This window comes from Vicugna pacos, chromosome 20, assembly GCF_048564905.1.
Source record: "Vicugna pacos chromosome 20, VicPac4, whole genome shotgun sequence".
NCBI lineage: Eukaryota > Metazoa > Chordata > Mammalia > Artiodactyla > Camelidae > Vicugna > Vicugna pacos.
This window is the reverse complement of record NC_133006.1, coordinates 19,091,225-19,162,030: the sequence shown is the minus strand read 5'-3', so window position 1 is coordinate 19,162,030 and position 70,806 is coordinate 19,091,225. Positions and strand designations below refer to the sequence as shown.

The 70,806-nt window shown below is 51.0% G+C and overlaps 1 protein-coding gene across 2 annotated transcripts; it reads right to left on the bottom strand.

The window, feature by feature from the left end:
• Window positions 1-11,783: 11,783 nt before the first annotated feature.
• On the bottom strand, window positions 11,784-65,773 carry MDGA1 (MAM domain containing glycosylphosphatidylinositol anchor 1). 2 transcript variants are annotated; one of them, XM_015237335.3, is made up of 17 exons: window positions 64,525-65,773; window positions 35,526-35,665; window positions 32,411-32,585; window positions 30,412-30,608; window positions 29,444-29,576; window positions 28,929-29,198; window positions 26,902-27,231; window positions 23,739-24,035; window positions 22,628-22,912; window positions 20,821-20,972; window positions 19,813-19,990; window positions 19,559-19,582; window positions 18,421-18,573; window positions 17,901-18,035; window positions 13,188-13,318; window positions 12,902-13,010; window positions 11,784-12,115 (listed from the first exon to the last, which is right to left on the bottom strand). In XM_015237335.3, the coding sequence occupies exons 1-17, from the start codon at window positions 64,589-64,591 to the stop codon at window positions 12,024-12,026; spliced, it is 2,868 nt and encodes a 955-aa protein (XP_015092821.2). In that variant the 5' UTR covers window positions 64,592-65,773; the 3' UTR covers window positions 11,784-12,023. The 2 variants fall into 2 exon arrangements, with proteins under 2 accessions (XP_015092821.2, XP_072801185.1); XM_072945084.1 differs by lacking the exon at window positions 19,559-19,582 and having other exon boundaries at window positions 64,525-65,673.
• Between the last annotated feature and the right edge of the window lie 5,033 nt (window positions 65,774-70,806).

The window sequence follows — 70,806 nt, the reverse complement described above, 5'->3', positions numbered from 1 at the left end:
CAGAGGCCCCTGTTTACTGGAGACACAGCCCTGCTTTCAGGAAGTCCCAGTTTGGTGGGAGAAACAGTCCTGCCCTCAGGGAAACCAGATTTCTGGGGAGACACAGCCACACCCTCAGGGACCCCAGTATGAGGGGGAGACACAGCCCTGCCCTCAGGAAGCCCATGTTGTAACCAAGCAGGACCCTATGGGGTCTTCCTGAAACAGAACCCTCCCCAACCTCTGCTGTAGCTCCTCTCTCAAGTGCCCAGATAACAGTGTCTCATGCATACTTCCTGAGTCTTCCAGGTGCTAAAAATCACCACCAAATTGAAGAAATTAACTACCTGATGATTGTGAGCACGTGGCCCCCAGACCTTCTTGTGCCTTGGGCTTGATAGCGTTGACCTCCCTGTTACCTCTGCAACAATCAGAGAATTGTACACAGCTGATCACACACCCTCAGACCCCCTTCTCTCTCAACTGGCCCTTAAAAGTGCTTTGCTGAAACCCTTTGGGGAGGTCAGGTTTTTGGGGGCACAAGCCACACATTCTCCTTGCTCAGTCCTGCAATAAACTTTACTTTGCTCCAAATTCTGGCATTTCAGGTTGTTTGGCTTCATTGTGCAATAAGCACAAAAACTTGTGTAACGGAGGGGAGATACAGCCATGTCCACAGGGAGCCCCAGTCTGAGGGGTAACACAGCCCTGCCAAAAGGGAGCCCCAGTCTGAGGGGAGACACAGCCCTTCACAGGAGCCCTTGTTTAGTAGAGACACAGCCTTGCTTTAAGGACGCCCCAGTTTGGTGGGAAAAACAGTCCTGCCCTTGGGAAACCAGATTTGAGGGGAGACACAGCCACTCTTAGGAACCCCAATCTGAGGGTAATACTCAGTCCTTCGAAAAGGAACCCCAGAAAAAGGTGGAGACACAGCCCTACCCACAGGGACCACAGTCTGAGGGGAGACACAGCCCAGTCCTCAGGGAGCAACATTCCGAGAAGAGACACAGCCCTGCCCTCAGGGAGCGTTTGTCTCAGGCAGACATACAGCCCTTCACAGGAGCCATTCTTTAGTAGACACAGCCCTGATTTAAGGAAGCCCCAGTTGGGTGGGAGAAACAGTCCTGTCCTCAGGGAAACCAGATTTGAGGAGAGACACAGTCCTGCCCTCAGGAAGCCCTAGTCTGAGGGGAGACACAGCCCTGCCTTCAGGGAACCTGAGTCTGAGGAGAGACACAGCCCGTTCTTGGGGAGCCCCAGTCTGATGGGGACAGACAGGCCTTCACAGGAGACCTTCTTAAGTAGAGACACAGCCCTGCTTTCAGGAAGCCCCCACTTTGGTGGGAGAAACAGTCCTGCCCTTGGGAAACCAGTTTTGAGGGGAGACACAGCCACACTCTCAGGGACCCCAGTCTGAGGGGAGACACTGCCCTGCCCTCCGGGACCCCCAAGCTGAGGGGAGACAGAGCCCTGACTTCAGGGATCCTGAATCTGAGGGGAGACACAGCCCATACATAGGCACCACAGTCTTAGGAAAAAAACACCCCCGCCCTCAGGGAGCCCCTGTCTGAAGGGGAGACACAGCTCATTCTCAGGGACCCCGTCTGAGTCGGACATACAGCCCTTCCCAGGAGCCCTTGTTTAGTAGAGATATAGCCCTGCTTTTAGGAAGCCCCAGTTTGGTGGGAGAAGCAGTCCTGCCCTCAGGGTAACCAGATTTGAAGGGAGACACAGCTCTGAGCTCAGGGAGCCCTAGTCTGAGAGAGACACAGCCCCATACTCGGGAAGCTCCAGTCTGAGGGGGACAGACAGCCCTTCACAGGAGCCCTTGTTTAGTAGAGACTCAGCCCTGCTTTCAGGAAGCCCCACTTTGGTGGGAGAAACAGTCCTGCTCTCTGGGAAACCAGATTTCAGGGGAGACACAGCCACACCCTCAGGGACCCCAAACTGAGGGATACACTCAGTCTTTCCACATGGAACCCCAGAAAAAGGTGGAGACACAGCCCCGCCCACAGGGACCCTGACTGATTGGAGACACAGCCCTGCCTTCAGGGAAACTCAGTCTGAGAGGAGACACAGCCCGTCCTCAGGGAGCCCCTGTGTGAGGCAGACATTCAGCACTTCACAGGTGCTCTTGCTTAGTAGAGATACAACCCTGCTTTTAGAAGCCCCAGTTTGGTGGGAGAAACAGTCCTGTCCTCAGGGAAATCAGATTTGATGGAAGACACAGCCACATTCTCAGGGACCCCATACTGAGGGGAACACTCAGTCCTTCCACAACGAACCCCAGATAAAGGTGGAGACACAGCCTTGACCTCAGGGAGCCCTAGTCTGAGGGGAGACACAGCCCTGCCGCTGGCGCACTGCCAGGACTCATGTTTCAGGGTTTTTGCCACTTGCCTGCCTCTTGGAGTCTGGGACGAGCAGTTCATGGATTGGGGGTGAGCCTGGGTATCAGGGTTCCCTAGTGTTTTGGAGAGAGATAGCCACAGACATATGCTCAGTCCCACAAATAGGGCTCTGTCACTGAGGTTTCCATTAACCCCTTGTAGGAGCACCCTTACTCTTCATTGCTCAGGAACACCCCACCCCCTCATTTCATTCAATCCCGGAGCTGGAAGACCCTTCAAACACACTCACCCTGACCCCTCAATTTACAGGGAAACAGACTCAGTTGGGGCTGACTTATTTAAGGTCACAAACCAGGATTTGGATCCAAGCATCCCTGTCCCTCCTCACTTCCTGGGCTCAGTCTCTGTCTCTCTCCACCTTTCCTCAGCCCCTTTCTCTCCCTCTCTCCCATGGAATCAGGACCCCTTCTCTGATCCTAGTCTTGAGGCAGAGATCAGCAGAGGCCTGGATGTTTCTAGTCAAGGGTCTGAGAGTTTCTGAGGGTCTTTCTGCCACCTGGGTTGGAAAGGAGACTGGGAAGATCCCAAAGGCAGTTCTTACCTGTCCCTTCTAGGCCCTGCCCAGGCCGCACAGGCCAGCCCTCCTGCTCCCCTCCTGGTGGGATGTATTTGCCCACACACTCACCCTAGTTGGAGTGAGGCCCCCTTAAATGACCCTGCATACATGAGAGGAAGGGAGGTGCCAGCACTGCACAGGGGCTGCCAGTGCCATGGTGTCCCAGAGAGAACGTGCACATGCACTCTTGTGTGCCAGCACCCACGCGCACATGCACACACTCATAGGGAGGTTGGACATACCTCAAATGTTCGTGCTTGTTGCTGGAAGTCATGTTATTCTTTCTCCTCGGGATTTCTCTTAGTCAAAACATGACTTGACATCCCCACCTCCTCAACCCTGATCATTACAATCCAATTCTTCCTTTCCTCTCAATTGTCTGAGTGTTTTTATTTAAATAAATCAGCAGGAAAAGATTTCAAGGCCCAAGTTCAAAGCCCTGTCTCAATCTCTGTGATGTATAGTTATACAAATAATGCTAAGAACAGAAAGTGACCTTTACTTCTAATCTATAGTCCTTGATGACTTCTGGCTTTTGAGAAAATAGATTTTTTTTCCTGGTTATTAAAAATAATACATGTTCATGTAAAAATGTTCAGACAGTACAGAAAAGTCTAAAGATGTGAGTCAGAATGATCTGAAATTTCTCCAGTGAGATAATGACAGATAACTCAGTGAATATTCTTCTGGACTTAGAGGAAATGCACATACACAAATACACAGAGATATTTTTACACAAAAAAAATGTGAGAGTACGAGGCATGCTCTTTTCTAATCTGCTTTTCTCTCTCAACAGTCTATTATGGGCATCTCTAAAAGGCAGCAGCGACTCCCACTGTGTGGACATTTGGCACTCTCAGCCTCTCTGACTCATGTTTTACTCTACTTCTCACTGCCTTGTGGTTGAGAGTGAATTGGTGGGTGCTCTGGGGGGTGGGGGCACTGAGAGTGGGGCTCTACTTAGGGCAGCCTGTGTAAATGGAATGAGGACTTGCAAAGTGCTGAGTCCATTTGGCTGAGCTTTGGCTGGTCTCTGGAGGCCAGAGAGAAATGGGAAACTCAAAACATTTTTAAAGATCAAAACTACTAGAGAGAGACAGGGTGATGGATCCAGTGGTAGGATTTGCATTTGAGGGGCCTGCCAAGTTGACCTCAGAGCCGGGAGACGGGCTGGGCACTGATGGGGCTGCACGAAAGAAAGGAATCTGGGAGCAGGCAGTTCAAGAAGCAGCATAGAGGGAATCCTCCACCCGGGGTTGGGGTGACTTCAAGGAGAAGAGTTTCGACTTTTTTCTTGGATTTATTTATACCCAACCTCTTTCTAAAAAGGTGTTATGGTAGCTTTCCACAAAGGACATTTACAAAAAGGTCAGGCAGCTAGAAATAGAAAATCAGGACCAGGGACAATTTTCATCTGAAGCAGAGGGCCATACAGGAAAGGGCCCTGCTTCTCCCAGCTCCTGGGAATAAACTGGTGAGAAAAACAGAATAATCCCAAAGGGGAGGAAGAGAAGGAGAGGACCTGGCTGACATGAACAAACATTGCACCACAGTCAAAAAACCTAGATATGCCTCCAGGTTCTTCCCCTCCTAACCTGCATGAGCTTGGGTAACTACGGCACTTTTCTGAGCACCAGTTTCCTCATCTGTAAACATGAAAACAAAAATATCTGAGTCACTCTAAGTGCATAACTCAAGACTCTGTTCCTGGAAGTTACCTGACCTACCTATATAATTTGCACTGAGACCTGTCCTTGGACAGGGTCACTTTCATAGGGCACATACTGCACAACTGTTCCTCTGGGGACAGACGGTCACTTGAGGAATAGCGAAAGAGGGAAGAACAAAGGAAGTATGTTTATGGTGCCTGCCAGCCACCTGCCCCTATGAAGTGGGTCCACCCACAGCCTATCTAGAAGCAGCAGCTCCCAGGCACCCATGTTTTATATTCATGACTCCTTCCTCCAACCCAGCTGACTGAGTCAGGATGACTCTTAACCTAACAGCAACCAATCAGAAGGTTTCCCAGTGATGTATGTATGACTGGGCACAAAATGGTGGGCCAGTCCAGTGGGCTCTTTCTCTAGAGAGGCTGAGTCAGTGAATGCTGGGAGCTGTCCCTGGAAGGTCATGAGGGAGAGTTGGAGCTGGAGAGGTCATGATGTCCAGAAAGCAGAAGTAATGAAGGAAGAGACACTAAGAGTCAGAAGAGAACTGCGTGGGCAAAAAGAAGCAGATGCTGGAAAGTGGCTGAATCACGGCAGGGTGGTTATCTATTGCTGTTGTAACCAACCACCCCTAACCTTGGGGACTTAAAACAACAATTATATTTATTATACCCCATGACTTCGTGGGTCAGGAATTTGGGTGGAGCTGGACTGGTCAATTCTTCTGTTCCCTGAGGCATCGACAGAGGTGTTCACCTGGTGGATGGGCTGGTCTGGAGGGTCCAAGACAGCTTCACTGCCATGTCTGCTGCTGTGTGGGGGTCCGGGCTGAAGTCTGGGTTCAGCTGGGCTGATCAACTGGAGCCCCTCACGGGACCTCTCCCACAAATTGGTCTCAGGGGAGTTGGACATCCTACGTGGTGGTTCATGGCTCCCAGAGAGAACATTCCAAGAGGACTGAGCTGAAGCTGCAAGACACCTTCAACTCAAAATGTCACATTCTGTTGGTCAGACAAGTCACTAAGACCAACCCATATTCAAGGAGAAAGGAATTAGACGTCCCCTCTCTATAGGTAAGATAACAGAGGATCTGCAGCCATCTTTACTCTGCCAGGTGAGGACCCATAAACTCCAAAAACTACCTTGAATCTAGAATACCCATCTGGTTCAAGAAATCCATCCCTATTACAGCTCTTGTGTTTGGCTTTCTCAGAGTATCTGTCCCCCTTCCATAGACGTAGAGCCCCATAATAATGCTCCTGGACTTGAGTGAGCTTGAGTGAATCTCTCTTCCTTGTACCCAATGAGCCAACCCAAACAGTGGTGGGCTCCAAGCTCAGGAAGAGAAATCCCTGGTGTGGCAGCAAGAAGTTACCCAAGGTGTGAGCTGCTAAAGGTGGGACGTGGAGCCCCTAGTCTTGTCAACTGTCTGAGCCTCAGTTTCCCCATCTGAAACACAGAAATGAAACTATTTGCTCTACCTGCCTGTTACTACTAAGTAACACAAAAAAAACTCTCTTCCTGTCACTTGCCTGATCTCGTGGTACAGTTCATATCATGACACATGAGCCCTTGATTCAGGGTCACTTCACAAACCTTCATGGGAGAGTGAATTTTCCTCATCACTGCCTGCCTCCGTGATCTTGGCAAGCCTATTTCTCCCAAGGAAAGTATAGGAGATGATTGAAATAAGTGATTTTAAGGACCACGCAGCATGAAGTTTTAGGATTCTGAGAGGTCTGGTAAAAGGGGAAGTTTGGCACAAAATAATTTTGGGATGAATGGGCAGCTAACTGGTGGTGAATAAGGGAGGCAGCCCCAAGTAGAGTGCAAGGGGTTTACGCGGCCAGGACAGGAACACAGTGATTGGGGGAAGGGGGAGAAGGAGCGTGTAGGACAAATATGGGGGTTGGTGCCAAGAAGGGAAAGAGCAGAGTTGGCACAGGTAGTGGATCAACTTTATTCCTCCTTCTTTGTCTTCTGTCCCCTTCCTTGAGACTTCTATGTTTTTTTCACCCTTGGCCTGTGAATATTGTTTCCTCTGCTTGGAAGACTCCTTCTGCCCCAATAGGCTAACTCCAATCATTCTTTAGCTGTCTCCTAAATGTCTCTTCTTTAGAGAAGTCTTCCCCACAGCCCCAACTCAAATAAGACCTTCTTCTTACCTTTTTCCACAGCACCAGTTTCCTTCACAGCCCCAATTGTGTCCATAAGGATACATTTCCCAGTGTAATTACGAGCTTAGTGTCCATCTCCCCCACTGAGCAGGAGCTTCCACAAAGGCAGTATTTAGCTAGTATTTGTTGAAAGAACAAATGAACGAGGCCACCCGAGTTCGTTGGGTTGGACACCAGGCCGCAGGCCCCCACTGTCCAGGCCACAGAGCAGGATCCACGGTATCAGGTACCAAAGGGAAAAACGGCCCCTCCAGGGGCCTAGGGGAGCCCCCTCCAGGCCTGGGCTGCCCATTCCACCCACCTGCCAGCCAACACACACAGCCTGACCCCGAGAGCTAGAACACTGCAGCTTTATTGATTGAAACAACCGCGTCCGCAACTAGAGGTTACATTTGGGGGACGTGGGGGTGAAAGGGGGACAAAATGGGGACAGAGGCTGGGGTGGAGACAGAGAGCAAGGCAAAGGGGTGAGGATGGGGTCGTGTGACTAAAACAACCCCAATACCTTTCACCCATTAATGAGGGTCTCCTGTTGTGCTTTTACCTTGGTGGTGGGATGGGCCTGGGCATGGAGGGGTTGGCTTTCTCCCAAGTCTTTGAGGCCTCAGGGCTGGAGCAGTCCCCTCGTTCCCCTGTCCCTTCTCCTGGGTTGGGGATAAAGGCCTTGGTGAGCTGCCCACCCTGGGGCAGGAAGGATGCTTGGAGACCACCCAGGGAAGAGGGGTCAGCAGAACTGGGCTGAGATGGTGATTATGTAGGTGGCTGGGAGCGGGGGAGGTGCCAGGGGGAGGTGCCAGGAGGTGGGGCATTCCCAGTGGGGCCCCTGGGAAATGAATATAGGTGACATGAGGTGAGGGGACAGTGGTAGGCAAGTGCCATCTCTCTGGACCTCAGCTATCTCACCTGTACAGTGGGGGCACTGGATTAGATGTTCTCTAAGGTCCCTTCCAGCTCTAAGGATCAAGGAGACCCCAAGAAAGAGTGGTCCTTCTGCCCCAACACACACCCTCACACACACCTTCTCTCATATGCACAAACACAACGGCACTGACTCAACAGAGAGGGGGCTGCTATCCTGCCTTTGGAATTGGGGAGGGCTCCCCTGAACCCAGAATCTCAACCAGTGGCCCTGTGGGAACTCTCTTGAGCAGGTTTACCCACCCCATTCCAGGGACAGACCCTGAAAATACCCCCTAACCCCTTTGAGCTGTCTGGGGAGAGGAAAACACAAGGATTATCCCTGCTCTCCCAGGCTCCCCTGGACCGTAGAGGGAAGTCAATGAGATGAGGACACCAGGACACACTGAATTTCATTCCCAGCCCAGGCTCGTGTGAAGACAGAGGGGAGGGGAAACAGAGTCCCTTTCATCTGGGAGCCTGGGGGAGGGGCAGCAGCTTCAACCAGTGCGGGCAGAGGGTGGTAGTCTCCATGAGGCACCCAGGCCTGAACTGGGCAGGAGGGGCTGTGGCCTGGGATGCGAGGCCAGATCTGGGGGCAAGGATAGTACCTCTCCCAGTGCAGGGCCCAGTAACAACTGTAATATCTGCACAGGCACCAGGAGACAGGGCTGTTTGACCAAGCTCCTCCTTGTTGCCTGGCAGGAAACCCCAGGGGCAATGACCAGAGGTGTGACACCCTCAGGGCTGTAATACCTGGCTTCCAAGGCTGGCTTCATGTTAACTGACTGTGTGACCTTGGGCCAGTCCCTTTCCCTCTCTGGTCTTCACTCTCATTCAGACCATGAGGAGTTTGGACTAGTACTGTCCCAGCACTGTCAACCTGAGCCAGGGGCTTTGGAGGGACATAGGGAGAAAGGAAAATGAATGAGAAGGCGGAGTCAGAGCTATCCCAGAGAGGGTGGAGGTGGGCGGAGCACCCCAGGAGGAGGGGGCTTGGTCTACAGGCTCAGCTTGGCATGCCTGGTGACTGGTTATGGTCCCAGAGCAGACAGCCAAGCTGAGACTCCCTCTCTCCTACTTAAACAACAGCTGGCCCCAGGAGTCCCTTTGTCCCCCAGACACCAACCTGAAGGGGACAGGGGTGGAGGACCCCAACACCCTGAAGGTTGACCCTGGACTCCCCATTTTAAGGCCACAAAATGCCTCAGCCACCCTGACCCAGAGGGCGAGACTACCACTGGGGAGATGCACTGGATCCAGCCAGCCTGGTCTCCCCTGGGCTGGGGGTCCTCACGGGCCACCTACCAACACACAGTTGCTGACAATCACTGACACACGAGGACACACACGGCACACCCAACACTGACACAGAGGGGCTGACTCATAGGCACACACAGACACTCAAACACTCACAAGTCACCTGACGACACACATAGACACTTATTCCTTGCAGCCCCCCTCGTACACACACACACATGCTGGCACACTCTAGGTGCTCACGTCACACACACAGTTAAGGTGAGCATGCACTGACACCCACATCCCCTGCAGACGAGCTGGCACACACAGACACACGTGAGGACCAAGGACCTCAGCAGCTCACTCAGGCACATTGCTAGCCCAGGTCAAGCCACCCTCAAGTCAGTGCTGCCCAGGCCCACCTTGACCTCCCTCTGGCACTGTTCCCTGTTGCTCATTTGTCCTGTACTCTCTGTCCATGTGACCATGTTCCCTCTCTCCAAACAGACCAGGAACTCGGGGGCAGCATGTTTGCAGTTCAGCTCAGCCAACATATGCTGAGTCCCTTTTCTGTATCCAGCTCTACAGATGTGTCGGTGAACAAGGGAGACAGGGTCCCCTTCACAGAGCAGTCAGAGAGGGGACAGATGCACTCAAAAGTCATCTGAGGGCAGTAGGCACAGGGCACCACGGAGCCCCAAGGAGGAAGTGCTCCCGGCTACCAATCTCTGAATCTCCAGCACCCACCCCAGTGAGGGCACGGAGGAAGCACCTGACAGGTGATAGGCCAGTGGTTCCCACTCTCAGGTTCTCCAGAGGAGCTTTTAAACATTTCTGATGCCAGGCTGCACTTCAGTCCAATTAAACTGGAACCTCTAGGGAGGGCCCAGCACTGGTGCTTTCTAAAAGACTCTCTGGTGGTCCTATTCTGCAGACAGGCTGGGAACCACTGATTTATATAATCCATCCCACTGGGCAAAGCCCGCTGAGCGATTCCATAACAGGCCTACTTGTGCTGGGCATGAGGTTGGGATGGGGTGAGGGAGAGGATTGGAAGGCTCAGAGGAGGAGCTCACAGTCTAGTTGGGGAAACAGACCCTGTGCAGATGGGACAACTAAGGAACAATACCCAGCAGACATGATGGAAGCATGTTCTGGGAACCTGGAGCCACTCATTTCGGACAGAGACCTTGGCTGGGCTGGGAAGGCAGCCACGCTGGTCAGGTAACAGAAGGCCCCACTCCAGCCCTGGCCTGGCCACCCACCAGCTGTTGGTGATGATGATAACACAGGCCTGGCAGAGCTGAGACGGGCAGCGTTTGCTTTGGTTTCCTGCCTGCCTTCTGGCATCACAGTGCTGCCTCTTTTCTGCAGCTGTCCCCACCAAATGCTCCAGGAGGAGCCCTATGACACGCCCCCAACTAAAGGTGCTTGCATTTCTGTTGGGTCATCTGTAAGCTCTTTGTCAACCATAGGGGATAAAAGGTAGAAATTCAGGTGGTCGGAGGCCACTTGAGATTATAGAATAGGGCTGAAGTGGCATATTTGGCCAGCACTCCGCAAACATATGTGAAACTCACGAAGATAGACACGCACAGGCACTCACAGAGATGGGGGTTAGTCCCAGCCTCACAAACAGATATGTATAATTGCACACACAGCCCCATATTTGCACACTCTCCTGCCAGAGATGTACCCACGGTGGTACACAGACACAGATGGGTCCACACACATGGTCACACGTGCGCGCGCGCACACACACGGCCACATGCACACGTCCATGACAAATCATCCTGAAGGGGGCTGGGCCCTCTCTGTCCCATGGACATCTGGGTAAGGGGCTCAGGGGTGATGGTGAGGAGGAGGTCTAGGTCCCATCATGCCTGTCTCAGCCTCCCAACCCAGCACCCAAGGTTGGGGAATGAGGCTCAACTCCCAGGGAGCATGGTGACCAGCAACTGCCCCACACACCACCCCCGGCTCTACAAACCCCTCCTTCTTCACTGACCCTGGGCGGGGAAGGGAACAGTCCAGTAGACAGTGCTTTGAGGTGGAGGGGGAAAGGAAGCCTCCCTACAAACACCCCCATCCAGGGCACCCCTTCACGGCAAGTATATAAGAAATGGAGGCTCCTCTACTCCTAAAATCAGTGTCCAATATGGGGGTATGAAATCACAAAAGCAGGACTTCTCCTCTGTTCCTCTCAAAGTCAAGCTTCACCCCAGAAAATGGCCTGGCCACCAACCCTTCCCCCTGGCTCCTCGGGGATGCAGCTGGGGGCTGAGGTTAGGCCAACAGACCAGAGTGGGGACTGTGCTCTCAGGAATGCAGCTGCTTGTGTGGTGGGGTGCAGTGGGAAGGAGAGGATGGGGAACGGATCAGTCTTCAGACTGCCCAGGCCCAAGACCCTGCACTGGATCCCTTTGAAGGGGGCGCAGTGATGGGGAATATGACGTTCCAGGGATGGGTCAGGGGATCTAGGTGACCTGGGGTCTCCAGCTTCTGGCCTTTGCTCTGGGAACAGAGTTTATGCAGCAGGTGCCTCATCTCCCTCATTGTCCCCTGCATGGGGATATTCACAGAGCTCACAAAGTCCCACCTGGCCCCCCTGACCCCGGCCTCCCCCATCCAGGGAGTCCCAGAGGCCAGCCAAGGGCAGGGCTCCCATGTCTTCTCCCCTTCTGGCTTCTGGTAAAGCCACTGGGCTGAGCTCAGCCTTGAGTCAGGGACAGGGGAAGGTCAGAAACACACCACAGATGCAGCCAGGACAAGGCCTACATGGCACCAAGGTCCCTGGGGTAATGGATGCCATTCAGGCGAGTCCTGTCTCTGCAGTAAAGAAGGTGCTGGCAGGTCAGATAGAAACTTGTGCTTTAATATGTGTGTGTGTGTGTGTGTGTGTGTCGAACAACTGTCTCAGGCCTCAGTGCCAGGCCTCTGTCCTTGTTCTCTGCTCATCCTCGCAGCCAGTGCAGGCCCCTTCCCTGGCAGGCGGCCCTGCCCCTGGGCACCCCGGCTGGCGGGGGTCAGTCTTTGGTAAGATGCAGACACTTTGGTGTGCCGGGGGCGGGGTGGGGGGGCCATGAAGCACTCATCATCTCTGCAACGCCAAGAGGAAGATGGCCATGGGCCCCCAGAGCTGCGGGCGGGGTTGGCAGGGGGCTCCACTGCCCGGCATCACAACCACTGTGACAAGAGAGAAAAGGGAGACAGGCCAGGACTCCCGTCAGCTCAGCAGGGCCATAGGAGGAGCAGGAATGCAGGCCATGGGGGGGCCATTACTCTGTCCCTCTCTCTGGGGCGCCTGGAGGTGGGCACGGCCCTCTGTGCACAGAGACACACTCGTAAGACATGAGGTGGTGTGGTGTGGGGGTTAACTCTGCCTGCCAAGATCCAAATCCTGGCTCTGCGGCTCACTAAGACAAAGAGCAATTCACTCAATATCAGTGGCCTCAGTTTCCTCATCTGTAAAATGAGTCTAATAGTAAAAGCCACCCCAGAGGACTGTTGTGAGGAATGAATGAGATCATGCATATTACAGGTGTGTGTACCTTGCCTGGTACACCATAATCACTTGGTAAATGCAAGCTGTTATTATTGCTTGCATTTACCTGGCTCCCAGCGGGGGAAGTAGGAGGGGGTGCATGTTCACATCTGGATTCCCCTACCCACAACACACACAGATGTACCCAGACAGAGATGCTGCTACTGTAAACAACTTAGTAAGCTCACAGGAGGATCTGGTCATATCACTGTCCTCCATATGTATGTCCCACAGCCTGAGCCAGGGTGGGGCCCAAGGTGGGTACCTCACATACTGGCACCTGTTCCCACAGTCACTGACACATGCATCCCATCATCCAGCCACTCTAAACTCCCATTCAGACACCAATGCCTCCCCTGACACCAGTGCCCACCCACATGGCCCCCCATAAGATTCAGCAATCCCCCCACCCTCTTTCCATCCTGCACCTTTATTGGGATCCATCTGCTTCCTGGGACACTCTCCCTTCTTCAGTGTGACATCATCTATGGCGATATCCCCCAGGTAGCCCGAGCCTCGAACCCCCTCAAAAATAATCTGGGGTGGGGTCAAAGAGCAGGAAGCAGGGGTGAGGGAGGTTCTGCACCAGAGGCTTCCAGCCCTTAGCCTCAGTCTACCCGAAAGACCCCCCAATCCCTGCATGCTTTCCTCCTCAGCTCCCAGAAGCAGAAGCCCGGGGGCCAGGAGAGCAGCGAGGAGCACCGGCGGACTCACCTGGAACGGCCCGCTGGGGTTGATGGGCACATGTGCCTGCTGCCACACATTGCCCTTATTGCCACTGAGGGACCAGGCATGCATGTCCAGTGCTCCTTTGTTCCGGGACCGCACCAGGAGGTTGAGGGACCCTGTGGTGGGCATGAGAAGAGGGGGCAGTGAGGGAGCACCCTCACCTTTCCCGATTCACCAAGCTTGACTCCCTACCACTCCCCACAGCACTGTCCCCGTTGGATGGGACCCTCTCCCCATTGCAGACTGGTTCTGTGTCCCCTTATCCCAGAGGGGACCGCTGCATGGGAAAGAGAGAGGACAGCAGCAGGGCTTCCATTCACCAGGACAGTTTGCAAGTTTTCTTTCATTTTTTTCCATTCCTTCCTAATCAGCTAATCCCCTATCCCTGGAACACACACACACACACACACACACACACACACACACCCCACCCTTCCTCCTCTAGACAGGGGAGTTGTCCCAGGACAGTGGGGCCCATGTCTGAACCCAGAGCAGGATCCCCAAAGCATGCAATTCAATGCACACACTTGGTGGTACATGATACATATGCTGATTTTTGGAAGTACAGGAATGGACTTTAACTTTTTAGTACTTAGAGGGTGGCGGGTGGGTGAAATGGGTGAAGGAAGTCAAAAGGTACAAACTTCCAATCATAAAATAAATAAGTCCTGGGAATATAATGTACAGCATGATGACTATAGTTAATAACATTGTATTGCCTATTTGGAAGTTGCTAAGAGAATAAATCTTAAAATTTCTCATCACAAGGGAAAAAAAGTTCTGGTGATAGATGTCAACTAGACTTATCATGGTGATCTTTTTGCAATATATACAAATGTCAAAACATTACATTGTACATATGAAACTAATATAATGTTAATTATACCTCAATAAAAAATTTAATACTTATATGTATGTCTTAAGAGGTGAATAAAGTAGCCCTTCAAACTCATGATTTCTCTAATACTGATGCTTAGGACAAAGCTAAGAAAAAAAAATAGTGAGTTGATTTAAAGAAAGATATTAGTATATATGCTATATAGCTGTGGTAAAATGTGAAATTCTGGAAGTATTAGTATGGGGGTGCTGAGCTTTTTTTGCTCACAGACCCAGGGCCTGGGATTCTGGAGGTGCTGAGGGGCAGTGGAAGAGAAGGAGGGGATCAAGCCTTGGCTAAGAGCACCCAGGAAAGGTCATGCCCTTCGCCAGCTCTTCCAGCCCACCTCGAGCCCCCTGTGACAGGAAAGACCTGGCTTGGAGGGAAGGGGAATCAATCTTAAATGGCACCTGGTGGCTGGCATTTCCATGGCGCTGCCCACAGACAAAGCCACACCATCTGTGACACCAGATAGACAGAACCCCAGTGGGGAGAGCCACCAAATGTTACCTGCCTGAGACAAAAAGAGTTGGCTTGGACCAGGGAGAGCCAGTGAGACACAAGGTCTGGGGACAGCTGGTGCCCAGAGCTGCCAGGTGGGGTGAGAAGGGAGGGGGGAGGAGGGGCCAGCACAGCAAGAAACACCCTCCTCTCCCCAGTAGCAGGCCCAGGCCTGTGGAAGGAGCACACCAAAGGTTCAAGGCACGTGGGGGACCCTCACCAGCAGATGGGGGCCTGAGAGGGCTGCAACCAGCCAAGAGATGCCACACTGGCTTAGTCAGGGCCCAAGCCTCAGTGCCTTTTGGGCTCCTCACCAGACTCAAAAGGACCTCCCTCTCTTCTTCCTGGAGATCTTCCCCCTGTTTCTATCCCACCACCCCTGGGGTCCAGCCTCAATTCCCATACCTTTTCTTCCTCCTCCACCACCCTGCCCCAAGGACCCTAGTGGGGGAACCCCACCTTTTCACTGCTTAAACAGAAATTGAATTTCTGCCCTCTTCTCTGATCATCCTACCAGCTCTAAGATCTCCCCTGCTGCCTGACAGCCTCTCACAGGGTAAGCTGGGGCCATAAGGATGCCTGCTCCCTACATTCTTCTCTACCTTCCTTGTCACCTCCAAAGCCAAACTGAGCTACATGCTGCACCCTGGACACAGTCCAGCTCTCCAGACTCTGGGCTTTTGCCCGGGATGTATCCATTGCTTGAGATGCCCTCCCCTACTATGCTCCCCTGGCCAAATACTTCCTGTGCTTCAAGGCCTCTCTGAAACATCACCTCCTCCAAGAAGTCTTCCTGGGCTTGCGTTGGGAGCCCTTTGTGCTTCCTGGGAACGCTGAGCCCTTAAACTGCAGCTCCCTGTGCCCAGACAGCCCTCTGCTCTGTGGTGTGGCAGTTATTGGGATTCACATCTTCTCTCCCTATTTGACTCCTTGAGGGAAAGTTTCCAACAAATTTCTATCTGTTCTCAATATTTGAATGTTCAATGAAGAACTTTCTGTGACTGTCATCAGGACTGAAAAAGGGCTTTCTTAGAGTCTCTCAGGGTTAGAAGTTACCTTACGGTTCATCAAGCCCAGCCCCATCACTCATTCAATTAATTGAGCAAGCACTTTTCTAGACACTAGAGACGCATCCATGAATAGGACAAAGACCCCTGCCTCCTGGAGTTCCCGCTGCTTTGGTGGTAAGCGCTATGAAGACAATAATGCAGGAAAGGGACAGAGAGCTGTTTTAGGTGGGGCTGTCAGGGACCTCTCCAAGGAGGCCTGGATGAGGGGAGAGGAAGAACATTCCAGGCTGGGGGAAATATCACAAGCAAAGGCCTCTAAGGCAGGAACCTGCCTCAGTTATTTAAAGGAGACTGGTATGCTTGAGCTGAATGGAGTCAGGGGAGAGAAGCAGAAAACGAGGTCAGAGAAGCAAGCAGGGGCCGGGTCAGGTACGAAAGGCCTGGAGAAGATGGTGATGGAAGGGGACTGGGCAGGGGAGTAACATGACCTGGGATAGGGGTCCCTGCACAGGACCCCTGCTGGACAGTCCTCCTGTCCAGGGACAAGATAGCCCACTCCTTTGCTGGGCAGATCTGATGCTTATAGGATCTTCCTCAGGTGGAATTCAAACCTGCCTCCCAGAAGCTTTCACTGACTGGTGTTTGTCCCACCCGCTGGGAACACCAAGCAAGCTCTGGAGCACAGATGGCTCCCTCAGGGCTTTCTTTGCACCCAGGTACCTGGGCATCCCAGCTCTTAAGGCTTGATCTCCCAGGGCCCTACAGTAGCCAATATGCTCTTCTTGCCAGCTGGATCCCCTCCTGAGCTGAAGATAAAATGACCACCTGTTCTGATCTGCCTGGGATGTGGGACTTCTAGCGTCAACAGTGGGAAAGGCTGGGGCAAACCAGGATCGGTTTGAATTGGTTACACTAGCTGGGCAGCGCAGGGCAGTCCTGGTCACCACCACTCTCCACATACCCCACAGGAAGCTTCTCCCAAAGTCCAGACCCAGCCACAGGTGAACTGGATTGTGTGGATGGTCTGGGGGCCCCAGTGGCTGCAGAAGGTTCCATCCCACTTCATTCTAGTTTATCAGTTCAGCTTGACCCAGCACTCGAGCCGTGGACATTTCTCCACCATGAGCCTTTAGGTCGATGCTTGCTTAAAGTCACTTCCTCTGCCATGCAGTGAGGAAAGCAATGAAGCTTTCTGTGGCTTGTATATATATATATATGAAAACAAAACAAAAGAATATATATTTACTGGCTTCTATTTGCATAAAGTATTTCTGGAAGTTTACCCACCAAATCTAGTACATTGATTGCCTCTGGGGAAGGACTCTAGGTGGCAGGAGGACTGAGATGGGAGAGGGACTCTCATTATGCACCCTTTTGTACCTTCTGACCTATGCAAAAATACATTACCTTTCCTATAAATATGCAAATAAGTAAATAAATAAATTTAAAATGGTTTCTTCCTTAGCAGAGCCTCTATATCCAGGCCCCCAGAGTCAGTCAGGTCTCCCTGTTAGCAGCTGTCTTGGCCCCTGTCTTTCTGCTGCCGACACGCATCACAGTGGTCGCTAAATCCTATGTGGTGCAATTAGTTATTTAATGTCTGTCTTTCCCACTTGACTTTAGGTGCCAAGAGAATGAGGAATTTGTCCATCCTGTTCACTGCAGCACCTGATGCCTGGCAATAGAGCAGGAGCTCCAGAAGTGATGGCTGAACTGATGAGTTCACTGACTAATGTGACACTCCTACCAGTACCATCTCTTCCTAAAGGGCAATCCTTAGGTTCATGGCCGTGCTTAGGAAGGAGGACTTCCTCTCACTGCTTACAAAGCAGCTCCCTTCCAACCCTGTGTTTAAGGCTTGGTAGAGTCAGACAGACTTGGGTTGCTGTGTGATCTTGGACAAATTCTTAACCTCTCTAATCTACATGGTAACCCTCACTTGGTGGTTGTGAGGGTTAATGAGACCACAGACACAGAGCACCCAGGATGTCACCTGGCATCTGGCAAGCATTCAATACATGCAACCTCTTAGCTGATTTCTCCATCCCCTCCAAGACTTCCACCTCATTCTTTTGGAACCATTTTCTTTGTAGACTCAGAAAGCTTTGATCATCTCAAAACCTCAGACAAGTTGGCTCTGGATTTCCCCCAAACCCAGATTCTGCTCACACCCCCTACAAGGATCTGTGATTCAGCCAAGTTGGGAAGCCTAGGTCTTACATGAGCCAGTCCCCAGCTTCCAATAGGTCTCCCTCCCTTCCCAGCCCCAGCACACGCTCAGGCAGACTACCTGGTGGTCCTTCGACTCACCAATGTGCTTCCCGTACATGTGGTAGAAGAAGGAGACGCAGTAGAACTTGGCACTGGCGTTGTACAGGGGACTTACCAACCTTGCACGGTCCCCCAACTCCCGGGGCCTTGATGTCTCAATGAACATGTAGTAGCCTGCAGGGAAGGGGGAGATGTGCCAACAGCCTCCTCCTCACCCCTCCTAGGTCTCTTATCACCTGACTCCTTTTCTGCCTTAGTATCAGCTGTCTGAATCCCAGGTGCCTCACACCAGCCCACCCTGTCCTCCCTGCTCACAGCACAGCACAGGACTCCCAGCATTTGTGAGCTCTTAGCTCTGCAGCAGTCTCTCTTCCTCCTAACCCTCTAGCAAGACAGAGCTGTCTCTCTCAGACTGGGGCTCCCTAAGGGCAGGGCTGTGCCTCCCCTCAGACTGGAGTCCTTAAGGACAGGACTGTGTCTCCCCTTAGACTGGAGCTCCCCAGGGCTAGACCCCTCCCTGAAGCAGTCCTCCATCCCTAGCAGCAGGCCATGTCCTTACCCTCAGGGGTGCCACTTATGTCAGTTGGGGGACCAGTATTGGGGGAACGCTTGGGGTTCTGGGTGAGGGCATTTTGCCGGGTCCAGTCAAAGTTGTCTGTCAGGTCCTGGGTGTAGCCACAGATCTTCTCATCCTCAAAGTGGCAGGTGTTGTCTGCATTCAGGGCAGGGTGGGGAGGGAGTGAGACAAAGAGGGTCAGCCTCCTCAGGTCCCCTCCTCCAGCCCTGGCCACCCCTGAGGCAGCTCCCAAACATCCAAGCAGTGGGCCCAGGAATCCAGGGCTTCAGAAACCAAGCAATGAGGCCTCTGACAAATTTGTTCTTGGAACAGGACGTCTTAAATTTTTTTTGTGCCGCAAACCTAACCGGCATCTAGTGAAGTGAAGGACCCCATCTATTAATAATTATTAAGGGGCATAAAATGAAAAACACAGGGTTACAAAGGAAATCAATTATAGGAAATATAGTTGTCAAAATATTTAAAAACAAATTTGTGATATAATAAGTGGGCTTCTTTATTATCTAATTAAATCACAAGATTCAGTGTTAGGTCTAACCACTATGGTTTTGAAATACTAATGAATGGAAATGATATTTAGAGATAGTTGCTACAACTTTTAGGTGATGTGAAAACATCGATTTCTACTGATGACAAAGTCACAGGTAGTGATTACACCACTTTCCTACATTTATCATTGAAGGAGATGTTAAATTTCTGCTAGAAGTTAGGGAAAATAAAGAAGCAATTGTATGCCCTTCCAGATTCCAGTTTCATGGACCCCTTTGATCCTCTGAGGGGTGGTCCATGGATCTCAGATTAAGGAACCCTGCCCCAGGGAACAGAGAATGTGGATTAGCCTGGTCTTTCCATTTTTATCTTGAGGACAGTGAATGGTGCTAAGTGGGGACAAAAAGTCCTGAGTTAGAGATGTCCCCCGATTCTACCCCTGTCCCTTTAAGCCTCAGAATAAATCCCTCATGCAAATATCTCAAAGCCCAGCACTGTTCCCTTCTGCTTCTCCTTTCAACTACTGGCCTCCACACCATTTTCTCTCTGGGTATCTCTTGGGGTCCCTTCCTCCCACCAGGGAAGCCTTTGTGTCCTTAAAGAGAAGGAGAAGTGGGTAGGGGTGTCTTACCTGACAGATTGGGAGAGTTGATGGCTGAGAAAGCAAGCAGGAAAACCAAGTCACAACCAAGGTTTGGGCTGTGCAGAGGGTGCCTGGGCTTAGGACCAGACTGGGGGCCAGAGGCACCTGGCCTGCAGTGATAGAATATAATACTGCACAGTGGGGAGACCCAAGCTCAGGAAACATAAGAGGAGTTTAGAGGGGTTCCCTGGACATGAGATGGACCCACCCTTCCCACCACCACCACCACCACCACCACCTACGCTCCGTGTAGTGGATGATGCGGGAGGCCATATCTCCGGCCCCAAAAGTAGTATAGGGTGTGAGGCGGACCTCATAGCTGTGGGGCACACGGAGGTCAGTCAGGATGTACTCCAGGAGCTGCCCTTTCTCCACGCGCCGCACTGGGATGGCCTTCACCATGGCGTTGTGCTGATTCAACTGTAGATACAGGGAGTTTCCAGATGCCCAGCAGGCCACGCCCTCCACCTGAGCACCAGCCCAGGCCCTGGTGTGACTTTAGGGGGCAGCATTGGGAAGCAAAAGAGCAAAGGACTAGGAAGCCAGCCCTCAGTTTCCTCTTCTATAAGATAGAGCAATCACCCCTTCCATGCCTGCCTCCTGGGGCTATCTTAATAATAAGTGACAGTAACATATATTGAACAATTAATGTGTGCTAGGTACTGTCCTCAATGCTTTGCAATCATTAATTCAAAATAATGATCCTACCAGGTGGAATATTATAATTACCCCCATTTTACAGATGAGTAAACTGAGGCAAACAGATGTAGCCTACACAAGTTAATAGAGAACTGAATTTTAGCTTAGGCAATCTGCCCTAGAGTCACACTCTCACCCTTCACCCGACGACCCGCTGGACAGAACCATGTGGAATTAGACTGGACACAAGACCAACATAGTAGCTCTGGCCTTGCATTCTAGGGGCCCTGTGGATGAGACTTAAGCTCATGCCTTAAACTTCTGATGCTAGAGTAGGTTCTGTGTTTTGTGAGCAGAATAGGCTCTGCCTCCTTTCCGCTACATTTACCCAGCAGACACCTGCTCAATTCTCAGGGCTGTGCTCAGAGTATGGGTCCAGAAGGAAAGGTCCCTAGAACCTCTCAGCTCCTGCTACTGTGTCCAGAACACTTTCTCTCTGGCTATAAACAGTTATCGATAAGAGGGTGAATGTGTCTCCACCCCCCTTCCCCTGGCTTCATGAGCATTCCCAGGGCTAGCCTGCACCTGGGCCCCTGTCCCCTTTGGCCCACCTGGCGGACACTGAGTCTGTAGTTGAGCACGGGGTCGACAGCATCAGGCTCCCTCTGGGTCCACTGCAGCACATAGGAGTAATTCTTGGACAGCTTGTGGCTGCGGGTGGGGTTGGGGGTGTCGAAGTAAAACTCCGGGCTGTAGGCTTTGGCTGAGAGGGCAGGGAGGGGGCATGGGGCCGTGAAGGGTAGGGGATGGGGAGAGATAGAGAAAGGAGGTGTGGGAGAGGGAGACAAAAGAGGATAGGTGGAACAGAAAGAGGGTAGGGGGAGACAAAAGGAAGGAATATTGTGAGGAGAGGAGATGGTGGGAAAAGAGGAGATTGAGGAGAATGAGGATGGGGCAGGAGCGATGGAGGAAAGGGAGATTGGGAATTCAAGAGGTGATGTTGGTGAGAATGGAGCAGAAAGGCCAAGGAAAAGACAGAAAGGAGAAATTTGGGATGACACAGAGAAGGAATATTAGAGAAGTTACAGGGAAAGAGCATTGGGGAGAAGACACCAAGAAGGGCCAAGGATATTGAGGTAGAAGGAAGAGAAGAGAGAGGAGATAGAGGCCAAAAGGTGGGGAGACAGGGAAAGTGTGGGACAACAGGGGAGAGGGGAAGGAGGTGGGAAATGTCACAGGGGCCTCCTGCTGGCAGGGCTGGGTGGGCTGGAGAGGGGCTGGGGAGGTGGCCAGTTACCTGTGGTCCTAGCCCCCTACTGTTGAGTGAGGAGATTCAAATAAAAGCTAAAGGGGCACCCAATCAGTCAGAGGCTACTGGGAGACCCATAGTGCAGTAAAGTGAGGGAAAGGCACATATGGGGCTCTCCTCCAGGGTTCTGCCACTAGCTCTGACAGAGAACTGACTCTTCCCAAGGGAGGAAGAGAGAGGGGATCAGCAACCCCATCAGCTCCTCTTTTCCCCTCCACCCTTACCACAACTTCCACCCCTTTCTGACCAACCCACTCCCGCCTGCAGCCCCAAACAGCCCACCAGAATGACTTGAAGAGATGGGACTGAAAGGGATTTCTGGACACCTAGGGGCCTGACCCTCTCTAGAGTGACAGCTCAGGTAATGTGTCCTAGCTGGCCCAGCGCCACCTACGACGTTCCAGAGAAGCTGGTGAGGGGAGTATTCCTTCCTCTAAGCTACAGCTCAGGCCCCTCACATTGGGCCTCCGGTCAGGAAAAGAGAAGATTACTTATCTGCAGTCTCCGGGGTCAAGGACGAAGGAGGAGGGCCTTGCAAAGTGATGGCAGAAATGGGGTGGTGCCCAGGGCTTGAGTGGGCGGGTCTAAACCTGGTACCGGCTGGAGGGAGAGCCGATGCCTGCTTTGCGAACAGGTGGAAGTGGAAATCTGGGATTGGACGAGGCTGAAAGGAGTGGAGCCTATGCCTTCTGTAGGCGAGGTGTAAGCGCTGTGTGGATGGGCCTTTAAAGGGAAGGGTTCATACCTGGTGCACGCGGGGCTTGAGGCATGAAGCCTAGGCCCGGTGCCGGCTTGACAGGGGTGTGGCTGTCAGAGGCCCGGAACCGAAAATGAGCTAAAACAGGTGAGGCTTAGGCCTTGTCTGGAGGACCTTGAAAGGGGAAAGCCTAGACCTATGTGGGCAAGTGGAGGGGGCAAGGGTGTAAGCGGAGGTTCTGGTTGGATCCGGGAGGCATGAATGGGGTCTAGACGTGGCACGGGAAGGTCCTGGAAAGGCTGGGGCCTAAATCAGGAGCAGGTGAGCCGGAAAGGGGCGGGGCCCAAGCTAGGCGTAGCTAGGTTTGAAATTGGGGCGGGGTTCTGTGGCGCAGGACCAAGGGGACGCTCACCGGAGACCTGGAAGACGCAGGTAGCCGAGCCTACGTCGTTGGAGACGCTGCACTCGTAGCTGCCACTGCTGTCTCGAGTGACGGCGTCGAGGCGAAGCTCGGAGTGGTCGGGGGCTTCGGCGGCGACGGGGACGGCAGGCGGCGGAGGCAGCAGCTGCCCTTTGAAGCGCCACACAGCCGAGGCGATGCGCTGGGGGCTGCCTCGAAGCAGCGAGCAGCGCAGGAGCACGGGCCGGCCCAGCGCCTGGCGGACATCCTGGGAGCTGGGCTCCACCTCCGGCGGGACTGGGGGTGGGGAAGGCGGTCAGCGGGGCCTCTCCTCACGGACTGGAGTCCGAGGAGCGGCCCCATGGGGAGGCGACGCACACGCGCCTACTCCCGCGCCCCCCAGCCGGCAAGTTTCAGGGCGGAAACATTCTAGCAACATACTCACACTATAGCCACGCTCATACCTCCTCGATCTGTAGATATCTACCCCTTCCCGCCATAACCTCCAGCCTCGCTCCCAGACTGGGCCTACATTCACGCCTCAAACGGCCCCGTTCCCTCCCCCCAATGAAAAGCAGCATAACGTCGGGATTTAGAGCATGATCCCGGAACTAGATGGCTTAAGTTCAAATCCCAGCCCTGCCTCTAACTAGCTGTGAGATCTTAGGCAAGTTACTTAACCTTTGTGTGACTCGGTTTCCCTCTTTGTAAAAGTAGGGGAATAATAGATTCTATATATAGGGCTGTGGAGGGCTGAGTTAGTGCATTAGAACACTTAGAGCAGTGCTTTTGGCAGGTAATGAGTTAACTCTCATTACACTATCAGACGCAGTGTTCCCTTGAAGGTCCTTCCTCCTTCAAATTCCCATTTCCACCTGTCAAAATTAGTTATTTCTTTGTTCACTGGGTCCCTGGGAATGAAGGTGGGGAGACACGAAGGTAGAAGTGCGGAAAGGGTCATGGACCTCCATGTCAGAGCACGGGGTCAAGGACGGTTTAGGGGTATCAGCAGTAGACGGAGCTTGGTTGGCCCGGAGTGGTGAAGGGGTGAAGCGGAGGCAAGCCTGACTGGAAACCGGGAGGGACAGCTCGGATGGTAGTCCGGTGAGGCGGAGGGACTCACACTGCACGTTCAGCTGCACCTGGGCCTCGCGGGGGCGCACGTTGAAGCCATTATAGCGAGCCGTCTGGCAGCGGTAGGTCCCACTCATGTCGCGGCTCACACGCTCCAGTCGCAGCTTTCCGTCCGAGGTCTCCTCCAGGGGCAGCCCCGAGGGCAGCAGCGCAGCCTCCTTGTCCACGCGGGACCAAAGCACAGGCGGCCGCGGCTTGCCCCGCACCTCGCACTGCAGCTCCGCCGGTGAGCCCTCACGCACCGTCACCACCGCCCTGCCCTTGGGCACGCTGATGGTGGGCGGTACTGCGGGGCAGAGGAGAAGTAGGAGCGGGGTTTGAGCTCCACCACCCAACCCTGCCCCCGGGGCCTCTGATCTGGAGCTTCTGCTTCCCCCCCCCCCCCCGGTGGGTGCAAGCCTCCCTTCCGCATCCCAGATCATCCACAGATCCCGCAGTATCTCCAGAGGGGAACACCCCTCCCCACATTCTCTCCACTTCCTGAGTCTCTGCCTCAAGGTCTCCCAGCTCAGAAAGAGAACTGAAGTCGTCCAAGCCTACTCCTTCTATCCCTGTACCCCGACGTTACTAAGCTTTGGGGATTCCACCTTTCGCTTATTTTATTCCACCTTTTAGACAGTTCTGCTAAATATCTTCTCCCTCCATCCCCTCTCTCCTGTCCACTGGCCCTGCTCTAGTTAAAGCTGCCGTCTTCTCTTTCTCTATCACAAATTAGTAGGCTGTCCCCCAACATTCTTACCCTCTTCTAAAGCAATAGAATATCTGGGTGTTAGCAGGGCACACAGCCAGAATAAAGACTGTATTTCCCAGCTGCCTTATGGCTAGGTGTGGCCATGTGACTAAATTCTGGCCAATGAGATACAGGTCATTAAAGGGAGAGATGGTGCCCATCTTCTACTCCTCCTTCCTGCAAGGTGGAATGCAGATTGATGGCTGCAGCTCGCACTGCCATTGTGGACAAGGTGGCCCATGCTAAGGATAACTGAACAGCAACACAAGATGGGGCCTGGGCCTCTGAAGACTTGGTGGAGCAGAGTCACTATTCCAGCCTGGACTGCTCACTTTTACACGAAGAAAAAATATACAACTAGCTCATTTAAGCCAGTATTGTTTAGAGATTTTCTGTTATTCACAGCCAAACCCAATCCAACCCAATATATCACCCAAATGAAGGGTCTTTTAAAGACTTCCATGAGTCCCATCCCATATCATATCAAGCAAATTAAAATGTCTACATTAAATATAAATTGTAAATAACTCTACAGGCAAGCTGAAGTCCAATTATCTAGTTAGCATAATTTATATTCTGTAAACATTTATACATTTCTTGACTTTAATTCTGCAATTTTCTCTGTATTGAAACCAATTAATTAATTTTTCCAGGTCTCAACTATTTCCAAAGGCCCTTAAAAAGCTTCCATGCCCTAGGCATCAAGCTTATGAGTCAAATGCAGGAAATGGCCTTGTACCCTATTGATTTCCCTGTTTCTAAAACATCCCAGCTCTCAACCCATCTGTGCCTCCACAGGCTAAAGGGCTATACCCCTCCTTTGAGGCCATACTGCCCTCAGGTTAAAGCTCAGACTCCTTGGTTCTGCTGACAAGGTCCTCATGCTCTGGCCTATGCTATCCTTCAGCCTCACCTTCCATTTCCCATCCTGTGTCCCAGCTGTGGGATTCACTTGTAAGGAACATACTTCCTGGACATGACAAGTCGCATACTCCTTGGAGGGTCCCTGCTCCTCCTCTCCTGGGCTTGTTCCCCTACCTAGCAAATGCTCACATGGGACATGACTCCTCTGAGAAGCCTTCCCTGACGACCCCAGGCAGCCTGGTACTCTTCTCGTATCTCCAGGATGCTCTGCAGATCCCACCTGTAGCTCCTGAGTCTTATCTAAGGTTTGCCCTTCCTTTTCCAGTGCCTTACCTGATACTTCCACAATAGGTCTATCTCCCTGACTAGGCAATGAGCTCTGAGGGTAGGGCAGTGGTGTTTGTGTTTGGGTCCCCAGCTCCGCACCCAATTTTCAAAATGGATTGCGGAATCTGTGGAGGCCTGGTCCACTCCCAAAGCCCAGCTCAGGTCAGTCTTCTTCTAGAAGTCTTTCCTGACCCCTCCAGCTTCACCTAGCCTCTCCCTGCTAAGATGTCAGGATGGGAAGGGCCTCCAAGGCCATCTGGTTCAACATCTCACAGAAGAGAGACTGACGCTCAGAGAGTCGAAGAGGTTTAGCCAAAGTCAGCCAACAGCTCAGTGCAAGATATGGGGGCTGGAGATGAGATCCTTGAGACCCTCTCCGAAGTCATTCTTTCCAAACTCTTATCATTCTCAAAGTATAAATGCTTCAGAGGTGGCTGAGAGCAGGCTCTGAAGTCAGACTGCATGGGTTCAAAATCCTAGCTCCACCACGTATTGATGTGTTACCTTAGGTAAGTTTCTTAAACTCTTTGAGCCTAAGTTTCTTCATCTCTAAAAACTCAAGATAAATCATCTAACCCATAAGGCAAATCATGAAGGTGAATGAGATCAATACAAAACCATCAGAACATAAAGTAAGTACTCAGTAAATGTTGGCCATTATTTCATTGTTATCTATTATTATTGGAATAAAGAGCAAAATCCCCTGCAAAATGTGGCCCCTGTCAACCTCTCTACTCTCACCTCACTCCATTCTCCCAGCTACACTCTCCTTCTTTCAGTGCTCCAAACAGTCCATGCACTTTCCTGCCTCAGTGCCTTTGTACATGCTGATTTCTTGGCCTGTCTTGCCTCTCTTCCACCCTCCCTTGCACTACTTTGCCTACTAAAATCCTGCCCCTCCCTCAGATCTCAAATCAAACATTCTGTCTTAGGTAACTCTTTCCTGATTCTCATGAATCACAGTTTGCAGTGATATATTTACTTGTGGGATGATCTGAAAAATATTTGCCTCCTACTAAGTTCAATGAAGGCAGAGCCTGTTTTGCCCACCATTTTACTCCAGCGCCTAGCATGATGCCTGGCATACAACAAATGTTTAATAAGTGCATGTGGCATGAACAAATGGTATCCACCTCACTGTGGCCTCTCTTTCTCAACTGCTGCCCCCACCTCCCCTCTGTGGGTCTCTCCAGCCCCCTCACACTTCCCTGTTGCCCCTCCAGTTGCCCACCTGTCTCAGAGGAGATGTTGACCTCGACACTCAAGTCAGGCACAGGTGCCCCCGGGAAGGAAGCCACGCACAGGTACGTGCCATAGTCGCTGAAGTGTAGGTCGATGAGTTCTAGGCTGCTGGTGACGGCAGGCAACTCAGGGTCATTGCGGGTTACCAGCAGCCTCTTGGACATGCGTGCTGGTTTGCCATTCTTGAACCACTGGTAGGTCACCTTCTCCTGGGGCACTGCATCCACATGGCATGACAGCTTCAGGTCCTGGCCCAGCTGTATGTTCTCACTCTCTTTGATCACATCTGGGGTGATCTGGAATGTGGCATTCTTCATAGCTATGGGTGGATGGGGAGGAAAGGGTGGTTTGAGGCTGGCCCAAAGCCAGAGTTCTATGTCCCACCCCCACCCCCCCAACCAGATGCAGCTTCTCCCCTCTAACTGGCCCTCCTGGAAGTTGGGGGCTACAACCCCCACTCCCAGGAGAATTCATCACTCTTCTCTGCTTGAAAGTTGTTCCGCTTGCTCAGATATGTTTCAGAAAGTTCAAAAAGAGCTCACTGTAGAAAAGTGGATGTAGTAATCATTACAGCCACTGTTGACCGAGCATACACTATGTGAGAGGCCCTGCTCTAAGCACTTTATGTGGGTTTCCTCATTTAGCCCGTCCCACAATCTTTGTGGGAGGCACCTTGTTGTCCCTGTTGTACAAAGGCAGGAACAGAGGCTCAGATTGTTTAATTCACTTGCCCAAAGAAGTAAATAGCCAACCTTGAACTCACACTCAGAGCCTGCATTCTTAATTACTATACTGCTTTATTTTTATTATTGTTTTAGACCCTGAATATAGAAAACACAAATTTTGGAAGAATGCACCAGAATGTCATAGTGGTCCTATCTACAGAGTGGGACAGAGGGAAATTGAGGGGAAATTTTTAACTTGCTCTTTTGTGCTATTTAACTCTTTGCAACAAGTTTGCATCATCAAAAAACATCAATACAATCATTTTATATGCAACTACAGAAAAATACAGAGTTTGGAAAGAAAAAGGTCTGGCCTCTTTTAAAAATCTGAATATTGTCTGATGTATGCCAAGAGTTAGACAGAATTCTTAATATTAGGTGCTCACTGGATAGGACTCTGGTACAACAACCATAAATCAGGACCGGTCTGAACAAAATGGTTACGTGTCACCTCAAGAGGTGACTGCAAGTATTTGATGAAAATCGCAATCTTATTAATTCAGGTTTTAAAGGCCAGATGGAATCAGGTGGAGAAAAACAATCTTCTGATGGGAAAAGTATCATCAAAGGAAAAGGTAGTAATCAGATAGCCACAGTTTGACTATTATCTTTCTCTCTGCTTAATCAGAATTAAGCCAAAAGTCATAGATAGCTAGCTTCTTTTTGGGAGGAGAGTCAGGGAGAGCACTAGTGAGAGATGAACAAAGAAGAGTGTTCATTTTATCAGAAGTCCCTCAGTTGAATTTGACAGAAGCTGTACTTTACTTTCAAGTGCTAAAGAGCTGGAAACAAGCCTGGATCTTTTAAAAAAAAATTCTTCAAAAATAAATTTTAAAACAACCTAAAGCTGCACAAGCAGAAGGATTTAAAGTTTTCTCCTTAAAGCAGAGCAGCAAAAATAAAGATCTTATCAAGCAACTAATGACAATTACTGAGGCTGAAGCTTAGTAAGAAAAGTATTTGTACGTTTTTAGATTGTGCAGCCTCAGTTTCCCAATCTAAAACAAATGTGGGCAATCAATACCAGCTCTTCCTACTTTTTGAATTGCTGAGGTGACATTTGAAAATGTAAATTTGTCAAGATTGTAAACTGTAGATAAAACTCTACACAAATTTTAGTCCTGTCATCTGCTGGCAGATACCTGAATTGCAGGGAAATCAAAGCTCTGGAACCTGCCTCCTCAGCCTCTCTCCCCTACCAAGGGGAAGGAGACAGGTCCCTTTCAGTTCCTGAGGGGCAGGGACCCTGTCTGCTTCCCGAGGTCCCTCCCACCCCTGGAGAGCCACGTACATCGCACCAGGAGGTTGACGGTCTTCTTAGCAGGATTGCCCACATTGTTGGTGGCTGTGCAGTTGTAGTAGCCAGAGTCTCGGGCCTGCACTGAAGGGATGCTGAGGGTGCCACCCTGGGCCAGAGCACCCAGGGGCAGTGGGCCTGGTCCATGGGACCACTGCAGCTGGGGCAGGGGATCACCGCCTGTCAGCAGACACTGTACCGTCACATTCTCCCCAGGGTTCACCACCAGAGTTTCGTTCACAGACAGCTTCAAGGCTGGTGGTGCTAGGAGGACAAGGAGGTGGGGTCTTAGGGGACTGTGAGGTAGGGCTGGATGCTGGGGAGAAGAAGCAGGGAGGGAAACCATGAAGGGCTGGGGAAGGCCTGCAGGGAGAAGGGAGGGAACACACGGAACAGAGGAGGGGACACACTCATGGTGATGTGCCTGGGGTCTGTGTAGGGTGGGCACCATCTCCTGGTTAGGGACTCAGCCCAGGTGGGCAAGGGGATGGGAGAGGAAGTGCCTGTACCCGTGGTGTTGGTGAGCTGGAAGGTGACAGCCTTGTCTGGAATGCCGCACACGTTGCGTACAGACACCTGGCAGGTGTAGCTGGCATAGTCCTGGGGCCGCAGGTTCTTCAGCTTCAAGACCTTGGTCTCCCCCTGGGCAGCAGTGGACCACTGGGGTGAGGAGCCTGCTTGAGTCTCCAGCGGTCTCATACACATCCACCAAGCACCAGAGCAAATTCCTATTCTAGTTCCCAACTTTCCCAACCTCCATACCATTTATCCCCAGGGACACAGAGCCTTGGGTGGGGAAGGTACCACACTCCCCATGCCCTGGACTTCCATGGGTCTGAGGGTGTCCTGGTACACACTGGCCAGGATGAGGCCTCAGTTGCCCCACTCTGGGAAATGGAAGGATAAGGAGGGAATCCTGCTTTGTCTTACAACCCATACAAACATAGGGCTGGGCCCACAGGCCATGGCCACAGCCACAGCCACATATGGAGTTCTGACAGCCACCTAGGAAAGCTGCCTCTGAAAGTTCTCCCTGGCAGGATGGCTTCATCACCATCTCCTGGGACTGCAGGAGACCTGTGGGAAGTGAGTCATCTCTCTACCCCAACTCCTGCTCTGCCTGCCCATGAGTTCCCAAGACCCAGACAGCCAGCAGCAGGCAGGGATGACTTGTCTGCCCCTAGGGGGTGCCTTTCCCAACTGGCAATGTTCTTAGAGGACATGTTGCTTGAGGATTCTCTTGTCCTCACCATTGCTCCCTGACCTTTCTGTCCCGATTTGGTCTGCTCCAGGTTGTCTGAAGCCCAATTAGAATGCATGCTTCTGATGTCAGAAGAAAACTGTTGGAGTCAGGGCAGTCCCTGGAACTCCAGACAGTGAGGACTCACACCCCACCCCCAGAACCCTGCCTTGTAGGGTGCAGGAGGAGGAGTGTGGGATGAGCCATGAGACCGGGCCAGCTGCCGCCTGTCCTGACCTGGGTGTAGAGGGGCTCGTAGATGTCGACCCCATTGTCCTGGCTGTGAGACAGGGTGTCAGAGCCCCGCTTCCAGATGAAGCGGGCAGGTGGGTTGGAGTTGACAGTACAGCGCAGGAACACCGTCTTCTCCTGGTAGAAGTTGCCTCGAACATCGCTCACCGTCTGGTGCACCGTCAGCATTGGCTCGTCCAGGTCTGCAAGGGCACAGCCCTAATGGAATCAGAGCTGGGTAATCCCAAGATGCGGGGCTTGGGCCCCTGGCAGCCCTCAGGGAAAGTTAAGTCACCCTCATGGGATGCTTCCAGAGAGCCTCCCTGCCCTGCAAGCTTGACCAACCTGTCAGAAGCAGAGGACTGGACTTGATGGCTTCTCAGCTATCCCTCCCCAAGGACCTGCATGGAGGGTGGGGGATGTCTATCTGCACCCTCCTATCATGGGATGGAGGAAGCAGCTGCAGACTAGAAATTAGGAAAACTTGGTTCAAATCCCAGGTTAGCTGTTAATTTGTAGCATGACCTGCCCAAATCCCTTCTCTCTCTGGGCCTGTTTCCTCACCAGTAAATTGAACTAGACTGGTGGTTCTCACTCCTGTATGCACAATAGAATCACATGGAGATTTTCTTTTTAATACTGATACCCGGCAGAGCTCACTGATGGTATCAGAAGTCAGAAGAGTGATTACCTCTAAGATTATTGACTGGGAGAGGGCATGAAGGAACTTTCTAGGGTCCTTTCTAGGAAATGCTCTTGAACTGAATGGTGTTTACACATGAACATATATATGCAAGAATTCATTGAAATGTACATGGGATTAGTGCACTCTATTGCGTGTAGTTTAATACTCAACTTTTAAAAAATGTTTAAGAAAAAAATCCTGATGTCAGGCCCCCACCCCCAATCAATTACATCAGAATCTCTGGAAGGAGGACCCACACATTATTATTTTTTTTTAAAGATCCCCTTGAGAGTCTAATGTGCAGCCAGGGTTGTGAATCAAAGGCAGCAACATTCCACAGCCTAACATCCAGTCATTCTGTCCTCCTTCCACAGCTCACTATGATAGAAGTCATAACCAAGGCCATGGGCAAAGGCAGGGTATTGGTGAAGCCCAAACTATGCCTGCCAGCTGCTTCCAGCTGCACTAATTTGAGAAACAACCCTCAGCCCCAGGGTCTGGCAGGTCCCCGGGTGGCTAATGGGAGACAGAAGAGAGGACCTGAGGTTCCATTGCTCAAGGTCCCACTTGGGAGCAGGGGTATATTTAATGGGTAGGTTCATTGCAGATATTAAGATGGTGGCAGACAGGCCATTGGGCCTGGTGCCACAGTTTCTGAGTACCTACATCAGCCTGGGTGGGCACACAGGTGAGTGGCAAGCAGGGAGATAGCCTCTTGGGGATCAAGAGGATGGATGTCCATGGAGGAGAGGGAGGGACTGGGGTCTTCTCATTCAGCCACCAGCAAGGATTGAGGGGTGCCTGGTCCTGCAAGTGTTGGGGTAGGGAAGTTTCAGGTCTGCCCTGGGACAAAAACAGAGATATGAGGTTCTGTGGGAAGCACACTGGACCACAGTCAAAAGTTGGGGTAGGGAAGTTTCAGGTCTGCCCTGGGACAAAAACAGAGATATGAGGTTCTGTGGGAAGGACACTGGACCACAGTCAAAAGTCTATGCAATGAGAAAGTCACAAGCTCTTGGTCTCAGCTTCTTCATCTGTGGAATGGGTATAATCCAACCTGTCCTGCCCTCTCTGACTGCTTTACAGGGATGCTGCAAGGTTCATATGGGATTACAGGTGGGAATGTGTGGGTGGTATGGGGTAGTGCACATCAAAGGAACACCAGAGATGCCCTTCCCTGATCTGGAAGAGAGAAAGTCTGTACTGTTGTTCTCCATGGAGGTACCGCTTTTCCATCCTCCTCCTCACTCCTCCTTCCCAGCCTGAGCCCCCAGGGTCAAGACTCTGGCCCCGGGACAGAGAAGGGGAACTCCAACTCACACTGCACGTCCACCCGGATAGACTTGATGGCCGGCACACCCACACCGTTCTCGGCCTTGCAGTAGTAGCGGCCACCCTGTGTGCGCGCGATGCGCTCGATGCGTAGTGTCTCATTGAACACCGATGTCTCCTGGAACTTGTCCGACGCGCTGCCTGCCGTCTTGGTCCACCGCACCTGGGCAGGCCGGGCAGGTCAGAGTTACAGTGCCCACAGTGAGGGAGGGAGGCTCCAGGCTGAACACCCTGAAGCTGTCTCCTTGCCCACCCCCGTACTTTTCCACCAGCACACACAGGGCATACACAGGCCTGGGAAATTAACTCAAATAGCCTCATGTGAATGCACACTGGAAGTAGGACCTCTCAGTAAACAGCCCAATGAATCCGGTCAGATGGAGGAGGGTTTGAAAAAGACAGTATGTACGGTCATTAAGGGCATGGATTTGTGGGCAAGTTACCCAACCTCTCCTGCCTTCCTTTCCTTATCTGTAAAATGGAAATAATACTCCCTTCCTACGCTTACTGGGAAGACTAAATGAGGATATAGTTTGTGCCTGGGAGACTAAGAATTTGAGTAAATTTTTGTTTTTCTACTTTCTAGCTTGGTGGCCCTGGGTAGGTAACTCATCTCCTAGCTTCAGACTTCTTATCTGTGAAAGAGGTCTATGTGATAGTCAGCCTCCACCATGGCCCCCAGTGGTCCCTGCCTCCTGGTATCCACACCTTCCTGTATCCCTCCCATTTTATACCAGGGATGATCTCTGTGATCAATAGAGTTAGGCAGGAGTGATGGTGTATCCTTTCAAGATCAGGTTATAAAGACAATGATTTCCATCTTGGTTGCTCTCCCAGATCACTTGCTCTGGGGAAAGCCATCTGTCATGTCATGAACAGCCCTATGGAGAGAGCCACAGGGGCAGAACAGAAGCCTCATGCCAACAGCCATGGGAGTTAGCTTGGAAGTGGACCCTCCAGCCCCAGTTAGTCCTCAAATCACTGCAGCCTCCTGAGAGACCCTGAGCCAGAACCAGCCCACTAAGCAGCTCCAGGATTCCTGTCCTATAGGAACTGTGAGATGGTAGGTGTGTGTTGTTTTAAGCCCCTAAGTTTTGGGGCATTTGTTATGCAGCACTAGATAACTATAGCTATTATATAGCATAAAACCCACTTTGCAGGGTCATTGTGAGGTTTAGAAAGAACGTACATAAAACACCTAAGCATGGCACCTGATATACATCAGGCACTCAGGAAATTTGTATTACTATTAACATTGCCTTATATTATGGGAAAACATCAAGGCTCAAACAAGAAACTGGAGCTACGACTCCAAGTACCAGAGGTTTAAGAAAAACTGATCAGTTTCAGATTATTACATTGTGAGGATTGGAGGATAAGGTAGGGAAGCTTCCATCTTAAAAGTTGGAGAGGATTGCTGACTACTGACATAGGGCAAGGCCCCTGATCTTGGTAAATAGGTCAGAGCACAGGCCATAAAAACAACAAGGCTGGGAGATGTGGGTGAAAGAACAACCTTCTCATGCAGGGAGGGACCACTGCAGGCCTTTCTGTTGCTACTGTCATCCCCTTACCACCCTAAACTCTATCCTCATGGACCCAGGGGTTACAAAACTTCAAGAACACTACACGTGTTTTCAGGCCATTCAGACGTAGATCAGAGGGTGCTTTGGAGAAAGAATGAGACCATGAAAGTATGTTTTCTTTTTGTACTTAACATTTTGCAGTTTTACCGTGATTTACCGAGATGGGGTTTGTTTACAAAATGCTTAGGGCTCGGTTTGTTTTGTTCATCTGAGGGTTCGCACTACTCTAATTCTACAAAATTTTCTACCTTTATCTCTTTAAATATTGCCTCCTCTCAGTTTTTCCTAGTCCTTCTGTAATGCCTCAGTGTATGCTGTAGCTTCTCATTCTGTCACGTCTCCCAGCTTCCTTTTCACATTTTCCTTTCCTTTGTCTTCTCCAGACTGTGTTGTAGCTGATTTCCTCAGATCTGTCATCCAGTTCACCAGTTTTCTCTTTAGCTATTTCTATGGTATGGAGGCCAATTTTTCCAGAGACTCTATTATTTTTATTTCTAGGATCTCTATTTGCTTTTTTTCCGTATCTTAACTGCTCAGGTTTTATAATCTCCTGTCTTATGGATTCCATTCCTTCCATTAATCTTTAAACATTTAAACATATCTGCTTGTCTCAAGGCCAAACCTACCAAAGCTGTCCCTGTTCCTAAAATTATCCCCAAAAGAGGATTTTGCAATCACTGTGCTTCCTGGGAGCCAATCAAAAACCTTTCTTCTGCTCCTAAAGTTCACAGCAACTTGCCAGCAAATTTCCCTCATCCCTCCAGCCCATCCTCCTGCCTCTTCCCATCAGCTCTCAGTGATAACCGGCCAACACTTCCTGCCTGAACCATACACTTGGTCTGGGACAAAATTCCCCTGGCTTTTCCGGATACTCGTCTTCTGTTATTTTCTAATAGATTTGAGTCTCTTAACCTCAAAAGTGTGGGGCTTGCCAACTGAAAGCCTGAAGTAGAGACTGTATTATATGTTATTGGTAACTCCTCAGGCCCCTAACCCAAAGACAGATACACTGGGAGGTAGTGGGCTAAGCTGCAGAGAACAATGGTTCTGGATTCAAATTCTGCTTCCAGCCTCACAAGAGCTGGGTGACCTTGGGAGTTTACCCAACCTCCCTGAGCCTCAATTTCCTCAACTAAAATAGAAGGCCCTAATGCCTTCCTCACAGCATCGTTGGGAGGCTCCAAAGAGAAAACATTGGAGACAGTACCTAGCATAGTGCTTGGCACAGGGTCTGCCCTCAAACAGTGGTTGAAGGTATATCTGAGGGAGTGTCTGCTCAGTAGGGAATGGAGAGGAACTGAACAACTGACATTCAGTTTTTGCCCTCAGCCATCAGTGTTTTCAGGTGAATAAGCCCACAGCCTCTAGCCTTTCCCCTACAGTGTTTATTTCCAGCTATTTCCTCAGCCCCAGGCTCCTGTCTTCTGTTAACATGCCATTGTCCCCAGCTCCTACTGCCTCTTCTGATCCCAGAGTGGGATGGAGAGTGAGGAAGTGAAGCCAGGGTAGGGGCTTACCTGGGGCCGAGGGTGCCCGGTGACAAGGCACTGCAGCACAAGGGTGTCCCCCTCTCGGATGGTGTAGACACGCTCACTGATGTTATCTTCTTTCACCACACACGCCTGGCCTGCATGCACGATCTGAGCCTGGGCTGGAGCTGGTGGGAAAGGGGGAGGTTTAGACAAGAGGCACCTAGGCCAGAGGGGGTCTAAGGCTTCCTCCTAAGTGTGTCAGCAGGAGAGGTCAGCCCAGACCTCCCCAGGCCATCCCATGGGGACTGATCCCATCAAGCTCAAGAAAGTCTCCTCCTAGGGCCCCAGGCCAGAACTGGAAGGGCCAGGGTCTCAGGAAAGGACCAATTCCTTGCCATCCCAACACCCTTGCAAGAGATCTATACTCTTCAATGAACTGAGGATTGTGAGGAGGCTTTGTAACCTGTACAGATTGGTTATCACTCAGTGAGCATCACTATCTTAGCAGCCCCCTGTCACAGAGGCTGCTGGTGCTTTGCCCAGCTCCCCGGATCTGGCAGGTGCCTCCATTCCGAGCTGTTGTGTTAGCTGCTAGGCGCACAGAGCTCACCTTCCCCAAGAAATTGCCCTTAGCCAGTGGGAGCTGCCTGGACCAGACATGCATAGGAGGTCACCCCCTTCCCCAGTACACACACACACCCTCCAATGACTGATGGACACCATGCAGAAGCCCAGCCCTCTTGCCTTAAGATGGGATGATGGTGGTGCTGTTCATACTCCAGAACCCACCCCACCCCTCACTTCCTGGGGAACACGCTGAGTCAAAGTCAACTAAACCACATTTTCACCTGGCTATTTCCCTTGTCCCTCCCTTTACAGTTTGTCCTGAGAGCACTTTCTCAGCAAATCACTCGCCTGAACTCACCCCTGCCAATCATCCCAGGCTCTACTTTTAATGAACCTAACTGAGATATCCCCCAGCCTCACCAGCTGCACATTTCCCTTACCCAGAGGCCTGTTTCGTTTCCCTCATTGCTCCCTGGGCCTGCACCAGCCTCCTCTCCAAGGGACAGAAGATCTCACTGGGGGCCTGGAAGCTCTCACAAGACTTTGGCTCCTCCCTGACTTCTCCAACAGTACCCAGGGCTGAAGTCTGGCCGGGGCTAGGGGACCGGAGGGAGGATATGACTGGGGGGATCCAAAGGGAAAATTATTGAACTGGGAGAGTACACAGCCCTCCTTCAGTGTCTAGCCCCATTGCCCTAAAGGCAAACCAGCCCCCAGCCCCCAACCCTCAGCCCACCAGTATTTGGTTTCTGGGAAGGATGTCAAGGCCTCCAGCACATCTGTCTACTCACAGTTGAGGGTGGAGAGAGTGGAAGAGAGAGCTAATACAGGGCACAAGGGATACAAGGAGGTAAAAACTGAGTTCTTGCCCTAAAGAGGTGCTCAGAGGTAAGATAAAACCTGTACATAAAATGTGTAACTTTCTCCAGAAAGTATCCCATGATTGCTCTGCATCCTCCCTTCTTCTGTATCCATCATTCACCCAGCATAACAACAAAACATTAATTTGTATGTCTACCAGATTCAGGATTCTTGTCTTTCTGCCTACCAAACCATGAGCTTTACCTTGGTACCCCCAACACAAGGCCTTGAATATAGTGGGTACCCAGTGAACGCTGAATAAATGAACTTATCAGGATATCCCATGGTGAAATTGCTGAGCATCATAAGACAGGTATAGAAGGCCCTAGGGGCTCAGAGGGGAGAGGCATCACCTTCTGCTAGAGGAAGAATCACAGAAGGCTCTATGGAAGAGGCAGCATTTGAACCAGGCCTCAAAGAACAGGGAGGCTTTGTGCGGCTGACAGGGCAGTCTTATATTCTGTATTACCCAGGGCAAACCACTAGTGATCTCTGGACCTCCATTTTATCATCTCTAAAATGGAGAGAATGCTACCAACCTGAGAACTCACAAGAGTGGATGTGATAACACAGGATAAATGAGCAGTGCTTAGTAGACCTCTGATGTGTTCCACTGTTGCCACAGGTAGCACCTTAATAGAGTCTCCCCAGCCAACACTGATGGGACAGTCATGAACTAATTACAGAGGTGGGTCCACAGAGGTAGACTGCCTGCAGGTCAAAAAGCTTGTGGGGCGATCATTGGGAGTGATGTAGGCCACGTTCAGCCATGAGAATCTCTGCAAACAGCAGCAGGTTCTGCAGACAGTGGCAGCTGCGACCAACCCAGAGTCTGAGTGTCCAGTCTGGCTGCCATGGAGGAATGAACCTAGGCTTGTTGTCAGGAGACAAGCTGTGTGACTTTGGACAAGTCAGACTTCATGGGCCTCAGTTTCCCCACCAATAGGAGGGGAGTGGATTAGATAAACACTGAGGTCTTTATTAACTCATACTTTCTATGGATTTTATAATCAGCTCATAGTCCCTATATAAGAAACAGCCTAGAATCTGGGGAATGGGTCTGAAACTGTCACCATTTGCAATGAAAATGCATTGGAAGAGATGGCCATCTATGGCCATGGTCCCCAAGAAATCTCATTAGGAAACAACAACCCACCAATGCATGATGTGTGGGCCAGGTGCTGATAAGACTAGAAGGCTGCATGGATGTCTGTAAGAGGCCTGGGGTGCCTCTCAACAAGGAAGACATTGATTTAACAGGCTCCAATGGAAGATAAGCTGTAATCTTGGACACTGTGGCTTGCCCATAGCCAGGCAGGATTGTAATGACAGACGCTTTGGTGACTGATAAGGAATATTGAAAAAGAGCTGGAGAGCTGGACCTTCTCAGAGCCCAGCCACCACAAGCCAGAAAAGATAGGGCCTGGCCAGGAGACACAAGGCCTCTGGCTACCTGACAGGTATGCTTCCTCACTGGAGATGGGGCTATGAGTTGGCATCACGGATGATGACATCATTAAGATTATCCAACCCCCTTTAATGACATTAACTATTAAGACTATCCAACTCTAAAATGTTAGAAGCACTTTGGAAAAGATTTTGCAGCACCTACTCAGGCTAAACAAGTGTACACCCCATGATGCAAGAATTCCACTCCTAGGTATGTACCCAATAGAAATCAGTGCTTATGACAACCAAACAATAGGTCCAAGAATATTCATAGAAGCTTTATTCATTACAACTAAAAACAAGAAACAAACCGCATGTCCATCAAGAGCCTCAGGGGGCAGCACTATTTACAATAGCCAAAACATGGAAACAGCCTAAATGTCCATCAACAGGTGACTGGATAAAGAAGATGTGGTATATTTATACAATGGAATTCTATTCAGCCATAAAAACCAACAACATAATGCCATTTGCAGCAACATGGATGCTCCTGGAGAATGTCATTCTAAGTGAAGTAAGCCAGAAAGAGAAAGAAAAATACCATATGAGATCACTCATATGTGGAATCTAAAAAACAAAAACAAAAACAAACAAAAACAAAGCATAAATACAGGACAGAAATAGACTCACAGACAGAGAATACAGACTTGTGGTTACCAGGGGGGTGGAGGGTGGGAAGGGATAGACTGGGATTATAAAATTGTAGAATAGATAAACAAGATTACACTGTATAGCACAGGGAAATATACACAAAATGTTATGATAACTCACAGAGAAAAAAATGTGGCAATGAGTGTGTATATGTCCATGAATGACTGAAAAATTGTGCTGAACACTGGAATTTGACACAACATTGTAAAATGATTATAAATCAATAAAAAATGTTAAAAAAACAAAAAAAGAGCCTCATGGGCAAATAAATTCTGGTATAATCATACAATGGAATAATACACAGCAGAGAAAATGAACTACTGGTAATCGCATGACACCATTGAATCTCACAGCACAATCTGAGTGAAAGAATTCAGACATAAAAAAGGAGATAGTGTATGATTTCAAATATTTTAAATTCAAAACTAGAAAAACCAATCTTACAGCAACAGAGCCTTAAACAGTGGTTGCCCTTGGGTGGAGGTAGGGGATTATTTACTGGGAGGGGCACAAGAGAAGTTTCAGGGGAGGGTGTGGGATCCCATCTAGTGGAACGGAAATGTTCTTATGAGTGGTGCTCATATGGGTTATATGTAAAAATGCATCAAGTTATTTGCTTAAGATTTTACAGTATCTAAGTTACATTTCAATTAGATAAAAAAGAGCATCCACCTCCCTTTGATGGCGTTGCCCATTGAGATTATCCAGTTTCCACTGTTGACACCAACCATTACAATGACCTACTCCCTTTACTCTGAGTCCTGCTTGATGAGCCACTTCCTGTGGCTGAATTCTTCCAGGTGCAGATTTTCCTTCTGGAGCAAGTGCTGGCTGGTTGCAAAGCACCCAGGTTCCCTTGGCCGAGGCATTCCAATTTGCCGATTACCCCCACTGAGTTTCGTTAACAAGAGTTAGCCTGCCCCACTCTGCTTACCCCTGGAATGGCTAGAACTGTGTTTCTGAGGCTGAACCAAGTCACAGGCCCCCAAAGGGGTTCTTTCTCCCTGAATCTTAGTCTCTCACTCCACAAAGCCCAAGAAGTCACTGCCAGCAACAGCATCTTCTGATTCCAAACGCAACCAAGCCAGAGCCTGAGTCAAGAGGCACCATGACATAATCCCTTCATTCAGTCTATCAAACAACAAATGCTTCAAGCCAGCCACTGTGCTGGATGCTAGGGAGAGTGTCATGAAAAGCAAACAAGGACCAGCTCTGAAAGAGCATTGTTGGGGAGACGGATGGCAAGCAAGGAAACAGAAATGAACAGGATGGTTTCAGTGTGTGGTAAGTGCTAAGACAACTCTAAGGCAGGGGGACATGACAAAAGGAGCAGTGGGCAGAGGAGGGATCTGTCGGAAAAAGCAGACAATCTGGGACTAATTCCTGGGTGACATTGGGCAAGTTACTTAACCTCTCTGAGCCTCAGCCTCTTCATTTGCAAAATGGGAACAATAATGCCTTCTCCCAGGGCTGGTGTGAGGGTTGAATACAATATATGTAAAACATATGGCCAAACAGTATGTGTTCTGTCAAGAAACCACAGCTCCTAAGATGATTAAATAGAAGCAAGAGAAGACCACCTTCTGTGGTCCCCTCTATATCCCAGGGGTGAAGACACTCAAAGCAGACAGTAAACCGGTAGGGACGCTTCATGAATATGTTCAAAATTCATGTTGAGGGCTGTGCAGGGCTTCAGAGGAGTTGGCGAGGGATGGAGCCCTTTCTGAGCATCCATTTTACTCACCTAGCTTTCAGAAAGTTACTTTGTGACTTTGGGCAAGTTATTTAAGCCTTAGTTTTCTCATGTGTAAAATGGGGTTGTGGAGAGGAATAAATAGGTAAATTCAGGTAAAGTGTTTAAAACTGGCACATAGCAAGCCATCTAAGCATGTTGGCCAGCGTTATTATTCTGTAAGTGAACTCGCACTCTTCTCAAAAAACCCACCTCCCCAGGGGCCTGCAAGGCCTTTGCATGAAAGTGTGCTGCCTAATCTGCCACAGATGGTGAGGCCTGATACATCCCTGAGGTCCACTGTACATTTCCAAGCTCCTTGCCTCAGTTCTGAGAGGCAGAAAGGGAAGGTCCCAGTTAGCCTCCTTTGGCAGAAAAGGAAGCTGAGGCCTGTGGAAGGAAATGTCCTGTCCAAGTCACTCACCGAGAACAGCAGCAGAGCTGGGCTTCAAACCCAGGCCTTCCGCCCATTAGCTTGGAACTCAGGTCATTGTCCACCACAGACTCCCCCACCCCTACATTGTGTCATCTGGAGAGCCTGTCAAGTGCAGATTCCCAGGCCCGTGCAGCTCTACCAGCCCTGACTCTCCAGGGGCAGGTCTCAGAGGGTGTATTTGTCACAAGCTCCCTGGGAATTTCAGAGGCCCTGCTGGATTTGTTCATCACTGCTTGAGACCATGTTGGTGCACAGAAAATAGGACAGGATCTTGGAAGCAACTATGTCTCCCAGCCTCTGGTCTGTGAGACTTTTGCTATTTCACTCTCCAGAGCTCTGTCAACAAACCTCCACGGAAAAGGAAAACAGTGTCTGCCAAACTACGTGCCTTAAAGTGCTCATGGATAAGCCAGTTAGGGATGCTGCATCTTCTCACTCCTTCTCGGAGTCTCTGCACACAAGAGTATACTTTTAAAGGCTCTGAAAAGTCCTGCAGTAAACACATCCGTGTAACTTGTTTTAATCCAGTGCTTTCCAAATGTATTTGATCATAAAGGCCTTTCTTCACAGAATATAATGGCTGTGAAGTCAAGTAACATGACCCTCCCCAGTCCTTTGGCTGAGAATAGCCAAGCAGCATGAGAGATGTCATCGTCGTAAGGACAGCTGAGCAGAAATGGCAAGTCCCTGGCAGAATGCTTCTGACCTATTAGCTCGCGCCTTTCTTCTTTCAAAAGTGTACACCCCAAATTGTAGGTGGTGGCGGGGACTGCCATCACTCAGGAGGCCCAGTGAGGAAGCCACAAACTCTCAAGGACTCATGTTAAGGCAAATTCCAACTTGCCCACTGGGCTTCCAAAGAAAATTCTCACTGGAACCTAAAAGGAGAATTTGGTCAAGAATCCCCATCCCCCATCAGAGAATTTTTCTCCCCAGCTGCTAGCCAAGGGGTGGGGGATGCTGGCTAAGTGCACAAGGTCGCAACAGTAGGAGGTAGAGCCAAACAAGGCAGGCAGACAGCAAAGGGGATTAAAAGCCTTGATTAAAAGCCCCATCAGCTTTCCTTCAGCTTTTCTCCCCACCCTAAATTTTAAACGGTTAATCATGGTCAAGTAGGAGCTGGTGTTCTTTCTAGGGGAACTGTGTCTACAGGCTGGAGAAACTTCCAAACAGAGCAGAGCTTGTGAAGGGCAAGGAAAGAGAAGAACATGGGAATGCTGCAGACTTCCCCACTTGGAGTTGGATTACGGAATCAGATGGCAGGGCAGGTACCACACTAACCACCTCCCACAAGCATCCCTGAATGTTCTGGGTCAGGCAGTATGGAATCAGGATCTATATTCTGGTCCTAGCTTCCATCAGACAGTCATTCAACAAATCCTAATGAGTGTGAGGTGTTGAGCTTGTTGCTACGGGTATAAGAGCTATGGCACCCGGGCCCTGTGCTAGGGAAGTGTATAGTCTAGAAGAGCTGTGATAAGAATGATGCCTTTAAAGGCCTGCTGAGAGGTGGAAAGGAAGCAAGGAGGGATTGCTGTGAGCTGGAGTTGTGTCTCAGTTCTTCCCCCGACACTATAATATAACAGTAGCATAATAATATATACACATTGTGACAATAATGACTTACTCTGTGCCAGCATTGTACTGAGTGTTTTATATCTATCTATTATCTTATTTATTGCTCATAACAAGTCTATTGTTCCCACTTGTCAGATGAGGAAGCTGATGCTCACCAAGGTTGAGTAACTTGCCCAAGAATGCCCTGCTGGTTTGGAGTCCATCTGAGCCTCTGACTTTTGTGCTAAGCCCCATGCATTTCCAGTTTCCAAGTGCCTAGCTAAGGACATGGGGCTCAGAATTCAGGACACAGTCTGAGTCACTGATTGGGCCTGTCCCATGTAGCATCCTTAGAAACCATTCCTCCCTCCTCCCAGCAACTGGTACGCACATGTTTATCGATCCTTTTTTTGCATGTAATGCAAATGGACACTTAATAATTTAGCAGAGTTAACAGTGCTGAAATATTAACAGGCCTTTCTCTTTTAATTAGCTGCTCAGAGAATGGCAGCCGAGTCTAAAAGGAGCTCTCAGGGCAGGTGCCTGGCCAGCTCTGCCGGAGCCTCCTTCTGCCGGGGATGATGCTTTGTGCCTCTTCTGTGGACCTCTTGGGAAAATTAACCATGTCTTCTGTGCTCGCTGCAGCAGGGGTTCACCCTGCTCTCCCCACAGCCATGTCTGCAGAGCTGGCTGAAGCCTGTCCTCAGAGGTTTGCTGCTGGCCTAGGGGTGGGCCAGGTGGCTTCTCAGGAGTGCTAGAGTCTGCAGAAGGCTCTAATTCTTTGCTAGGAAAATCAGTTTGAAACAGTCCCACCTATCCTATGCCATCTCCCCTGGCCTCACCTTAATGCCAGTCATTTTGAGCAGAAGCACCTGGACACCCTGCCCTGTCCATCTCTGGTCACTCTCTCAGGTCATGCTGATTCCCTCTCCATCCTCCCTTTCCTCCCTGGCCTCCCACCCCTTCAAAGGGCACACACAATCACCTTTCAATTTGCCACTGATTTACTGATTCCTTCTGTAACATTTCATGAGCACCTATTGTGTGAAATTCTGTGCCCTCAGCTCCAGGATGTAGAGCTAAATCAGGAGCAACGCCCCTCCCTGAAGAACCTCTGTCCTCCCTTGCTGCAGGCTCCATTAAATGCTGCTCTCAGCACTGGGTCTTTTGGCTCATCAAACCAAGTCCACGTTCAGTCGACCTCCCCTTTGGCTGCAAAAATCTTTCCCCAACCCAAGTGAATACATCTCTGGCCTCTGGGTCCAAGGATACTGTCACTGAGAGTGGAGAGCAACCACGGCTGAAAGATCAGGGCACAGGCTGCCAGTCTCTCCCCTCTATTGAGCATGAAAACAAGCTCTACTCTCATAGTCAGATGCTGGGCCTGGTACTGCTCGCAGCATCCGCTCCCATGTATAAGGATTGGTTCCATTTTCAGGAGCTGATACTGTTTGCAGACCCTCATGCTTCTGGCAGAGCCTGGCACTCTTAACAACCATCCTCTGCTGAAAGTGGTGGCCAGTCCATCTGTGCCCGTGTTCCGGGGAATGTTTGGCACCGCTGCACCTATATCCTGGCCCCATCAGAAAACACACAGGTTCTGAGACTGCCAGCTTCTGCTCGTAGAATCTTCACTGTCTGAGTATCAGTGGAAGTCTAATCTACATACAACTACTCAACACTGGGATGTCAGGACAGGACACTGGGAAAGCCCTCTAAATGGGGACTCTGAGGTCCCCTGGGGAAAACTATAAAGGGACTTCCTCCGTGTTGGGCCCCAGACCACCAGAATCAATACTCTCAACAACGAGGTGACCTAGAGCAGCTCTAACCAGTGTAGGCAGGACACTTAGGGAAGAGAAAATAGAAAAGCACATGCCTCGAGTTGGACACTGCTTGAGCCGTGGCTGTAAATGCAAGTCTCAGGGGCTGCCTGTGTGGTATGAGGGGCAGGAGGTAGAGCTCAATCTCCTCTATGGCTATGTGACCTCGGGTAAGTTATTTAACTTCTCGAAGCCTCAGTTTCTTCATCTGCAAAATGGGAAAATACTACATCTCTGCTCTAGTGGAAATAACTTCTAGGTTGTGAGGATTAAATGAGATAAATCACATTGGGTACACAACATAATGATTAGTATCTAGTAAATAAATTTCAGTTCTCTTTCCATTTGATCATATAGCCCACGACCCTCTGGGAACTTATTCTAGGGGCCTGCAAGAGGAAAATGTAAGACTGAACAAAGAGGTCTACTTGGGGGCATGCCAAGAGCCATAACCCTGAGAGACCAGATCATCAGTATGGACAGAAAGAGGTAATCACTGGGAGGAGAGAACATCCAGGATGATGGCAGGAGAGAGAGGGTACCATCCATCAGGGCAGACAATGGCTCCTGGAACCCAAGACCTGAGTCTGCCAGGCTCAGGGATGTGGCACCCATAGACACGGGGTTTCTCATGTAAAACTTTTCTGTGCAGGCCCCAGCTACCCAGCCCCACCAAGTTCTTTCAGTGCTGGAGACCCCATCACTGGAGTTCATCTGGCGCTGGGCCCTGGCAGCAGCCCAGACTCTCGATATGACCAAGTGTCTACCCAACAAAGCATACCTCTTGAACAGAGCCCGTGGGAGGAGCAGAGCTGGAGTAGACACAGGGCTTCTCATTCATGCTGTTGCAATAACTGCCATGTGACTGGGGGCAAATCATTTAACCCTCTAGCGTAGAGCCTCAGTTTCCTGACTATAAAATGGGCATAAAGAATGCTCCCTACTGTGAGTATTAAATATAATAAGAATGGAATCCACCGAGCACAGTACATGCTGCCTAGTAGGTACTCTAGAAGTATAGTTAGAAGGGAGCAGAATAAAACCAAACTCATACTTCAGGATATGTCCACCATGAGAAGGTCCCCCTAGTCTGAGAGCTGAGGCTTCCAATGTGCCCTGAGTGACCCTGTTTGTTGTAGCCTGAGGCTTACAACACAGCTCCATTGTACCCATGACCAACTCTAGGGATAGGGCGCATCCTGGTTGGGACCAGAGATACACTGCCAGATCCAGGCCCCCAACCCAGAATGCAGAGCCTGGGCCAGCCCTAGGCCAGGGAATGGACGGGGCTGTGGCTTTGCTAAAGCAAAAACCCCGCAAAGCCCCTCTGACTCAAAGCCCAGTGGCTTCTTCCCACCCCCAAGAGCTGAGACCCAAGCCTAAAGCACAGGACATGGCTCGTGGCCTGGCACAGGCCTGGCTGTAGGAGCCAAGGTGGGGCTGGGACACTGGACTGAGGCTGAAATGGGCATCTGAGGACCCTAGGCCCTCAGAAGGAATGGGATGGTGGTGGGTGGGTGGGAGTTCTTTCCAAACAAACCTGCGAGAACTGGTTAGAAGCTCCACTCCAGCACTTAATTTGACTAAACCCCCACTTCACCATATAAAACAGAGGCCAATAATATTAGGCTCATAGTTGAGAAGAGTAAGATGACATATCAGAAAGTGCCATGTAAACTGTAAAGTTCTGCACAGATCAGGTCTTATTATTATTAGGTGTTGAAAGACCCAAATAGGGTTTCGGGAAGTGAAAATTGGAACTTAAGAAGCAGGCCATAATGCATCCATTAAGCCAGTGAAAATAAATTAAAATGATAAAATCCATTGTGGCTGGGCTGTGCACAAGGCTGGTTCAAACTTTTCGTAGCACAACCCGGCAGTGTGAAATGAGAACCATAAAACTGCTCCTATCCTATGACCTATTAGGCAATCTCACTTTGGGGAATAGGCCCCAAGGAAATAATTTAAAAGGAAAAAGTAATTCCCATAAGGATATTCATGGCAGAGCTATTTAGAAGAAGAAGAAATTGGCATCGGCCCAAACGCCCAGCACTGGAGAAATGGTGACCAAACTCCAGCGCATCGATGCAGGGGGTGCCCTGTGGCCATTAAACTGACAGGTCTAAAGGCTCAGTCAATACCAGGAGACGTGTGTAGGAGATCAAGTTGGCCAAGAAAGCAGAATGGACCACTGTTTACTGCTATGTAAAAATATATTGACAGGTATGGGCAGGGAATTTAGAGTGAATGGTTAATGTTTGATTGTCTCTGGGTTCCTTTTTTTTTCCCTATGAAGTTGTTTAAGTGGATAATGATAACAATCACAACCCTGAAAGCAAAATCAATCTTGCAGCTTGAGAGCAGGTGGGGCCTTAGACCCCAGGACAGAAGGGCTGGAGAGGGAAGGACAGTGTTTCTGCAGAGCCTACCCCACCACTCTGGTGGGGCAGCAACCTGATCCCTCAACATCCCAGGCCACAGTGGGTTCCTGGGTACCACAACCTGACTGCTTGATACCTCTTAAAGCAGCTCCTACATAGTTCTTCCAGGCTGGCCCTTCAGCCTAGCTCAGGAGGCAGGAGAAGGATTCGCTCTGAAGTTTCAAAAACTAGGAAGCAGAGATATAAGGGCTTTATGCCCCTCTCTATATCCACTGACCTCAGGAGGACAGCACATACTGCCCCTCAACACCTCCCAGGTCTGAGAGCCATTCCTCACTGCCCCCGTTAGTGTCAACACACTGTCAGCCAGAAACGGACTTATTCCTGACTTCTCTCCTCCCACACCCCATGCCCAATCCACCAGCGAGCCCTCTCAGCTCGACCTTCAGAACTAACCCTGAATCCAACACCTGCAATACCACCCTAGTCTTAGCCATCACCACCACCTCCTGCCTGAATTATTACAGCAGCCTCCAGATAGGTCTACCTGCCTCCTCCCTTGCCTGGGACAGTCTTGTTCTCCACAAGCAGCCAGAGGAATCCCTTTACAACACTAAGTCAGATCCAGTCCCTCTTCTGCTCAAAATCCTACCACGACTCCCATCTCACTTCGAGTCAAAGCGATAGCTTTTTCAATAGCCAGTCACACTCTGTCTTCTGCTCCCATCCCCACCTTGCGTTTTACTGCCCTCCTCCCCACTGTCGCCACACTACTTTCTTACTTGTTCTTCAGGTAGGCCAAGCCTACTTCCTCCTCAGGGTCTTTGCACTTGCAGCTCCTTCAGCTGGATTGCTCATCCCCAGATTTCCAGAGCTCTCTCCGTGGCTTCCTTCAGCTCTCTTCTGAGAGAGGCTTTCCCCAACCACCCAATTTACAACAGCATACCTGCCCCCGTCATCATCCCTCTCAATCCCTTTCCCTGCTTTGTGTGTTCTTCCTCATCAGCACTAACATATTAAATAGTCACTTGTTCATTCTCTTTCTGTGTCCCTTTCAAAGGAAAACACTCATGGGAGGGAGAACATGTTAAATTCCTGAAAGGGACGAAAAACCTAACAACTTTTTTTCCCCAAGAGTCAAATCTAGAAGCATAATATTTGGGAATGTATTTTCTTTAGCATCAGGTATATTTATAAATCAGTAAGTGTAATACTTGCCCCTCTGCTTAAGTATTCTCATTATTATTTTTTTCTCCATCACCGAAGGGTTTCTCTCCTTTTTTGGCTAAAATAAGTGGCATACACTATAGGATCTGATTATAATGCTGAGCCTCTGAGCAACTTGTAAATGACTTGAAACCCAGTAGGTTAGGGGAGAAAAGTGAAGGACTTGTGGATGGGGGAGCCACCTGGGCTAGAGTTCAATCACAGCCAGGGACAGAAAAGTCACTGCCATTATGAGGCTCCTAGGGGGTAAGGACAGGGGAGAGGGGGAGCCACCTCTTAGGAGGAAAGTGGAGTCTGGAATGGGCAGATGTGGGTGGCAGTAAAGGGCTGGGTGCAAAAACACCTGTCTCCCAATTCATAAAGAAGCTCCAAGGGATTGTGCTTGCTAGAAACTTCCTCAAAAGGAAGATGGGAAGAGGGCTGGAACTCTGCCACCCTTTCTCTAGGGCCAGGGTCGCAGTCTCGCTCCCTCTTTTCCCCAGTATCATGTCACCTGCCTGTACAGGAAGCCTCACAGGCCCTTTCCCTAGTGGCAGGCTCTGTGACCCAGCAGCTTCCTGAGCAGGCCCAGGCTCTGGAATCGCTCATTCAGCAGAGCCTCCTCTGAACAGCACGTGGCACTAGACTCAGAATGGCTTTCCCCCTTTCCTCTTCACCGCAGCCCCCTGAGGAAGGCACTGTTATTACCACCATCTTGTGCATGGGGAAACTGAGGCATAGAGTATTACCTGTCCAAGATCACATAGCCAGTGAGCGGTTGAGGCAGGATCTGAACCCAGATCTGTTTCAGAAGCCTCTGCCCCTAGCCCTCAGGCCACACTGCCTCCCTACCCTCCCACCTGAGCAAGAGAGATGATTATGCATCGACTTTGATATATTTAGTTGCTTGCTTCTGAAATTAGACCTCGGTGGTGTCATGGAGCCTGGCAAGTCATGTGCGACAGCTGACCTCAGAGCTGCTAGTCACTGACACCTCGGTGTGAAGAACTTCTCTGGTTACTCCCCTTAAGAGCCTGAGGGAAGGAAACAGTGGAGGGGAGGGGGTGGAGGGAGGAAGCTGCAGGACCACTTGGCTGACCCTTCCCAGAATCCTCCTCTCCGGTTGCCATGGAGCCACCTCTGCAAAGGCCTGGGCCCTGGCGGGGAGGGGAAGGCAAGGTGGGGCCAAAGGAAGCGACCCAGAAGAAAGGGGATTAGCTTCTTTGTGGGGTCCGTCTGGCAAAGGGAGGCCACAGAGGCATCAGTCCTGAGGCCCTCAGTCACCAGAGCCACCCTCAGGTGGAAGGGGGAGGGGATTCCCAGGAGAAACTGAGGAACACTGAGCTGAGATGGGTGAGGGAGATGATAAGTATGCAGAGGGTGGGGAAATTGAGGTGTAGGAGGAAGCCTGGACTCTGCAAAAACTGGGTATTCGGTAGTATTTTAGTCCAGTGCCCAGCAAGTCGTTGGTACTTAATAAATATCAGCTGGAGCTGTTGTTGTAGGTGCTCAAAAGAGACTTCCTGGTTAGGACACCAGTGAGCCCCAGTTTGCTCAGACCAGGAGTGGAGCTTGAGCACTGTGTCAGGCAGATGTGCTCAGGGCTCCCATGGTAATGGGCTCTCAGCTCCGCAAGGAACCTTTCGAAGGTGCCAGCTGCCCTCTGAGCCTGAGCAGCTCTGTTCCTCTGAGGCTGGCTGGGGAGAGCTTCAGGAGAAAAGGAGGCCCCTCTGCCACTCAGCCCAGCTGGGGCCACTGTGTCCATACGGCCAGCCCCACCCCCACCCTGGCACGGGCGCAGCGGGTGAGCGCACGCCTGGCACAGACCCCAGTGCCCGGGAGAGAGGCTTCAAGCCGGCGGCTTTGTATTTTGCGAAAACCAAATCCACAACTGAGCTCTCCAGCCAAGCAGGGCCTGCTGGGAAGGCTGGCAGGTCTCTCTTCCCGTCCCCCTGCTGAGGCCCACCCTCCCCTCCTCAGCCCCCCACCCAGGAACCATGGGGAGCACCAGCTGCCACCCTGGCTGGCATAGGGGGCTGGGGGGACAGCCAGGCCCAGCTCTAGCCATGCCAGGGCTCGTCCCCCCACCCTGACCCCCTTCCTGCCTGGAATAAATTGGAATACAAATCAGAGGGAAACGCTTTCCTCTGTTTGAACAAATTGCTATAGATTCCTGCCTGTCTCAGGTCAGGGCTTGCGATGGGGGATATTTTCACTCGTCGACTGCTAATAGACTCAGGAGTAGCTGCTGGATCGATGGAGGCCAGGAAAATTAGCCAGGAGCTTCAGGCCAGCCTTGGCCTGTCCCTGCCCCCAACTTCAGGTCTCCTAGGAGTTGGGGGCAGCTATAACCCAGGATGGATGTAAGCTGTGGGCCAATGGCCCAGAGTGCTGGATGCTGTTCCCGCCTCCATCCTGGGAACCAAGGCAAGGATGACCAGAGACTGCCTGTGGGGTAAAGGTGGACCCAGGGAAGCCCCAAAGAGGTCTGCAATGGCCCCACATATACACACATGACTCTGTGCACATGAACACATGTTCTTGTGTGCATCATCACACATATACATACCTTCCGCACATGTATGCCCATGTGGGTTTATGTGTGCACAAAAAGTCCTGTTGAAGTACCCAGTGAGAGCAGTTTATCTCATACTAATGGTTCTCCATACATAGACAGACAGACAGACACACATACACACTGATCACTAGCAGCCAGGGATCCCCACTGATTACGCCTTTCACCCTTCAGCCTGGCTCTATAATTCTTCAGGGGAGCCTGAAGGAGCCACTGCCTTTACCAGTCCCAGCTCCAATAGAATGAAGAGGAGACTGGGGGGTGGGGGAGGATGCAGCCAACCCCCACCCTGAACTGCCTCACAGCCCCTGCTCCCTCAGGTCCTGAGAAAGTGAGGGAGTGACCAGACAGGGTGTCGGTGCTTCAGGCACATTAGGGCACCCCTCAGTGCCAAGCCCTCCCGGCATCACCCGAAGCCACTGTGCCACTGGGCAATGCCAGGGGCCGTGGCTGTACAGGGGAGCTGAAGGAAGGCGGGAGGGGATGGGAGAGCTCGCTGCAGCCTCTGAATACCCCTGAAGGAAGTGCACTGGCTTGATCTGAAGAAAGCCTCTCATGTCTCTTGCCTGCTCTCCTAGCCATGTGAAGCAAGACGTGCTTGCACTCGCGTGTGCACACACACACACACACACTCCCCCAGGTAACCTGGAGCCCAGATCTGACTTGGGAGATAGAAGCAGGAAAGAAGGTAAGCTCACTGGCAGGTAGAGCTTGGTATGACCCTTCACCTCTGACCACTGATTTCTGCCTCAAAAAATTGACCAGTTAGGGTCAAGAGACAGCTTGGCTGTCGGTGCCTTACTATCCATACCCCCTCCCCTAACCTCTTCAGTGCACACCAGCCAGCACCTGCTTCTCTGCCTGAAGCTGTTTCTGACCACTAGAGCTCACACTGCCTGTGTGTGCATTTGTAGTGGGAAGTTGGCACCCCCTGGGGCAGCCCTCAACCAGTGACAGATGGGAGTTAGTGTATACATGCCCCCACTCCATATGTCCATGGTGGAATAACCTTGAAGTGTGTTTTACTGTGTCCCAGAGGTCCCTAGTGGGACATGGTGGTGACTGGCTTGACAACGCACCTTCTATTGGTTCCTTTGCTTCCCTGTCTCTCGTCCCCATTCTCCTACCAGAGCTTCCCAGGCTTACCTTCCAAATAAACTACCCACACTCAGCTCCTTATCTTAGGATCTGCTTCTGGCGTACCCAAGCCAAGATTGTGAGTCCAAGCCCATTATAATCACTATGGTTGCCCACTGTTAAATCTTTCACATGGCCACAGTCCAGAGCCATCATATTGCCTAACAATCACACACACACACACACACACACACACATCAAATACTTTACCATGCTCCCCTATCTCCACCCATCACTTCCTTGGAAACCTCCTTGCCTGAATCCCAATGCTTTAAGATCCAATTCATCTGATCAACCAAACTGGGCCACTGGAAAAAGGCTTGAGAGATGCTGGAGCAACCTTCCCCGAGCAACCTTCTGGAAACAGTGACTGTTTCTCTCAGCTAACTTGAATAATAACTTTAAGGTGGAACTTAAGCATTGTGACAGAGCTCTTGGACCTGATGGAGATTGGTAGCAACCTCAGTTCACACTACCAAGCTGGCTGCCTCCTCCATCCACAAGGCGGGGCCTCCCAGGACCTCCCTGACATTTCATTAATGGATTCTAACATCTAACCAGGAGTCTCGTACACAGAGTGAGCTCCAGATCCTGCAATGAGGCCTGGGAATAAGAAAGGGAGTTTACAGGAATGAAGGGAGGATTATAGAGATGTGGGCGTGAAATGAGCTTATAAATGCCATGCAGACATGTCCTGACTTCTTATGAGCCCCAAAAATATAGGAGAATGAGAAAGATCCATCTGGAAAGTCCCTTGACATGACTTTTAACTTCAGCCTTGGCACTAATTGCTGTGTGATCTTGACTTGCCACTTACCTTCTCTGGTCTCAGTCTCTTCCTACACTCAGTCCCAAAGATCTGCCTCTGGATCACTTAAGTGCACTGGTTGGCAGCTGAGCTCACTTCTTGCCACATTTTCAAGCCCCATCTCCTGGCCTTCTCTGTATCTACCCTGTGGCTTTATTCCAGGAAGGAAAATAAAGCCAGGTCTTGTGACAGCACAGAGCTTCAGCTTGCCTAGTAGGCTTATGTCTTTTTCTGGAGATAAACTGACCTCCCCAAGGGCCCCCTGCATTTTACTAGAGTACCAGAACCAAACCCCGGTAGATGAGACCATCAGAATCTCTCTCCGTCCCCACCTCTACCCTCCTGATGTCCCTCTCAGAGATGGGGGAAAGTGCCTTCACTAAGAGTTTCTTGAGAATCACATAAGAAAAGTCTCAGGGCAAAGAAGATATTCAAGTTCAGCTCAGAGGCCTCAGCTCCTGAAACTTTCTGATGAGAGGCTATGTTATAGAAGTTGAAATAAGGTCAAGCAATGAGAAGAACTTCCAACCAAGGACCAGACATTGAGCAAACAGCAGTGGGGTTGCCTGGTGTCACGTGGGTGTGGGCTGAGAGGCAGAAAGATAAGCTAGATCACCTCTGCCACACTCTTTGCCCCATGGCCTTTAGCACCGTCCCTCAGCTTCTGTTCCCCAAAATCAGGAGGGCCCACAGAGCTCTCCTGAAGCTGGGACTGAAAGAAGCCACTTGCTAGTGGAAAGATATCAACCAGTGGAAATGAACAGCCTCATGGAAATGTGAATGAACAGGGTGTTGGGGTGAGGAGGAGGAGACAGCATAAGCTGATGGGAAGCTGGATCCTCACATGAATATCTGGGTGACCCCAAGCAAGCCTGTTCCCTACTCTGGATCTCAGTCTTCTCTAAGGTTTCTTTTGGACATACTCTGAGCAGACAGAGCCCCCAGCCCACCTGAGCTAGGGTGGCAGGGCACGGGGAGATGCGGAGAAGAGCAGCTGTTCACATTCATCTAAATCCTCTCATTTCAAGAAATGCCAACTTATCCTGAGGTGGGGATTTGTGGTAAAGACTGCTCATTACCTACCCAGCATCCAATCTCCCCTTCTTTATAACTGAAACCTGATATTCTTTTAGGTGAGAATGTGTCCATCTAAAGAGCTATATTTTTCAGCCTGTCTTCATCTAAGAATGACCAATGAGATGGAAGCAGACATCATTGGGAGGGGATTCCTGGAAAAGCTGACTTAATTGGTAGATGACTCAACCTTTTAAATGTTCCTCCCTTCTTCCTGTCTGGAATGTGTCATGATGGCTAAGCCCCAGCAGCCCTTTAGTGACTTTAAGGCAAAATGTTCTAAGGTAGGGGTTCATAATCTTTGCTACACATTGGAATTACCTGGGTTTCTTTTAAAAAAAAATGCTGATGCTTGATTCTCACTCCCAGACATTCTGATTTAATTGGTATGAGGTATGATCTAGGCATCAGGATTTTTAAACACTCCCTGGTAATTCTAACATGGAGCAAGTTTTGAGAAGCACCACTGTAAGGAGAGAACAAGATGAAAGGGACCTGGAACTTTAGTGACTGAGGAGCCACCATAGCAGCCATGGATAGCCTACCTCTAGACTTAATAAAGCCACTTTAAAGAGTAGACATGGATGAAAAAGAAAACAAACTTACAACATAGAGGATTGACAAATCCAAAATTTGGTTCTTTGATAAGACAAAACAATGATAAACCCCTAAAATGACTAATCAAAAAAAAAAAAAGAAGGTACCAATAACCAATATTAGGATTTAAAAAGGAGTATCACTATAGGAAGTACAAACAGTATAAAAGATCATAAGAAGTTATTATAAGTGGGGAGCGTGGTAGAGCACATGCTTAGCATGTACAAGGTCCTGGGTTCAATCCCCAACACCTCCATTAAAAAAATAATAATTAATTAATTAAAATTTTGAAAGAAGTTTTTTTATAAAAGTCACTTTAATTTGTTGAAGACTCTGCAGTCAGGTCTTTGTTTCTAACAACAGAATATGATTCCCAACTCATATGGGACTAAGGATCCTTATACTGCCCCCATCAGCCAACCTGTCCTCCATAGCACAGGCTAGAGAACAAAAACATGGCCAGGTCCTGCCCTCAGGAACTTCACACTTCGGGAAGTAGGCAGGCATTTAGACTTGGCATTGGGCAGGCTTGAGTTCAAATCCTGACTCCACTACTTGCTAATTGCAGGGCTTAGGGCAGGTTCCTCAAGCTGAGCCTCAGCTTCTCCATCTGGAAAACTAGAATGTTGGAAAAGATGGCATTCTCCCTACCCCACTGCAAGCTCACAAGGGGCAGGTGTCCTTCACCTCTGCAGCCATAGTACCCACTACCCTCCCAGACCCTTAGCAGGTACTCATTAAACTTGTAACTCACTTTACATTGAATTCCTACGATGTGGTCCAGCTTTGAAATTTTCATTTTCTCTAAGCCAAAAAGAGAGGAGAATAAACAAAGGGGACATATTTCAAAAAGGTAACAGAATTTACCTATTGAAAATCAATGAAAACAACATTTCTGGGGCTGTTTCTTTCAGTCTCGCTAGGTTCAGGACTGGAAATTCCCTGGTTAAAGCAGGGAGAGAGGCCAGTCTCCCAAGCTCCTGACATGGACTTTTCAGTTAGAACCATTAAACTGCAAGTTCCCTTGTTCATAATTTAAAGAATAATAAGCTGGGGTTTCTTAAGACCCCAGGGTCCAGATGAATGGGTTGAAACAAAGCTTGGGCAGTGATCTGGAAAACCCAGAAATGCCCTCAGAAAGCCCAAGGGAAGAAGGTATCTGTTTGGACCTGACTCGTTCAGATGCACTGTCTATACCAGCTGTGCCTGAGAATCAACTGGAGAGCTCTCCGACCACAGCTGCCTTCATGCCACCTGCAGGGTTTCTGATTCAGGAGGGCTGAGGGCGGAGCCAGGCATATGTTGTTGAAAAAGCTCTCCAGGTGGTTCTGACATGCTGCCAGGGCTGAGAACCACTCCTCTACACAGCTTCCAACCCTCCAGATAATCAGTCTATCTAGGCCGAGTTTCTGGGACTGAAAAGGAATCAAGAAGAGTTTGGGGTGGAATCTCCAAGCCAGCCAAGCAGCACCCTCAATGCCCGCCCATGTCACCACCCCCCACAGAGGTCATCCACCCCTGCAGCCCCAGCTTCTCACAGACAGAAGGCCCAGCCTGGGCAGGGGAACTGCCCTTCTAACCCTCCCTGGCCTGCAACATTTCTCAAGAACGCAGCCTGCACCCCCTGCTTCCATAAGCCACCCACACTCGGGGCTTTCGACCATCTGCCTGCCACTCTCTCTGTTCTCAGGAAACAGAGTCCCCGTAGTTTGCCTTTGAATTTACAAAGTGATATCACTCAGGCTCCTCTGTAAACTCAAGAGGTGGGCGTGCCTGAACCAGCCTTCCAGATAAGGAAACTGAGGCTCAGAGAGGTGAGGCTACTGGGCCAGGGTCCCTTAGAGACAGCAGGCTGGCCTTCCAACCCCAGTCTTCCCATCTGAGCCCAATCATTTTTCCTGTCTGCCCTTGTTGTTCAAAGAGCAACCCAGGGGCCAGCAGCATTGGCCTCACCCAGGAGTTTGTTGGAAACGCAGAACCTCTGCTTAGCCCCTGACCCACTGAATCAAAATTTGCACTTTCACAAAATCCCCAGAGGATTCCGGCTGGATCTTGATGAGCCCTGCTCTGTGCTGCAGCTGTCTCCCCACCAACCTCCCAGTCCCCAGATGGTCCTTACTCTGTCTCCTCCCCGACCTCAGACGACCCTTCCTCCCATGGACTGTATCCCTTCCCTGGCTTTCCGGTCCCTGTCCCCTCTTGGGTCTCCTCCTACCTCCCTGATGCCACCTGCTCTGGCTCCTCTTCCTCCTCCCATCCCAGGGCACTGGTCTCAGCCCAGCCTCCTCTCTCACTCTGCTCTCTCTTCCGTGGCAGTTTTATTCCACCTCATGGTGTCAACCCACATCGCTCTGTGATCGTAAATCCAGACGTGCAGATCTACCTCTTCAGAACGGACCTCTCTCCTGAGCACCAACACTCATGTCCACCTGCTCCACCAGCTTCTCTCCCAGACATCCCAGCACCAGAATCCCATGAAGTTCCAAACTGCACTGGCATTGTCATTCAAATAAAACCATTCAGCAAGGCCTTGCTAAGTGCCTGGCACAGTGCTCAGAGCATCCCAGGCACCATCTCATTGCATGCTTATCACAAACCCGTCTGACAAGCCCAAAAGCCACAGCTTTGAAAGCAGATGTGATTTCTCAGGCTTTCACAGCTGGCACGGGGCAGAGCTAGGGTTCAGACCTGAGTTCCTTATCCAGAAGTCTAGGCATTTATCTACTTCCCTCCACTGCCCCAAACCTGTCTGACTTTCCATGGCCTTTGCTCCACCTCGTTGCCATTATGTGCCAAGCCTCTCAACACAAACTTCAGAGCCGTTTTCAGCTCCTATCCTTTGCCTGAGCTCTGAAACACTGTCAGGACCTAATCATTGTACTGTCTCACTTCTCTCCTTTTGTAACAGTCTCTGCCTGGATCCTTCGCCTCAATACCCAACCTCCTCCAGTCTATTCCCTGCAGGGCAGCCAGAAGAATTCTATTAAAAAGGTGTCAGTTCATGTCCCTCCTTTTGCTCAAAACCCTCCCATGGCCCCCACCTCACTCAGAATCAAATCCAAAGTCCTTACATAGCTTTCAAGGCTGCAAACAATCTGGTCCCATTAACTCTCTAACTCCAACTCCAACTCCCACTCCCCTCCCCATGGCTCACTTTGCTTCAGCCATACAGGATGCCTCATTGTTGCTAAATAAGCCGGGAATATTCCTACCCCAGGGCCTTTGCACTGGCTATTCTCCCACCTGGAACACACTTCCTGCAGATATCCATGAGGTTTCCTTCATGGGTCTCTGCTCTGGTGCCACCTACTCAAAGATCACCCCTATTCCCAACTACTGTATATGAATTTGAACCACAGTCTACCACTCCTTGTTCCCTTAGCTGCCTACCCTTTTTTATAGAACTCATCATCATTATATATATACATATATATGTATGTACATATATATATACATACACACACACATATTCCCTGACTTGTTTATTACCCATTTCCCCTCAATTTGAATGTAAACTCTAGGAGAGCAAGAGCCTGTTTCTCTCACTAAATATCTCAAGCACCCCATACAGAGCCTTCACTCATATGTTTGTTGATAGACTGCAGTTCTTATATCCACTCCCTCCTGTCTATTCTCATGGCCACCACCCTGGAGCAAGCTCTCACTAAGACATCCCCAGACAACTTCAGGATCTCCTGATGTCTCCTTCCTCCTGAACACAGCCTCCTCAAACATACAGTTGCATGGCTACCTGACCTGATATGAGCTACCTGGGCTCATATCAACCCACTCCCCTGCTCAAGACCCTACCAATATCATCTCCCAAACCCAAGATTCCAGCCTACTCCACCCAAGCACAGGCTTTATAAACAGCAAGTCTTGAGTTCAAGCCCAGCTCTGCCACTTGAACAAGTAACTTCATTTTTCTGAGCCCTCAGTTTACTCATTGGTAAAATGGGCTGATGAATGACTCTCTCTTAAGGGACTGTGGTAAGGATTAAAGAGGACAATATATATTCCTAATCTTTGCCTGGGCATTAAACATTAGCAATTTTTAGTATTATTCCTTTACTGTTCCAATTCTAACTGCCCTGATTTCCTTTCTTTTTTTAAAAAAATTTTTATTGAAGTGTAGTTGATTTACAATGTCAGTTTCAGGTGCACAGCAAAGTGATTCAGTTATACATATACATACATATATATTTTTTCTTTTTAGATTCTTTTCCATCCTGATTCCCTTTTAACCTATGCTCCAGCCCAAATGAACGACTCACTTTCCCCATGCACACCAGGTTCTTTACTCTCCAAGCTTCTGCCACAATGAGCACTCCACCTGGAATGTCCTTCTCAGTCCTCACTTCCATTTGTCAAGACCAGTTCCAATGCCCCCTCCTCCACAAGGCCTTGGAAGTAATTTCCGCCCCCTTCAAATTCCCACAGCCTTTCACCTGCCCTTGCCAAATGGCATTTATCGAGATCTTCCAGGAACCACCATCTTGTCTGTGATTCTTCTCCTGTTCTCCTTGAGAGCAGAGCCTCCATCTTATTTATCTCGGTAGCCCTGTCAGTGCTCAGAACTGGGCCTTGCTCAAGGGAGGTATTCAGTAAATATTTAATGAGTGGTGAGAGGAACACCATATTGTTTTCCTATACCCAAATCAGAAGATCCCCTGGGATCAAGTCTCCAAGCCACTTCTTACCAGCTGTATAACCTTGAGCACATCACTTAAACTCTTAGAACCTGTTTCCCCATCTATTAACTGCAGACAATAGGACCTGCTGTGCTGACCTCTCAGAATGTTATGGAATCAAAGGAGGCAGAGGCATGAAAATGCTTGGCAATGCACACGGCACTTACATACCTATAAGATACTATAGTTATAACCAACGATTCTCCCTAAAAAGTTCATTCCTCTTTGCACAGAAAGATGCCTGAAAGAATCACCATCAAATGCAGAGCAGAATGCCAAGTAAGTTTTGCTTTCTTCCTTATATTTTTATGTTTTCTACGATTGTTTTTGCAAAGAGCACATGTTACGCATAGACTTGTGGAAAGGGGAGATTGTACTGTTTAAAAAAAAAAGGTTCATTCCTTTGAGTTAAGCATTGCTTTTGCCTTCCAAATCAGCATTTCAAAGCAATTGGGGTCCCTTAATACCTAGTTCCAACCATCAGCAGTTATGTGCCTGCAAAGCAAGGTCTTCTGACAACTGGGGAGAAAGATGCAGAAGGGCCGCACCCAGGTTCACAAAGAGTCAGTTCTGCCAAGTCACGAGCCCCTGCTCTGCACACAGCCCTGCCCGGGCAGAAGCCAACTCAGCCAAGCCCCACCAGAGAGCTCTTCTCCAGGCTAGGGTGCAGGAAGTGTGGTTTTGGCCCCTGGTGAATGCCCTAGGACACTGGGGTGGAGACACAGGAGCTGGACAGAGGTCTTGAGCTTCAGAAGGCCCCAAGGAGGTCTGATGGGCCCCAGGCTAAGGAATTGGAATAACTCTTATCCTACTGGGAGGCGAGAGGCCAAGGGAGCCCAGGAAAGGCAAGCAATGTGGTGGCCAAGCCCTCCCCCTGCTGGCCACATCTGGAGTGGCAGTGCAGCCACACAGGGCAGGGTCCCCAGGTACATATCCCCACACCTGGGGCCAGTCAGCATCCAGTGTCCAGAGGCAGGTCAGGGCGAGGAAGGGCTCTCCAAGACTGAGAAGTCCAAGGTCCCTTCTCCCAGGTCCTCTGTTATGGCTGGGTGAGGCATCTCCCCGGCAACCTCCCTGAGCCCAGCCACAAGGAGATGAAAGGTAGGAGTGAGGGAGAGGAAGGGAGATGAAGGGGAAGAGGGGAGGATGTTGGGGAGAGGGCGGGTCCCACATTCCTGCTTATGTCTCACTCCTCTCAGGCCTGTCCATGCCTCCTGGGCAGCCAGAGAAGCCGTGGCTGCTACCACTGCCCGGATTTCCACTCCCGCCCCCAGGTATTGATTTCCTGCATCATTCATTTGCTGGGCCTTGGCGGCTGTGATTAGCTCCCTCCATTCTCCCTATGGAGCCCCCCCGCCCGTCCCTTCATGTTCCAGCAAAGCAGAGCTAATACCAGGCTCTAAACGAAGCTTCGCCACCCTGGCCCCAGGAGCTCACAGCCAGGCCTGGCCAATTACAAGTAGGCCCTTGGCATGGCCCCAGCCTGCCCGTCAAAGGTGCTTTCCTGGCTAATGAAATCGTCTTTAACCACCCCTCCCCCATTCTCCAGAGCCCCCTCAGACAGGAAGCACAGATTACCAGCCTGCAGTGAAGGATGGGACATCATGTGGATCTTGACCTGAAGAGGGGTTCTCCTGCCTGGCATTGGGCCTGGGGAGCTCTCAGACTGGCTCAGGGGACGACTTCAACTTAGCAGGGCAGGGCCTGGGGAGGGGTGCAGACAATGCTGACAATGCAAACAGAACAGCATAGGTTTGTGGACACAAGGCCCTCTCTCTCCCTCATGCAGTTTCTATAACTGAGAAGGAAGATGGGACAGAGGCAGGGACCTTCTTGAGAGCTTTTAGAAAATCCCAAGCCTTCTGTTTGCCTTGTGGGGCCAGAGTTCCTGATGCAATGCCTTCCTTCTCCAGGGGAAAGCCAGTTTTCAAGGCATGGGGTAGAAACTCTAATGAAAAATCCAGAGAGTGCCCACAACCAGAGCAACACCCAGAAGACGGCACTGGGAGACACACTTTCTGAAATGCCCTCTCCGCACCCCTCAGAGGAGGGAAAAAAACCTGACTTGGTGATAATTCTGTAAGCTATGTTGCTCTTGTCAAATTATTCAACATCTGTCTTCATGTTCCCACAAAAATTAGCATAGGATAGTAGTTTCTGATGACACCTTTGGTGAAATATTTTGACTTCCACCAGTAAGTTGCAAACAACCTGTCTTAAGGATAATGTCAATTCCCACTCCTGCATATTAAATAATCCAGGGGTTTGTTGTGTTTTTGTAAGGGAGAGGAGTCCCATGGACCTGACACTGGCTGGAAGTCCAGAAGCCATGGGAGGAGGAGAGGAAGCCAGGATGGAGGAGGGGGTGTTCTCTGATGTTATCCACTTACAGAATATTCCTCCATCACCTGGCTACTATCTTTGCCCCAGAACTAGGTCTCTGGGGCCAGCCCACCCCACTGGCTTGCCAGAAAGCAGATTACAGTATCCACCCTGGAGCACAACAAACTGGGCCAGGAGATTGGGAGGCGGGAGGGAAGAGGGGACTGGCTCCAACTGGACCATCTGGTCCAGTGCTCCACTGCTGTAGCATCTGTGCCCCAAAGAAGAGCAAAGCCAGACTGAGAGTGTCTCCCCAGCCCTATTGCAGACAGTGGACCTCAGAGCTGACAAGAGGATACTCAGAGGGAAGTTGGGCACAGGGTTCCAGGCATCTACTTCCCACAAGCAGAGACCCACAGCCCAGGCCAGATCCTGCTGGGCTTACCCTCCACATCCTGTTCTTCTTCTCTCTCCTCAATTCAGCTTCCATGTTAGCCTGCCCTCCCTCAGCCATACATTCTGGAAAGATGCTGATGTTCCTTCCCCAGGGCACACTTTTTTCTTTTGTGCCTTGAGTAAAACCTTCTGCCTCCCTCCTCACTGCCAGGGTAGCTGAGGTTCCCTACAGCTGCCAGCCTAGGACTCTGTCACTCTCCCTAAGCAGAGACTCTTAAAGAGACCCTACTACCCTGCAGGAGGCCATCCTAGACAGACTTCTTGGGGAGAAAAAATTTCAAGAAGCATTTCCTCAACTTCCCCCCAACAATGGCCTTTCATCGTGCAACAAATATTTGCCCAGCTCCTGCTGTGTGCCAGGCACCATGCTGGGTGCTGACATACAATCACAGATATGAGTGACCATCCTTCCCCTCTAAACCCTACTCTTTCTCAAGCTGCTCTATCTGCTTGGGGCGGGGTGGGGGGGCAGAACTAGCTCTCCATACTATTCCTTGTGATACAGTGGTTCTCCCTTCTGCTATATATGCCTAAGCTTCTAGCATCATAAGGAACTCAGCAGTCTCTCACCCTCCTCCTCGTACTAGATATTCCCCTCTCTCCATCCACCTTGATAAAGACTGTCCATCCTGCAATTCCCCTGAGGCCCCAGACATTTTAGGGGCCATGTTCTTGAAGGGCAGGTAGAAAGAATGTCACCTAAGAGCCCCAAGTTGGCCCCAGTGCACCCAGCCCACATTGATTTGCTCTGAGTGAGAGCAGCTGGGACCCCGGCACATGAGAAAGTGGAGAAAATACAGAGAAAGGGGGACTTTTAAGCCTTCTGGCCCCAAAGTACTCTGAATCAAGGTCCGTAGAGACCACTGCTCCACCCCCAGCTCTCATTGCTGGGGTTTCCAGGCTAGGCTCAGGGAAGCCTCTTCAAGATGGGTCCCATGTAGCCCTGGAGAAGGCTGGAGAAGCGGGAGTGGATAGAGGAGAGGGATGGCCAGGAGATGGGCTTGCCAGATCTGCCCAAGGGCACTCGGAGGGAGAAGCACGGTGGAGGACAGCAGCAAATGGGGAGGGCTCCTCTCACTCTCTGGAGCCCCTGGGGTGTGGTGAGAAGGCAAAAGCCTCAGTGGGTCCCTCCTTGGGCCACCTCTTAGGGAGGCAGTAAAGGTATAGGGAAACCTTGAAGAGAAAAAAAAGAGGACCTCCCTGTACACCCTGATGTCTTTCCTCTGCTTTGGGGAGGCCGAGGTCTCTTGGACCCACTCAGCGGCCTCCTCCCCACAACCTAGCCTCTCTCAGTCCCTGCTGCATTCTTCCTCCTTCTTTCCCTTTCTGGCCTATGTAAAGGACCAGGCAGTAAGAGACACACAAACTAATTGAGAAGCAGCGTTTGGCCAGATGCCTGGGCCAGCCTCCCCAGGGAATAAAGCCCAAGCCAGCTAGCTGTGTAGGGCCAGAAGGATGTCACCTCCCAGACACCCCTCAGGACACCCCTTCCTCTTGCCAGGCTCAGGGAGGCAGGCCAGGCACCCCTAGAAGGAAGCATTTAGAATCTGCACTTGAGGCTGGCAGCTGAGGGGACAATGCCTCTGCCCCCACCCCTCAACAGAATAGGTCAAGCCCTCTCCTGATCTAAAAGCAAATAATTAGGCCCTCAACCTTAGAGAAAGAGGGAAAGAGAATCCTCCCCGCTCCAGCTATACATCATTAAAAAGTGACCTACACAGACCACCCTGCAGTCAGAAGGTAAAGTAAGGTCCATGTTGCCCCAAAGAATTTTCGTGCTGTGGGCCAGTGCATTGATAGCAGCCAGAACTCAAGAGCGAGAGTCCCTGGGAGGAGTGAGCCCGTGTGATCCTGAACGAATGATATCAGCTCCCGGGACCTTTCCCTGGGAAAACCCACGAGAAAGAAGGGAGAAGGGAGAACCAGAGTCTCCTCCGCGCCTGAGAGCGAGGCGTGGGGATGCGGTAGCAAAGCTGCGTGGCAGGAGGCAGAGTTTGAACACGCAGCCCGATGGGTGCGTGCAGTGTTTGCGTTTCCTGGGGACGGTGGCTGAATGTGTGTGTGCTCAGGGAGAAGGAAGGTGGGGCTGGGGTTTTGTAGCTGAGAACCGGGGATAGGAAGAACTAACTGGCTCAGGAGAGGTCAGAAAAAGGATTCTGGGTTCTTAGAAGCCAGATCAAGGGGATGCCGGCCTCCGCCTGGGCTGTCAAAAAGCGAGCAAAAGAAGCGAAGCCAAGCGAGAGCAGAGAAGGCGAGCCCACTGCCAGGCCGCGGTGCTGGCAGCCAGCTCGCCCTTAAGCCGGGCGCAACTCGGGATCGTGCATCGCTCGGCTTCCACTCCTGAGGCCGAGACATGGTAGGACGAGGTTTCGGTGCAAGTCGCTACCCCAGAGCCCGGTTTGCGGTCTGTCAGGATCTCCCGAGCCAACTGGGTGCTTTCGAGAGTTCCAAGTCACTCCCGCCACTGGCAAGGTTTGGGAAAGTGGGTACTACCTCCCCCTGGCATCCCCGGCTTCATGCCAGACCCTACGACCTGTCTCCGTGCTTCATCTGAAGCAGCTAGCTCGATCTCCTCCCGCTCTGGGAAAGGGCGGGTGCCCGGACATTCATTCCAGAGTCCGAGCCCGGTTCCCCACCAAACCCGAGCAGCGCGCACTTTGCGCCTCTTGCAAAGTTTCCTCGCGATGCTAAGCCGCCGTGGAGCGGGACGCGAGCTCTTACCGTAGACTCCTTGTCCCTGGCAATGGAAGGGGATCAGCGCCAGAAGTAGAAGGCAGGTCAGCTCCATCTTCACGGCCCGTGCTTCATCCCCGCGAGGCGGCGCAGCCCGAGAGGCGGCGGGGGGCTCATACGCCGGGGCCCCGCGATGCCCCTTACGTCTCGCCCTTCCCCAAGAGACAACCCAGGGGGAGGAGGCGGCGACAGACCAGGAGACTGAGGAGGCGGCGGAGGAGGCAGCAGCGACCCGGGTTTCTCCTCCGGCGGGGCCGCTGCCCGCGTGGGGACGCAGGGGGCGCTGGCCTGGCCCCGGGTGCCTCGGCGCGCCCGGCTCAGCAGCCAGCGCCCCGGCCCGAGTAGCCCGGCCGCCGAGCCGCCCCCGGTCCCCAGGGCTGTCTTCTCGGGATTCTGGGCGCCAGGAACCCCTCTGCGGAGGCGGAGGCGTTTGGATCCAACAGGCCACAGACGACTGACAAACTTGTCGTTTCCCCGCCCAGGGGATACCCCTCCGCGGAGCGGGGGCGGGAGGCCGGGTCTCCGCTCGGGTTAATCCGCTGTCTCCAGTCCTGCGGCTGGTGCTGGAGGCTCAATGGCTAGACCCAAGGGTGTCAGGCTGTGCACCCTCTCCGAGGCGAAAAGCCCCGGCTCTGGCCCTCCTGAGCCAGGGAGCAGCGCGGGCTGGGCTCCGCCGAGGGGCGGGAGCCACGAGTCCCTGGGTCCGCGAAGTTAGCCGAGCCACCGAGAAACCCAAGGGCGGAATAGAGCCCCGGCGCCCCGCGGGAATCAATAGAGAAATTCCATACGGGAGAAACCCCAGAACGCAGGGAAAGAAGGAAAGTTTGAGTCGTTTGAAAAATATTCGCGCTCTCGCCGAGGCCGGGGCTGCGGCGAGAGAGCCGCTCGCCGCCTCCGCTCGTCGCGCTCGGCTCCCGCCGTCTGGCCACGGCCGTGGCGCTCCCGGGCTCGGCGCTCTCGGGAGAGCCGGGCAGCGCCGCGCCCCAAGTTGGCGGTCCCCGCCCCCGCCCGGCAGCCTCCACGGGCGGGGGCCCAGAGCAGGCGGGGCCGGGCCGGGCTCCCGGGCGCGGCGGCCGCTGGGCTCCTGGCAGCGGGAGCGCTCCGCTCGCTCGGCAACTTGGGTTTCGCTGTGCTGCTTTTTCCCCCCTCGGAGCTTTTCATTCCGCGCTCCCCCCACCTCCCTCTCTCCTCCCTCCTTCCTCCTCCTCGCGTCTTCTCGTTCGGTCTCTCGCTCTCCCACCCTTTGTCGCTCGCTCTCCTGTTTGATTCCCCTCCAGTTAAAAAAAAAGGAGCCAATTAAAGGCAGCCCAGCTCGCCCGGCCCAGCCTCTGTCCAATTTCCTCGCCTCCCCCAGGACCAATTAGAGAAAACAAAACAGGGCTGGGGGAAGCAGACTGCCTTTCTCTCTCCTCTCTCTCTCTCTCTCTCTCTCCCTCTCTCTCTCTCTCTCTCCCCCTCTGTGTGTGTGTGTGTGTGTGTCTCTTTCTCTCTCTCTGTCTCATTCTCTCTCTCTCCCCCTCCTCCTTCTCTCCCTCTCTCCGCCCCCCAGAACACCCCCTACCCCAAACAGGAAAATGTCAGGAAGCAGAAATGGATCCATCTATCCCGAGGACAGTGGCGAAGGGACGTGGGTTTCGGCGCGGGCTCTGCAGCCGCGCGCTTGCACACCCGCTCTTCGCCCGCCCTTGCTCACCCAGACCCGCTGCCCGAGCCGGGTGCACCGATCCCAGTAAGCTCGCTGGGCTAGCACAGCCGATCGCCCCAGGGACTCTAGTCTAGCCTGCGGGGCACTGTACACTTTGTAAATGTTTTGCACTTTTGGGGGGCGGGACTGAAGGGAAAGGCCGGGGCGCCCGGGGCTCTCAGGGTTCTGCAGGAGCGCGAGCCGATCGCCTGCTGTCGGTCTGCAGGGCTGTCTGCGCCGCCCGGGAGTCCCTCCGCCCCCGGCCGAGCCCCGCCCCTTTCCAGACAGCCGCGGCCTCTCCCGGCGTCCGGTGTAGGGGCCACCGCCGGAGCAGCTGGCTGAGCTGGGGGCGGAGAGGGCGCGATCAGAGCTCCTGCCCTTGCCTCGGCCCATGGACTGCCAACAGGTTTGTCCTCAGGACCCCGCAGCCAGAGCTCGCCCAGGCCACCCCTCATTCTTCCCAGCTCGCCCATCTCCCCATCCTGTCTGCCCTCAGGACCTCAGGCGCCCCCAAGCGCCCCAGGGGGTCCTCTCTTCCGGCTGTCAAGCCAGGGGCCCTCTCTAGCTCTAGCTGCGGGGGTCCTGCACTCCCGGACTCCGCTACCTCATTCTGGCCCTCTGGGAGCAGGGGTGGGGAGAGCGCTCCTCCCAAACGCCAGCGGGGAGAGGTAAAGGCTAGGAAGCAAGGCGGGCGTCCTCCGCCGCACCTCCGATCGCATCCCCCTACCCTGGTCCTGCTAATCTCACCTGCTCCACCTGTCGCCGTTATTGTATCTCGGCGTGTGTGCAAGAATTGTGTTAGAGCGGCGGGTAGGAGCGCGGAAAACCGCAGCAGCTCACAAATGGGGAGATTACAGACCCTCTTACCCCCATCCCCCAGAACTGTTTAACATCTTGGCTGTGACGGTGGTCCAAGACTCTGCATTTGTCAAAACTCAAAGCACACTAAAAATTTTTTTAATTTTTCAGGATGTGAATTAAAACAAATTTTAAAAATAATAAGCCACCCTTTCCCAGGCTCATTTCCTGCTGGGTCTCTCCTCTCCAGACCCTCCAGGGACTGATCCCCAGAGGAACACGTGCCCCCAATAGCGGGAGGGGGACGGGGTGGGAGGTGTCCAGAGAAATTCCAGGCAGTAGGGGCATTCTATCAGGTGACACTTCCTCAGTTCCCTTTCTATCTCAGAAAGTCCAAGAACGTCTGAAGAATCTTACTCTTCAGCCCTTCTCCACTTGATTGTGCCTCCTTCATCCCTTCAACCTTTTTTTCTCTTTCCTTTCCTGTGGGTCCAAGGTTGAATAAGGGGAACAAGACCCAACTTAGTGCTGAGCACCCAGCAGATGTCAGCTGAAGATCTGTTAAATGAATGAATGAATGAATGATTCCCATCATAGGCCAGATACCACAGACCTAGGATACCCTCAATGCAGCCGTCCTTTCTACACCCCACCCCCAGCCCCTAACCAAAGAGAAAAGTCAGTTTCTGCCCCACAGAGATATAAAGCTATCAGGCATCTTCCCACCCACCTTCCCCATCCAGTCTGAAAAGGAAGTAGTACTAGTTGAGGGTGAGTAGCTTCTTTTATTGTCATCTTCTTCCCTTTATTTGAAAATACTTACCTCCTCCAGGAAGCTCTCAGGGAGTGATCACAGTGATTCCCACCCTCCTTGGCTTTGCCCATTTTGAGTTGACTAAGTACTTATCCATGCCATGGGAAACTGTTTTCCTATTTTTCAGTTAGCTAGTCCAACCCCAAATAGCAGTTAATTGCTCCTCTTTGGCTTTAGGGTTCATTACTGGCAGGGGACCCCCCTGACTCTCAGCAGACAGTGAGTTTACTATCTCTGAACACCTACACTGGCCTGGAAGAGAGAGAAGACTTGTGATGGGGAGGGACAGAGGGAGGGGAAGGGGGAACAGAGGACCAAATTCAAGCGTCTGGGACAGAACATTTGCTGTAGCTAATCCACTTGTGAATAGTCTGCAGCTAATTGTATTCAGTGTAAACACCTTGACAGCCTCTTGCATGTGACATAAATTCAGTCTTCTCCTCCCCTAGGTGTGCCCTGCTTGCTGCCTCTGACAGAGCCCTGGGTCTGACAATGGGAGACAACCCAGGAGAAGAGCACTGGGCATGGGAGGCATCAGTCCTGAGCTCCAGTACTAACCTCTCTAGGCCTTTACAGCTTGTCCAGCTGTAAAGTGAATGGGATCCCTATTTCACAGGGTTGTTGACAGAAGTGAGAAATAATAGTACTAGCTGACACCACATGCCAGGCACTGTTCTAAGCCTTCACGTGTACTAACTAATCCTCATAACAACGATGTGAGATAGGACTGTTATTCTCATAGAATAACATAGAAAGATTTAGTGAGTCACACAGCTGCTGAGTGGCTGAAGTGGGCTCTGTGCTCTTGCTCTTTCCCACTGTTCCACAGAAGAGATGTAAGGGCCTAGGGATTTAGTAAATGCTTTCACAGGAAGTGTTCCTATTCTATTCTTTCATAGAGAACAATTCTGTGGACCCCAAATTGGGCTTTTAGGGGGTGGGAGATGAGGGCTAGGCTGCTGGACCTGAGGCATCTGTGAAGTGGGCCACTGGGCACAGGATCAGACTGAAGCTGGGCTGCCTGGAGGTCAGCACTCAACTGCCAACTTTTCGGTTCCACCCATGGCGTTCTAAGAAAAAACCCAGTATTGTGCCCTAGAGAAAGCTCAGCCCTTGGAACTCCAGCGACTCCAAGTAACTAGCTGCTGACTGAAGGGGTATGTGACAGGCCGGGGAACCAGAAGCCCCAGACCTTGGCCAAGCAGGGCAGCTTTGGGCTTTTGCTATGAGAGTGTGTTACTAGAAAGCGCCCCACATCTCCTCCCACCTCTCACTCACTCACCTCCAGCAAGTCAGAGCCTGAAAGAGGAAAGAGGGAGAGAGAAAAGAAGAGTCTTTGCGGGAATAGTGTCATCACCTTGCAAGGAAAATTCTCTGAAATCACACAGTGGGAGGTATTTATTCAATTTAGGGGCAAGACACTTTCTGGTCAGGTAGGGGAAGGCTGACTGGGAGGGGTGAGGAACAGGGAGAGTTATGACCCCACTGAAAGACCAGTTTATTAATTCTGGCTCTAACAAATAGCCAATTAATGGTTCCAGCTGCTAATTAGTAAGCAGTTAACTCCTGTTATAAATCGTGCTGCCTAAGACTAGTAATATTGCAATACTGCAAAGGCACACTTGGAAAGGAGAGGCCATAGAGACTTCTGTCACCCATCAAGGTCTGTAGCCCCCTTCACTTCCGCCCCCACCGCTACCCCATACCCATGGCAGGCTCTCTGCTTGCAGAATGCAGGATTTAGAGCAGGGACCCTGTCCATATGTTCACGATTCATTCATTTAAGAAATATTTAAAGGGTTCCTGCTACGTGCCAGGCACTCCACTAGGCACTGCAGATTCAATGTGAACAAAATAGACAAGAACTCCTGCTCTCATGGAGGTAACATCCTAGAGAAGAAACAGACAATATAGTATATAAGTAGAATTTAGATAGTAAGGAAAATGCTAAATCTAGGAAGAGGAGTAGGAAATGTGAGGGCTAAAACGTTAGAGAGGGTGTCCAGAGAAGATCCCAGTGACATTTGAGTCATGACCTTAGAGAGAGCAAACTGTGCCATTTCTCGGGGAAGAGCATTGCCGAGATAGGGACAGCAAGTGAGAAGGCCCTGCAGTGGTGGGCAGGATTTGGCTACAGCTGAGGGGAGAGTAGTAGGAGCTCAGATCAGAGAGGTTAAGGGGGCAGGTAATTTGGGTTTGGGGCTCATTGCAAGATGTTGGGTTTTACTCTGAGTAAGATGGGAGCTATGGCAGGGCAATGGACAGAGGAGGGACAGGATCGGACTTTAATTTAGCAGGCCTGCTCTGGCTCTGTGTGAGGAATGGGTTGAAAGGGGTGCCCAGCATCCCTAGCATCTGGCACAGTGCCTGGCACTTAGTGGGTACTCAATAAATGCTTATCATATAAATTGACCAATGAAAATTGAAGGCACCAGACTGTGAGACTGGGAACCATGATCACTTTTGAAAGGCCAATTTATTTGGATTCTGTTGTAAATTATTTTACAACCAGCTCCAGGGGTGCCCTCCCATTTGAACTTTCCAAGGAATTTCACACGCACTATCCTACTTGGTCCTTAAAATGTCCCTGTGAGGTAAGTTAAGATGTGTGGCCACCTCCATTTTACAGATGTGAAAACTGAGGCAAAGAGACTTTCACTGACTGACTTAGCAGTGAGTTACTGAAAATACCAGTCCTAGAATGATGAGGCTGGAGGATACAAAAGAGACAGGCATCCCTCCCTGCTTTCTGGCCTCTGTGTCAAGACTGTACCCTGCCTGTTTGTGAGATCTTCCCTCTCTGGGCCCCAGATTCTCATTTCCACAATGAGCAGATGTGCACTGACTCCAGAGCCTCGTGAGCTATGTTGGAGACCTGGTGCTACCATTTCCCAAGTGAGGGTCACCTGGCTGTCCCAAGCTCCCTTTCTCCACACTAATATTAGGACAGGGGAGGTTTTGTTTAACTTCTTCG

Bases quoted from the DNA above. Each gene is read 5' to 3' on its own strand.
- MDGA1 (XM_015237335.3), bottom strand. From the start codon at position 64,591: ATGGAGCTGACCTGCCTTCTACTTCTGGCGCTGATCCCCTTCCATTGC. The intron at 24,036-26,901 runs GTGGGCAACTGG...TCTGCCCCGCAG, and splicing joins CAACATCTCCTCTGAGACAG to TACCGCCCACCATCAGCGTG. The intron at 12,116-12,901 runs GTGCAGGATGGA...CTCTTGTCACAG, and splicing joins GCAGATGGATCCCAATAAAG to TGGTTGTGATGCCGGGCAGT.